Source organism: Humulus lupulus, chromosome X, assembly GCF_963169125.1.
Source record: "Humulus lupulus chromosome X, drHumLupu1.1, whole genome shotgun sequence".
Classification (NCBI taxonomy): domain Eukaryota; kingdom Viridiplantae; phylum Streptophyta; class Magnoliopsida; order Rosales; family Cannabaceae; genus Humulus; species Humulus lupulus.
Genome location: NC_084802.1, coordinates 22,629,986 through 22,701,184, shown reverse-complemented (window position 1 = coordinate 22,701,184; position 71,199 = coordinate 22,629,986). Strand labels below are relative to the sequence as shown.

The 71,199-nt window shown below is 39.3% G+C and overlaps 3 protein-coding genes and 1 long non-coding RNA gene across 5 annotated transcripts; 3 read left to right on the top strand and 1 right to left on the bottom strand.

Annotated features, from left to right (window-relative positions):
- Nucleotides 1–35,509: 35,509 nt before the first annotated feature.
- Nucleotides 35,510–37,267, top strand: LOC133804376 (uncharacterized). The gene is made up of 2 exons (XR_009878444.1): nt 35,510–35,639; nt 36,264–37,267. It is a non-coding gene; the product is annotated as an uncharacterized LOC133804376 (long non-coding RNA).
- Nucleotides 37,268–52,682: 15,415 nt separating this feature from the next.
- On the bottom strand, nt 52,683–53,039 carry LOC133805616 (uncharacterized). The gene has a single exon (XM_062243791.1). It carries the CDS (start codon nt 53,037–53,039, stop codon nt 52,683–52,685), a length of 357 nt encoding a protein of 118 aa, XP_062099775.1.
- Nucleotides 53,040–54,201: 1,162 nt separating this feature from the next.
- Nucleotides 54,202–55,856, top strand: LOC133804548 (uncharacterized). The gene has a single exon (XM_062242703.1). The coding sequence runs from the start codon at nt 54,987–54,989 to the stop codon at nt 55,707–55,709; it is 723 nt and encodes a 240-aa protein (XP_062098687.1). The 5' UTR covers nt 54,202–54,986; the 3' UTR covers nt 55,710–55,856.
- A 4,293-nt stretch (nt 55,857–60,149) lies between these two features.
- On the top strand, nt 60,150–62,209 carry LOC133803925 (uncharacterized). 2 transcript variants are annotated; one of them, XM_062242071.1, is made up of 3 exons: nt 60,229–60,366; nt 60,643–60,680; nt 61,561–62,209. In XM_062242071.1, the coding sequence occupies exon 3, from the start codon at nt 61,686–61,688 to the stop codon at nt 62,166–62,168; it is 483 nt and encodes a 160-aa protein (XP_062098055.1). In that variant the 5' UTR covers nt 60,229–60,366; nt 60,643–60,680; nt 61,561–61,685; the 3' UTR covers nt 62,169–62,209. The 2 variants fall into 2 exon arrangements, with proteins under 2 accessions (XP_062098054.1, XP_062098055.1); XM_062242070.1 differs by lacking the exon at nt 60,643–60,680 and having other exon boundaries at nt 60,150–60,366; nt 61,775–62,209.
- Nucleotides 62,210–71,199: the final 8,990 nt, after the last annotated feature.

Sequence of the window (71,199 nt, the reverse complement as noted above, 5' to 3'; positions counted from 1 at the left end):
TTTCACTTCCCCTGGTATATTCTTGTTTTATTGCTCTCCTTTTTAAGTTGACGAAAAACGGCGTCAACAGTTTTGGTGCTTTCATTGAGAGCCATTAAACAATGCGTGAGTCTGTTTAGTCAGAGAGCCTCTCAGATTAGCAATGGCTGCGAACGTTCCCAATATACCTAAGGAGGACATTCTAGATGAAGATGAATACTCACGACGGCCTAGAAAGCAGCCTATGGTGAATTCTGATCCCGATGAGAGGAGTGTCTCGTCTAACTCCCGGGGACCACCTGCCCCCAGGGCCAACGAGGATATGTACAACAATCCCGAGAGATATGTTCCAATCGTGGAACTTGAGAATCGCCAACTGCGTAAATAGTTGGCAGAAGCTACAAAATGCAATGAAGAGTTAGCCAGACTAGCTGCTGAAGCACATGCGGCTCAGGCCCTGCCTCCGTAAGATACCCAGGCTCCGCCTCCGCAGGACACTCAAGCCCCACCTCGTAGGCCCAGGGGACGTCCTCGTAAAAATGCAGCCACCCAGAGAGCAGAACAAGCACCGCCACCAACATCCCCTCCTGTTCAGACAAGACCCCGGAGGGGGAATCAGGCTGAGGCCAACCCAACTGCAGCAACACACACGGGAATGGGGAATAACCAAGCCCCCTCGGTGGCTCGACCCCAAATCCTGATGTAGCGCAGAATATCCCAGAACCTAACCGGGCGAATTCGGGACCTTCCAAGCCCAAAATTGGGAGACAGCCACCGTCTCCCATAAGACACCTGCCATCACCAATAAGGCATCCCTCACCAATTCAAGAAGCTCCATGACTTGACCCTCAAAATAGGGATCGACAGGCTGGACGGGGATAAAGAAATGGAGAGGCTACCCGAGATCGCAGGGCTCCTCAACCTACTAGAAGCCAAATGTCGAGGTCACGAGCTGCTGGGACAAGGAGACCAGCAGGGGATCCACCTCGTAATCACCGAGCGACAAGCTATATAAATGAAATCTCGGATTACACTAGGTCCGTGAGCATTTATGATAGAGAGCCAAGGAATGTTGGGAATCGAGGAGATCAACCTGACCTACGGGAACATTTAAACCATAATCGGAGGCTTGATAATCCCTCGAACCCATATCTGCAAAATCATTTAAATAGTTGCAAACAGCCAAATTACAATCCTGCACCGAGGCAAGGAGCTGGAGTTGTTATCAACGATAACCAGCCCCCTCAGGTCCCAATTAGGCATCCCGTAGATCCTGTCCAAGAAATGATTGAGTAGTTGGAGAAAGCATTCAAGCTCTTACAAAATGAACGTAGCCGGGAACGGGATGAAGAGTTCGATGAGGAACTCGAGCCATTTGCCCCACATATCTCTAACACCCCGTTTCCTCAAGGATTTAGAATTCCTCATGTCCCACCATTCGATGGAAATTCGGATCAATACAGCCACTTGAGCACATTCAACACAATTATGCGAGGCAACAATGTGGGCTATGAGCTCATGTGTATGCTGTTCCCAGCCTCTCTCACCGCACCAGCTAAAAATTGGTTTGAGAAGTTCAAAAGACATTCAATAGCATCCTGGGGTCAACTGTCAAGAGATTTCAAGAAATAATTCAAATCCATGGTCGTCATTAGGCTCGAGGCTTCGGCCTTAACCAATGTTCGACATCAACCGAATGAATCACTAAAAGGTTACCTCACAAGGTTTAACCTAGAGGTGGTCCGAGGGGCTAGCCTCCGCCTCAGTCTAAGTCAAAGTAAACACTCTGGCAGAAGTAAGACTGTCACCCTGCTTCAGCTCCTCTTTCATTGCTTGTGGGCAATCCTTCTTCCGATGATTAGCACTCCCACAGACAAAACAGGCCCTAATCCTGCACTCACCCTGGTGTCGACGTCTGCACCGAGGACATACTGGAAAACTCCTCCAGTTGTCACTTCCGCCCTGACGGCCACTAAAAGCACCCTGCGCCCTCCTATCCGAGCTAGGAGGAACAAAAGAATTTGAAGCCTTTCTCTTCTGCTCACTGGAGGCACTACCCCGACTAGATCCAATAAAAGAAGGCACCATCCTCCTAGCATCGCGCCTAACAGTGCTCTCTCTCCATATCTGATCCTCGGCCCCCTCAGCTGTAAGGGCCTTGTCCACAACCTAGGCATAAGTAGTAGTCTCTGGATCTAAAGTAATCTTCACATCACGGGCGATCATAACGTTCAATCCCCACACAAATCTATCCCTTCTTGCCGCATCTATCGGCACCAAATCCGGCGCAAACTTCGCCAACCGGTCAAATTTCAAAGCATACTCAGTTGCTGTCAACTGGTTCTGAGTCAGGTTGATGAACTCGTCAACCTTCGCAGCTTGAACTGCAACACTGTAATACTTCTCATTGAAGATGTTTCTGAACTCTTCCCAGGTCATAACTACCACATTCCTCCTCTGAACTACTACATCCCAGCAGATGCGGGCATCCTCTTTGAACATGTAGCTAGCACAAGCTACCCTCTCGTTCCCCTCAACCCTCATAAAATCCAGGATCGAGGAAGTCATATTCATCCACTGCTCTGCCCGCAGTGGGTTTGGTCCACCTTCAAAGGTGGGAGGATGCTGCTTCCTGAACCTCTCATATAAAGGTTCCCACCTGTTCTCCACAACAGGTTGCACCGGCACTGGCGCCACAACCTGCTGAACTGGAAACTCAATGACCTGTGGAGGGGCCTACTGCCTCAACTGTCGAAGCTCTTCCTCCGTTCGTTGCAACCTTGCTTCCATTTTGGCAAACATCTGTTGCCAATTCTGTGGGGCAGGTGGAGGGTCCTGACCCTGGTTGTCATCCTCGGCCCTACTGCCGCGGAGTCTCGATGATTGTCGAGGCATCTCAACAATATGCCTGCAACCAACGATGCCGCTCATCAGGCATGATAACAACATCCAAAACCACCTCCCAAATCGTATCAGTTAACCATAAGCAACAATCCACATAACATACAAATAACATATAACACTCAACAGGCCATGCCCTGGCATCATGCATATGTTAACTCATTCATCATGCTCTATATGAAACAAGCATGCAAACAGGGCATTTAAGCACATATTCAAGCATATAACTCAATCATTACCAACCAACCCTGAAACGAGCTTGTCATTGACAGCAAGTGTACATGTTTGGTCAATCTCCAGAAACCATAAACCTTGGCTCGCTCTGATACCAAGTTGTAACGCCCTACTTCCTTAGAGTCGTTACTAAGTGAGTTTAAAATGTGCAATTTACTCGCTAATCGAGGTTTTAGGACAAAAGTGTAATTAAACCATAAACAAAGTCTTATACTTTGAAAATAATTCCATTCATTGGAAATCATAAAGCATTTAACATATAGGATCCCAAAATACTGTTTAAAAATATTTACAACTCAAAATGTAATTAAAGTCGGCTAAACGAAAAAATCTAGATTTAGTACAACCATCTTCCAAAATACCCCTAGCCGTGGCAGCTAGGCAGGCCAAACATGTACGCCCCGCTTCACGCTCTCCATACTCATGGTTGGTCGACCTTCCCCTTGCCCTTACCTGCACCATAGAGCACTTGTGAGCCTAAGCCCACCAAGAAAACCCCTCACAAGCAAATAACATATGCATATTTATCATTCAACATATAATCAAGTCGCAAATTGGCTAAACACGTACGGCCATGCCGTCCCAGGCGCTTTACCAGGCCTTGGGTTCGCGGTCTACACCGTGAGGATATCCCAAGTATCCTTTAGGGTCTCGCCCTGGAAACTCATAAACCGCGTGCTAAACGCTGCTCCCGGTCCCTTGCCGTACTCGGCCTTGCCGTTCCTGACCCTTGCCGTTCTCGGCCTTCGCCATTCTCGGCTCATGCCGTTCAATCACATATATGCACACATAGCATAACTAAACAAATACTTAAACATGCATGAGCATAATCAATGGGCTACGCCCTGCAACACAATCAAATAGGGTCGTGGCCCGCAATACAAAATATAGGGCCTCACTCTGCTCTATGGGCACAATAGTTTTCTTACCTGTGTCTCAAGCTTTCCACGCACATCGATCACAAGCACAGTCCTCTAACCCGTGCCTTGAAGAAGTCCTAATCACAACACATGAATAATAATCAATCATCATGTTCTAATCCATTAAATAGTTTTGAGACGTAATTCTAACCTCCGGGACCTTGGTTTCGACCAAACTGGGTAGTAGAAACCTTCCCGAGCCTTAACGTTCAAATTCATGAGCTTAAAACCCTTATTTTGCAAAAAATCCACCTTTGGGCCGCGGCCCAGCCTTCCTTAAGCGCCGTGGCGTGCCCCAATACAGAGGCAGAATCGCCTCACATCTGCCAATCTAGGGCAGCGGCGCCCAAACCTTACGCCTGGGAAATTTCTCGAAGCCCCACTAGCCTATAAACTCAAGCGGGCTGCGGCGTTGATGAACACGGCCGTGGCTCAACCCCGAAACCCAGAAATTTTCCTCCATTTCTACGAGCTAACTTCCCTGGAAATCATCAATTCAGAGCCCTTATCCTAGAATTCTTCCTATGATTCATATCCAACCAACATAACCAGTATAACAACCACATAACTTAGCCCAAAAACCCATTAAAGTTGAAAAATCAAACTAAGCTTAACTTTCAAAATAAACCTTAAAACCATAACTCAAATCACCAAAAATCCAGAGCAAAGCCTTACCTCAAGAATGGTTTCGACCCTCAGCTGCTTGTAATCTACTCCTAGCTTTGATTTCTCCAACTCTCAACCTTAAATTCAAAGCTTTCTCCTCCAAAAATCCCAAAAACCTTCCAAGCCTCAAGAGAGTGAGAGAGAGAGTTACACGTGTGACCTTGGGAGACTATCCAGTCTTGGTGACATAGATGATGGAGTTCGTCATAGTGGATCTTCCATCGGCCTATAACGTACTGCTCGGGAGACCCGCCTTAGTAGGGCTGGGAGCAGTTTCGTCTGTTAGGCATTTGGCCATCAAGTTCTCAACTTCTGGTGGCATCGAAACTTTGAAAAGGGACCAGCTTGCGGGAAGGGAATGCTACAACATTTCTGTTAGAGGGAAGAAACAAACCAGTTCACATGCACTTATCATAATTCAGAACGAGGATGGGATGGTCTTCAAAATAGATGAAGAAATCGACCCCAAAATAGAGGAAAGGGCTGACCTTGAGTCGCTAGAAGAGCTCGAAGAAGTCGATCCCCCAAAGACTGTGAAGGTGGGAAAAAACCTTTCTGAAAAGGCGAAGTAGCAATTAATTTGCTTTTTAAGGAAGAACCAAGATGTTTTCGCATGGTCACATTCGGACATGATAGGGATAAGTCCAAATGTGATAATCCATGCACTAAATATTGACAAGAGCTTCCCCCCGAAGCAGCAAAAATGAAGACTCCTGGACGATGATAGGAAGAAAGCCCCAAAGGAAGAGGTCGACAGGTTAAAGGCAAATCGGTTCATACGGGATGCCTTTTATCCTGATTGGATCGCCAACCCAATATTGGTTCCGAAGCCCAACAGGACGTGGCGAACCTGTATTGATTACTCCGACCTCAACAAGGCAAGCCCTAAGGATTGTTTTCCCCTGCCTCAGATCGATCAGCTCGTAGATGCCACAACGGGGCACGGTCTTATGTCATTCATGGATGCTTATTCTGGATATAACCAGATCGCCATGCATGCACCAGACCAAGAGAATATGAGCTTCGTAACCGATAAAGGGATGTATTGTTACAACGTCATGCCCTTCAGGCTTAAAAATGATGGAGCAATGTACCAAAGACTTGTGAATAGAATGTTCTCTGAGCAAATAGGTAATAACATGGAAGTTTATGTTGATGATATGTTAGTCAAATCAAAACATGACGATAACCATGTTGACGACCTCGAAGAATGCTTTGCCGTATTACCGAAGTACAACATGAAACTTAACCCCAAAAATGCTCTTTTGGAGTATCTTCGGGGAAGTTTATGGGCTTCATAGTGAACGCGCGAGGAATAGAGGTTAATCCTGACAAGATCCAGGCGTTAATTGACATGCCGTCACCTCAAAAGCATAAAGATGTACAGAGTTTAACTGGATGGATGGCGACATTAAGTAGGTTATTTCTAAATCTACAGATCGTTATCTTCCATTTTTCAATCTCTTGAGAGGAGGCAAAAAATTTGAATGGACAGAGGAATGATAACTCGCATTCCAAGACCTAAAGAAACACTTCGCGGAACCTCCGATCTTGTCAAAACCTATCACAGGAGAAGTCTTATACTTGTATCTTGCAACAACTGAGCACGCCATCAGTGCTGTGCTCGTTCGAGAGGACAAGAAGGTCCAAAAACTGGTGTATTATGTCAGCAAGAGACTGCTGGGGGAAGAATCGAGATACCCTCTGATGGAAAAACTAACTCTCAGCCTGATCCACTCGTCTCGAAAGCTCCGACCTTACTTCCAAGAGCACCCCATCCATGTGTTGACTGATCAACCACTGTGACAAGTCTTGTCCAAACTAGAGGCATCGGGCAGATCATTAAAATGGGCTGTTGAACTCGGATAGTTCGAGATCACTTATCATCCGAGAATGGCCATAAAGGGGCAGGCCCTGGCAGACTTCATCGTGGAATGTACGGGAGTATCTGATGACGAAGTTATAACCCCAACCTGTAAGCTGTGGAAACTTTATGTCGATGGATCTTCTAACAAAAATGGATCAGGGGAAGGAATCATATTGATCACTCGAACAGGAAATCGATTTCACTCCGCCTTGAGGTTCAGCTTCGAAGCATCTAATAACGAGGCTGAGTATGAAGCTTTATTGGCAGGACTCTGAATAGCCAAGGAACTCAAGGCCAAAGCAATACACTGCTACAGTGATTCGCAGTTGGTGGTCAAGAAAATTCTAGGGGAATATCAAGCTCGTGGCATAAGGATGGCTGCTTATTTAGAAAAAGCCAAAGCTGCTCTCGAACATTTTGAGTTCTATGTCATAGAGCAGGTTCTCCGAGAACGAAACTCAAATGCAGATGCCTTAGCCAGGCTTGCCATATCCAACTAAGCCGACACACTGAATGTAGTACCGATAGAGTACCTGTCGACTCCTAGTATCAGTGAGCATGAAGGGGAAGACGTATGCATGATTGACTCTGAACCAACCTGGATGACCCCAATAGTTGATTACCTTGAAACCGGCATTCTCCCAGCAGAACGGAACAAGGCTCGTAAATTGTTGTATCAGATTCCGAGATATAATATTGTGGAGGGAAGGTTGTATCAGAGAGGATATTCTATGCCATTACTCTGATGTGTGACTCCACCTGAGTCAAAGAAAATCCTAGAAGAAATTCATGAAGGATTTTGTTTAGACCATACTGGGGGGCATAGTCTATCAAAGAAAATTATAAGACAAGGGTACTTCTGGCCCACTGTCAAAGCAGGTGCATTCGAATATGTCTAGAAATGTGATAAATGCCAGCGATTTGCAACAATTCCACGAGCTCCACCATCCGAGCTAACCATGATGACCTCCCCTTGGCCATTTGTGGTATGGGAAATCAACCTCATAGGTTTGTTACCAACAGGCAAAGGTGGAGTAAAGTATGCTGTGGTCGCGGTCGATTATTTTACAAAATGGACCGAGGCCGAACCCGTGGCAACGATTACCTCGAAAAAAGTCCTGGACTTTGTGGTAAAAAAACATCATCTGTAGATACGGAATGCCAATGAAGATAGTATCAGATAACGGTACTCAATTCGACAGTGAATTATTTACTCATTTTTGTGAAAAAAATGGAATAATAAAGATCTTTTCCTCCGTAGCCCATCCCTAGGAGAACGGCCAGGTCGAAGCAGTAAATAAAACTCTCAAGAGTTCAATAAAGAAGAGGTTAGAAGAAGCTAAGGGAAAATGGCCCGAGGAGTTACCCCAAGTTTTGTGGGCATATCGAACCACAGCTTGCACTTCGACAGGGCATACCCCCTTTTCCCTAGCCTATGGGTGCAAGGCCATGTTTCCAATCGAGGTCAAAATATCCATGATTCATTGCTATGCTTATGATCAAGCCTCGAGCCAATCCCAGCTCGAAGTCAGTCTGGACCTTATAGAAGAAAGGAGAGATGAAGCTCAACAAAGAAATGCAGCATATCAGCAGCGAGCTACCCGATATTTTAATAAAAAAGTTTGGGTTAGGAAGTTCAGATTGGGAGACTTAGTGTTAAGGCGTGTGTTCCTAGCTACAAAGGACCCGACTGCGGGCATACTTGGGCCTAATTGGGAATGACCTTACAAGATCAAGTCAATTATTCGACCTGGAGTCTATAAATTGGCGAGACTAAACTTAGAATTGGTACCGCGAGCATGGAATGGCAAACATCTACGACCTTACTATCAATAGTGTAGGAATGATGTCTCATTGTAACCAAGCATGTTTGTTTTTACAAAAAATTATTAATAAAATATTCGATTCTTGTTCTTATATGTTGTATTTTTTGCAAACTCTCTTAATTCAATAACCTATGGTCACACTCATAGGATATTAAGGGGGCATCAGTGGTATACATACCAGAAGTTTGAAAAAATAAATAACATAAAAGAAAAATGTCTAGATGGTTAACCCAACATGCAAATATAGCATACACGAAAACTAGAAAATATACGCGAGCTAAGATAATACGACTAGATACGCGAGCTATCTGGATATAAGTAGATTGAAAATATGTGTATGGATTATGAACCAAACACAACCTATATAGGTTTGGAACAAACCAGTTAAAACTAATCGACAAAAGTTGGAAAAAAGATGTACCTATTTTGAGCTAAGTCAAGATCGAGGCTGGAATATTTTGCAAAAATAGTTTCAACCTCATAACCTTAAGGAGCTACTTGAGGAAGAGGAAAAGTGACTAGAGACAGCAAGATATAACTAAACCACCTATCTTACATGCCACATAAGTACTTTCGAGTGCATGGTAAAAGTAAGATCCGACCTTGACAAATAACGAGATCGAATATGGATATATCGAGAAAACTGTGCATGAATGCATCGATACTCGAGCTTAAATCCAACAGATGTTTGTATGAATAAACAGACATAAAGGCAAAATTTAATATAAATTGCTCAAAATATTTCGATCTAAGAAATGTGAGGCAAAAACATTAAAGTAAAGCCGGACATAAAGTTAAAAATATCAAATTCAAGTTTGGATAAACAAAAACTAACTCTTAAACGAGCTGTAAATTGTTTCTGCCTCAAGGGCATAAAAAAGAATGGTCTTAACTACTACAAAAATTTGTAAATGGGACGCAGCCCATGATCTCGCCTCTAGGAAGCATGAGAATCCCCCCCGCGGCACTCGCCTCCTTGGCCTTCTCGGCCTCCTCCTCGGCTTCCTCTGCCTCTAGCCGAGCTTGCCACTTGTCCACGAGCTTGTCCTCCAGGGTACCCAAAAAGCTTGTGTCAAGATCGGCATTGTTGGCCCAGATCCTGTACATGTCCATATCCATTGCTCGATCCTTCCTTTGTTTGAATTCTTCGAGGAGGAGAGCCTTTTCATCCTTCATTATGTCTAAGGTGGCCTTCTTCTCCTCCTCGAGCTTGGCGATTATCTTCTCAAGCTCCTTGACCCTCGAGTCCTTCTCTTCAAGCTCAGTCTCCAGCTTTGACTTGGCAGCTTTAAACTCATTAGTGAGCTTGAGCTGGAGATCCTTCGACTCTTGAGCATAACTCATGCTCGCGTGAACCTCGTCATTCAACTTATAATTAAGCTGAGCAACTGCAGCGAGATCCTAGTAAACAAACAAATTAAGTTAGAGCATGTTCCAAGTAAAACTCAAACAAATAACAAAGTAAGAAAAATTACCGAGGAGATGAGCTCGGTACTCTTGTCGTAAAGGACACTCGAATCCTGAGCATTGACCAGGAACTGCCACTGAGGAGCCCCAAGATTGCTGAAACTTTGGCCCACTCGAGATAGGACATTCGAGCCAAGACTGGCTCTGTGAGTCCCCGTAGCGCTGTCAATGACGTACTCATCAGAATGAGTCGAAATCGACAGCAGGCGTTCCTGAGTGGGAATCGGCTTCTTCAGAGCTGGTGCGGTCGTTTGAAGGGTTTGGATGTTAAGAGACTTCAAAGAAACCTCTTCTGTAGGAACCCTGATCTGGGAGTCAGAGGTAATGACCTGGCTCGAGCCTTGAGGGGCCGGAGGATGAGGAGTCACCTCGATCCTTTTGGGGACTTTAGCAGGCCGACCAGCTTTTTGTGACACTCTTAGGCGCTTGCTTTGCTTGGCTCCCGAGCGGCTGTTGAGCATGGTTTCGAGGTTAGAGTCCATATTGCCTGCACAATCAAATCACATTAGTAAACGAGCTTAGAATGCTAAAGTAAATGTGAAGCAAACAGTTAATGGAAACAAATAAACAAGTGACAAGAAAACTGACTGGAACTCTCCCCCGAGCTCGTGCTCGGCGACCAAGTAATCCCCCTATCTTAAAAGGAGGCTGGTGGAGTCTCTTCCCTATACGTGGAAGTTAACCTCGAAAGGTCCCTATAGTCATTTTTTCCATATTGAATGACTATCCCATCCCAAACTTCATTCAGACTATACATTGTTTTGTATTTTCCCAGCCAGCTATCGAATCTATGGACTCTATCATCTAGCCAAGACCATACATGGAAATTATCCCTATAATCCAGGAATAGGATCAGGGTGTCAGGTCTATATTTTAGAAGGGAAGGAGACCACAAGGACGAGCTGAGGATGACTTTACCTTTGTCACTCGAGCTCGAAGCCTCGTCATTGGCATCATTCCCTAAATGCAGACTCAGGTGACAGCGGGCTAGAGATCGAGCTCGTTGACCTCTGCCTTGGAAGTTTGTCAGTAGGGAGTGGTACATGCTCCCACATGGTGTACTTCCGGTGGACGGTGTCGTCCGTCGACTGGCCCTTCTCCAGAAGGCCGTAGGCTCGAAGCTTATCTTCATGAAGAAGATAAGATAGGGAGCACCTACCATATGGCAACTGGAGCAGAGCTTCCTTGTGCTCCTTCATTGTGTCCGTAGGCATAGGACGATGATAATTGGCTGAATCGAATACATTACAATTATTTTGAGTCGAATCATTAATCGAGCATGAAAGAAAAGGGGTCATATACTTACGAATTCGTGTGAACGAATATAACTTTGAGGGAGCCAGGCCGTTTGTCCAAAAGAAGGCTAGCTTGAAGTTCGGGGGATGGTTGGGCATGTCCTCAAAGATCTTCTTCTCCTTGGAATAGCTCGACAAGTAATAGAAGCCATCTCCTCCTCGAGCTCGGGAAGGGTTGCTTTTTAGGCAAAAGAGATACAGGATCTCCTTTGGCAAAGGTCCTTCCCACTTCAGTTCGTGGTACAGCGACCTTACGGTTGACAAGACCCTGTATGAATTGGTCTGGAGTTGGAAGGGCGCAAGCCCAAAAAAATCCAAAAAGTCCTTAAAAAAGGACTTCAAGGGCAGTAGTGCCCCTGCCTTCATATGTTTGTGACTCCAAGCCGTGAGCTTCAGTTTATTCTCAGGTCGACCATCGCCCAGAGTGAAGCAGCTTCGATCATTGTAGGTAGGAGCTTGACACCTCAGCAAGCCTGATAATCCTAGGCCATGGCGAGCCAGGATGTCAGAGATTTGTCCTAATGAAGACACCGAGCTCCAATAGTGGTCAACCTCGAAAAATTCCTCCCTTGAGGTAGGAATGGCAGTCGATTGCAAAGTGGATGGACGGTTTGATGAATCCTCCATCAGCGAGAATGCAAGATCACCAGGCTTGAAGGCAATAGTTACTTTGAGCGTGGGGTCGAGAGAGACCGGTCTAAGCTCGGGTTCAGGATCTGGGTAGAATGCGACCCAAAGTTTCTTTCTTTTCTTCTCCTCAACCTCATCGATTTGATGTCAGAAGTGAGCTCGAATATCTTCTTGTTCACACCTCACTTTGTGTTTGCAAATTAGCCGCTGGTTTCAAGTGAAGGGCGATTCTGGACTTGGAGTTGTCAGAGAATAGGGAATTGCAAGCACTGAACCCCATCGTTTTTTAGAATTCTGTGACATCTAGCAAGAAAGAAAAGGGTGAGGGCCAGGCACACAAGAAATAAGAGTAAAATTCTGGATGATTCGAGCTCGAAGGCCTAAAATCACAGAATAAGCTCGATTGAGACCGAAATCTCGAAGGAATGGGACGAACTCGAGGGAACCCCCTGGAACCATTGTAAGGTTTGGGTTTCGAGCGTGTATTTGACGCGAAAAAGGGAAAGTGGATTCATTTTAAGAATCACAGATTTTCAGGGAAGAAGTTGACGGTTACTCAGAAAGGTGATAATTTTGGGAAACGTGCAATTTAAAACCCTAAATCAATACCCCATTTCTTGGTCTACACGGTACATTACCCATAGTCTAAAAAATAATAAAAAAGCTACATTTGCATCCTCTACACTAAAACTGGGTTTGAAACTCATGATATCAGAAATCTTTTGAACCCAAAGTCTACGCAGTATCAGCTAAACAAAATGGTTGAAGTTACTAATTGCTACAAATATTCTAGTGCAAAACTATTAAATATGTTCACAGTGCAATAGAAACACGAAAATGCACGGAATATATATATATATGAACATATGGGGTCAAGAATAGAAACTTACACATAGTGGCTGGCGGGTACAGAGAGATCGACGATTGAAGGAGCGGTTGCAAGAAATTTTTCACGAATTCATAAATGTTGAGGGAGTTATGTTTCTTCGGTTTGGAGAACATGCAAAGATGAAAGTGAAGTTTTCAGCTCTGGTTCTTTCTTTCCTCTCTGAAACTTGAAACTTGAAAATGAAAATGAAAGTGAAGAAGAAGAGGAGATGAGGCAATATATATGTAAATCCCAATAGGAGATCAAAGTTTGGGCTAATCTGGGCCATTGGCTGGATTCGGTGTTAGATCGGACGGATAGGTTCAATTGTGATAATGGCGGCATAAAGGTAACAGATGAATGGATGTGGGCATGGTACAAAAGTACTCGAGTACTCTGGTTAAGCAGCCAGTGGTTGACGCGTGGCGGCACTTGAGACATGGATCCAGCATCCGAACACGTCAGCTGTGTGTGAATGTATTTATTGTTATAACTTCCCAATGTTTAAGGGATCTAATGTGATATTGTTATTAAATCCCACATTTGATGGGATATTACCGCGTACGTAGTAAATAATATATTTATTTGCATTATATTATTTGATTCACAGAATATCTTCTCGAAATATGTGGGAACGAATTCTGAATAAATAGAGAAGGGAACTCCATTTGTAAGGGACCGAAAGATTGAGATTTGGAGAGAAAACTCTGGGCAACTATTCTCTGAAAGTTTCCAGGAAACTCCAAAGAATTAATAATATAGACTCGTGAACTAGGCAAATTTTTAACTGCTGAACCACGTAAAAACATCTTGTTTTCATCATATTATTTCATTTCCCCTGGTATATTCTTGTTTAATTGCTCTCCTTTTTTAAGTTGACGAAAAACGGCGTCAACTATATTTGAATTTATATCAATTTAATTAATAAATATCCATTTTAATTAGTTTTAAAAGTATATTCACAAACCATTAAAACCAATAATTTTCATTATCTACGCACTTTTTATATATAAGAGATATATTTAAAAAATAAATTCTCCTATTAATTTAAGATGAGAAAAAAAGAATCTCATTTTTTTAAAAATTACCAAAAATCATATTCTAAGATAGTGTGCCAAAAAATTACACGTCCCACCGTAATTTAAAAAAAAAAATTGTTATACACGGTATATTAAATTAATTACAAAAATATGGTTCTCCCTAACTATATATATGCTGACCCTTCTTTTCTCTGTGTGATATATAATTTCAAACTAAATTATAATTATATATTTATATCCATACGTTTTGACTATAAGAGATAATATATATAAATTATTATCTCTCACTGATCTCTTTCTAATTATTACATTTTATTTTTTATTTTTGCCTTTTTTTCTTCATTCTTAATGAGAATTGAAGTGTAGCAAATAATATAATAATAAAAGTAATAATAATTAGGGTTTCTAATTTTTTGGACCCTGTATTTTTTTATGATCACTTGTTTGGACACTGTGTTTTAAAAAATTAATTTTTAGACCCTATTGTTGACCCTTGATTTGGCCAACGACACGGAGTCAAATAAACGACAAAGAACGAAAAAGAAAATCAAGAAGAGAATCAAATGGGAAGAAAGTGACACAAGCGATTTATAGTGGTTCGGCCCCAACAAGGTGGTAATGACCTACGTCCACTTAGTATTCTTATTGATATTGAATCCCAAATTGTGATCAAAGAACTAGGGTTCTTGAGTTTCATAAGCCTTGGGAGTAATACAACTTTTGGTGGATAATCACAGTATGCCTTTTCTCTCTGAATACAAAGATTAAAAGTCTAAGAGTCAAAAGTCCCCTCCTTGAGTCCTCTCATTCTTATTTATAGGCTTAAGGGGGGTTACATGGGCCAATGGGCCTTAATTATCATTAAGATCCGCGTATCAAGGCAATAAAAGGAAAATATAATCAATGTAGTTATTACAAGATTGTGTATCTTATAGGAAGTAAATAGAAGCATGCGACCATACTGGTCGCACCTAAACGCAAGATATGATGAAGCAATAATCATCTGGTCGATAGGTGAACAACATCCCTTCACTTCAGAAATTCTTGTAAGAAATTCTGCCATGTGCCAACTACGTGTAAGAAATTCTTGCCATGTCATCAAGTGCTATTTTTGGGTAAACATTTGCCCCCCAAGTTTATTTTACTGCGATCAGCATAAAGTAAACTTAAGAGACTGACCCTTCTCATACCCCACCAAATCTATCAGAGTCGTCTATGCCTTTTCGAAAAAGGCAACTAATCATGTCTTTTCACTTTCCCAAAAGTTGTCTGACGGCTATCGTGCTTCCCCATGCCTTGAAAAGTTAATCTCATCATTACCTATTTTACAGCGTCACGATCAATATAAATAACCCATTCTTTTTACTTTTCACTTTTTACCAATCTTTTCTTCCTCAAGAACTCTACACACGGAGCCCAGAAGACCCAAACGGTTTCATCGATTCACAGGGTTTCTGCCTAGCCACTCTTCGTCTCGGTAATTTGCATCTATTTTCATCCAAGTAAGCTTCTTGAATTTCTTCGTCTCTGAGATGCCATGCTATGTTTAGTTTCTAGTTTGTTTCAGACTTTAAGTTCTTGAAAAATTTGCTTCTGGGCAAATGGGTATATTGATCGGTGTTTAATATGGTAGGAAAAAGACACTCTGCTGAGGTTAGGAATCAGTTTGGTAGTCAGGATAGTTAACTTAGGGCGTGAAATTGAAGTAAAAATTCGATTTTTAAGCCTATAGAAAAATTGGGTTTTTCACGCTTCTCCAGAGTAAAAAAAGTTTCTCCTGAAAAAACTTTTTACTTCTGCTTTTTGATCCATTTTCCAAACTGTTCGCATAAGATTTAGTGTTTTTGTCAGAATGCTGCTGGTCATATAAAAGCTTAACTTTTATACACGAGCAACGTTATTCCAACTCTTAACTCCCTTTAGTTTTTTGGGCCATAGATTCTCATCTCCCCCTTCTCTGTTCGCAGATTTTCATGCAAGATCCGTGGGGAGGTGAGAGGCCAATCGACGACGTCCTGCTCGCCCAGCTGCTTGTGAATGAAGAACAACCGTCTTTACTTATACTAGAGATCCCTTTTTCCCAAGCCCCATCCAACAGACCTCTGATCAGTCCATCAAACATGGGTAGAGTAAAATCCACCGCCCAAAAAAAGAAACCAACCAATCCTCAAACAACTCAGCCTGCTTCTCAGGCTGAAATCCCTTCAACTAGCGGTCAAGCTGAAAATACTAATCCCGAAATCCAAACACAGGCCCAACCCCGGGACGTCCTTCGACCAGCGTCGAATGGTACGTTGCTCCTCCTAGCCAAATCACTGCTAGGATGCTAACCAATTACCTCAGGAAGTACGGACTTTCTGGGGTAACTTTATTCAAACCTACCAACGACCAGCGAGCAAACCTTCCCGGCTGCGCCATGAGCGCCTGGTCGAGGTATCATATTGAGGCAAGAACAATCTTGCCTCTTCATCCTTTTTTCCAGGGAGTGGCCATTTATTTTGGGGTCACTTCTTTCCAAATCTCTCTGAATGGGTATAGAATGCTTTATGCGCTCTATATCCTTTACAATCATAAAAAGTAGCCTGTCCCCACACCGCACGAGGTCAACTACTTGTTTGATCTTAAATCCCACCCCAACCAGGACAACACGGGGTTTTTTCATCTCTGCCATCAGGAATTGACCCGCATCTTCCTGAGTGAGACTACCTATATAAGTTCAATGTAGGAAAGTACTTCCAAGAGTACTTTTTAACTACTGATCTGGTTGCCAACAACCTAGCCTTCACCCAAGGAGGTTACTTCTTCATTCTCTAGTCGTTTATTTCCTTTTATTTTATCTGCATCCTCCTTAGAAAATTAGCCCTCTTCAAGTCCATGGCAGCGACCAGCTCCTACTCCAGAAATGGAGATTCGAGCAGCATCACTGGCTAGCATGATTGGCATAGAGAAAAGCGTCAAACAACTGGTCACCGAAGCCAACCTAAGGCTGGTCGGTCTTCTGGCTCCTCACCAGGATGTGAGGGAGTCAACGGCGGGGAGTGCCATTGGCGGAGAAGTTCCCGAGCAGCACCAAGACGTGTCGCAGCCTCCGAGGAGGAGGACAACTGGAGTGATAATCAGGGAACCCTCCAGCACCCCGTGAGTAGATGTTCCCCCTGCCCCTATGGGAAAGGGAAAAAAGAAAGTATCTGAACCCCCTGCACCCATCAAAAAGTTTTCAGACGAGAACAGTACTGTCTTCTCACTTTTAGACAATTTGCCCATTCCCTGTCATTTATTTGACGGGGACAACAATTTTAAGTACACTCCAAATTTAAATTCAAATTTCTTCCAGGCAGTGAGTGAGTCTAGCAGTAGTTCAATAAGTAATGTAGCGACCAATAGTTATAGCTTGGGTACTCTACTTATAATTTCCTTGTTCTCATTTTTAACTCCATCTATACATATCGTCTAACTGTTTGCCATGCTTCCTTACTTACAGATATGTCGTCTAGAGATATGTTCGATCGTTACACCACACCTCCTGCTCCCTCGAGCAGGAAGAAAGAGAGCAAGCGACATTGCGGAGAAAGCAGCAAGGCCCCTTCAACCAAGAAGGCCTGGACTGAGGATCTTCCAACTGCTGCTCCCTCAAAAGAAACAACACCCCCTCTGGCACCGCTCGACCAACAGTCTCCCTCTGCACCAGCTGACCAAAACTCTACTCCTCTAGCGCCTGCCGACCAGACACCTCACGATCAACCTAGAGACGCCTTGACCAGTATCGTGGTTGGATCGGCTAGTGAAAGAATATACAAACTCTCAAAGCACAAATGCAGCCGAGAGGCCATCGTTGGCACCAACTCCATGGAGGCTGATCAGATAATAAATTGAGGGCTGAATGAGATAGCCAGTGTAAGTTGATTTCTATCGCTAAGTTATTTTACTTTGTCTTTTTCTGCCATCATCTTATCTCTTTTCCTGATCGCAGGGATTGCTTACTATAACTGCTGGTTGGCGCCGCACAGGGGCTTTGGTCACCCAGACCAAAGACTCTGATTCCAAGCACGTTGAGGAGACGAAGGCGCTTGAGGGGAAAAACACTGAATTGCTCAAGAAAAACACAGAACTGCTCGGAAAGAACACTGAACTGCTCGAGCAAAACTCCAAGCTGGCTGAAGAGCTTCCGCAGTTTCAGACTGCCCTAGCCAAAGCCAATGAAGACAAAGAGAAGTTTAGGGAGTGTGCTAAACTTAACTACCAAGAGTCCAAACAGCTTAAGGCCGATCTGATCGCGAGCAGAAAGGAGACTGAGGAGTTGGAGGGGCGCGTCAAGGAACTTGAGGAGACTAATGCCAACAACTTGGAGAAGTATAGGGAAGCCACCCACCTTTGCTTCTATGAGTTATGCAAGCATAACCATGGGGCCAACTTCAATTATCTTTCCGAGCACCTGAGGCGAACTGAAATAGCCCGGTGTACCGCTCGCCTGGAGGAAGAAGAAAGAGCCAACATTCCTGCCTCCCCAGAAATCTCCCTAGCAACGGGGATTGATGGCGCTAAAAATGAAGCTGGAACCACTTTCGACCAGGACATTCCTCAAGACCCTCTTGCCTCGTAGTACGTTTATTTTTCTTTAACTTTATCTCATAGATACACGACCTACAGGTCGTGATGTAAAGACAATTTCTATCTTTATTGCTACATGGGCAGCTTTTTTCCTTTTAACAAACAATTACATCTGAGCAGTGACTGTTCGCAGTGTAAAGGGATTCCTTTTTTGATATTATAATACGTGCATTTTATTATAACATATGTTTGTATGACCGAACTTAGCATAGTACTTTGGTTTGATTTAACAAAATAACAAAATTTTGAAAAATACTCTAAGTACCCTGGCATGCTTTCACTTATTTTGCTCGTGTGTTTACATACCTTATATATGCTTTGCTTACTAGGTACCTTATATGCCCCCCAAGTGATTGAGGAGCTTTAGGTCCTCAGTCACTTGCCTTGACTAGGACCTGTTCGAACATTTCTGCTTGGAATAAATACTTGTAAAAATGAAAATATAGCAAAACAACACACGTATTGAGGAAATACTTGTAATAAATACAATAGTTTGGCAAGATTGACTGGCTGCGCACAGTCCCTTTTATTTCTCGTAATAAATGGACAAATTGTGTCTGTACGAGTGATCAATAAAATGACCTTACACTTATAAGTGATCAATCATAAAAATGACTAACCCTTGTTCATAAACTTGTAAAAAGTAAAATTAATACAACCCAATTCTTTAAGAAGAATTGTTTATTGATAGTACTTACGCAGGTGTTCTCCATTCCAATAGCGAGGAATGAGATCTCCATTTAAGCGAGCAAGTTTATAAGTGCCTGGATAAAGGACTTCTTCGATTTGGTACGATCCTTCCCAGTTAGGTCCGAGTACTCCAGCGACTTTGTCGCGGGTGTTAAGGAAAACTCTTCGGAGTACAAGATCTCCCACGCTAAATTTCCTTTCACATACTTTAGAATTGAAATACCAGGCGACCTTTTGTTGGTAAGCTGCCACTTGGAGCTGGCCTTGCTCGTGCTTCTCATCGACCAAATCCAGAGATTACATCAATAATTGGCTGTTAGAGCCTTGATTGTATGCCATCCTCCGATGCGATGGCGGATCTAGTTCAACTGGCAACATAGCTTCATATCCATAGGCTAAGGAGAATGGGGTATGGCCTGTCGCTATGCGATGGGACGTTCTGGACGACCAGAGGACTTCAGGCAATTGCACTGGCCATGCCCCATTTGCTTCAAGTCTTTTCTTCAGAGTATCTTTTAGTGTCTTATTGACTGCCTCGACTTGTCCGTTTGCTTGAGGATGAGTAACTGAAGAAAAGCTTTTGATAATTCCATGTCGCTCGCAAAAATCCGTGAATAGATCACTATCGAACTGTGTGCCGTTGTCTGAGACAATTTTTCTTGGCAATTCATAGCGACACCCGATGTTCTTGACTATGAAATCTAGTACTTTCTTGGTCGTTATGATTGCAAGTGGCTCACCTTCGGCCCACTTTGTGAAGTAATCAACGGCCACCACGACGTACTTGATGCCGCCTTTCCCTGTGGGCAAAGATTCGATTAGGTTTATACCCCAGACTGCAAATGGCCACGGACTTTGCATCTGTTTTAGTTCATTAGGGGTTGCTCACAGAATCTTGGAGAATCTCTAGCACTTGTCGCATCTTCGCACAAATTCCATCGAATCTTCATTCATTTTTGGCCAGAAGTATCCCTGCCTCAGGATCTTTTTTGATAAATTCTGCCCCCCAGCATGGTCCCCACAAAAGCCTTCATGGACCTCTCTCATCAATTCTTTGGCCTTCTCTTTTGAAATACACCTGAGGAGTGGCATTGAGTAGCCCCTTCGGTACAAGATCCCATTGACCAGGATATATCTAGCAGCTTGTCGTTGGAGAGTCCTGGCTTTGTTTCTGTCCATCGGCAACACATCATGTGTCAGGTACTCTATGTAAGGTGCAGTCCAAGTATCAGCCGCCTGAATCACCAGAGAGGTTTCTTCTACCTGGATGCTTGGTGCAGACTATCGCTCAACTAGTACTATATTTAGTGTGTCAGCATCCTTGGCACTTGCTAACTTGGACAAAGCATCAACGTTCGAGTTCTGGTCGCGAGGTACTTGCTGGAGAGTATACTTCTCAAATTGGGCCAACAAATCTTTTGCTTTATTTAGGTAGGCAACCATCTTTAGACCTCGAGCCTAATATTCTCCAATGATTTGATTAACCACCAACTGAGAGTCACTCTAGATTTTAAGTGACTTTATGTGCATGTCTCTGGCTAACCGTAATCCTGCGAGCAGCACTTCATACTTGGCTTCGTTGTTAGAAGCAGCGAAGTCAAATCTGATTGCGCAGTGAAATCGATGCCCTTCAGGCATTATCAAAATCACTTCGGCTCCAGCGTGATGCTCATTAGAAGAATTGTCTGTAAACAACTTCCAAGAAGGAGTTTGGCTTTGAGGTTCAGGCGCTTCGATCTGCTCTTCAACCTGCTCGCTGTCTGGAAGCCCAGTGAGCTCTGCAACGAAGTCGGCCAGTGCTTGTCCTTTTACCGCTGCTCGTGGTAAGTAAGAGATATCAAAGTGCCCAAGTTCAATCGCCCATTTCAATAATCAGCCTGCGGCTTCTAGCTTATGCAGAACTTGCCGTAGAGGTTGGTCAGTTAAAACTGTGATTGGGTGAGATTGAAAGTACGGCCGCAGCTTTCTGGAGGCTAAGATCAGGCAGTAGGCTAATTTTTTAATAGGAGGATACCTCAGTTCTGCTCCTATTAGCCTTTTGCTTACATAATACACGACCTTTTGCACATTCTCCTCATCTCTTACTAGAACATCACTAGCAGCATATTCTATGATCACCAAGTAGATGAACATGGTTTCTTTATCAACCGGCTTTGATAGAATTGGTCGCTGCGACATGTGCGTCTTTAAAGCTTGAAAATCTTGCTCGCACTCCTCCGTCCATTCGAATTTCTTGTAGCCTCTAAGCAGATTAAAAAATGGGACGCATTTGTCCGTCGATTTGGAAATAAATCTACTTAAAGCAGCAATCCTTCCGGTTAGACTTTGAACATGTTTGATCCTCGTTGGCGATTTCATATCGACCAGGGCTTTGATCTTCTTGGGATTGGCCTCAATTCCTCGTGAGTTTACTATAAATCCTAAGAATTTCCCTGATCCAACTCGGAAGGAACACTTGAGGGGATTTAGCTTCATCTGGTATTTATTCAAGACGTTGAAGCACTCTTGCTAGTCCCCTATTTGTCCTTCTGCCTTTTTTGACTTAACCAACATGTCATTAACATATACTTCCATATTTGTACCGATCAACTCCTTGAACATGTGATTGACTAGTTGCTGGTAAGTCGTACTAGCATTTTTCAAACCGAAGGGCATTACTTTGTAATAGTAAAGCCATGTATTGACCCAAAAGCTAGTTTGATCCTCATCATATGGATGCATATTGATCTGATTGTACCCAGAGTATGCATCCAGGAATGAGAGGATCTTGTGCCCTGCAGTGGCATCGACCAGCTGTTTGATTCTAGGGAGTGGGAAACAATCTTTAGGGCAGGCTTTATTAAGGTCTGTGAAATCCACACACGTTCTTCACTTGCCATTCAGCTTGGGAACTAGTACGAGATTAGAGACCCATGATGGATAAAATGCTACCCTGATGAATCCATTCTCCTTTAGCTTCTCGACTTCTTCCTTTAGAGCTTTTGATCTGTCTTTGTCGAGCAGCCTCCTTTTCTGTTGTACTGGTGGAAAACTCTTTTCTACGTTCAGGACATGGCTAATGACCGCATGGTCTATTCCAACCATGTCTTTATGCGACCAGGCAAAGACTTCCTGGTTTTTCCTTAAAAATTCCACCAATTCTTGTTTCGTTGTTGTCTCTAAGTTTTTACCGACTTTCACAACCCTGGTCGGATCTGTTTCATCGAGTTGGACCTCTTCAAGGTCCTCGATGGGTCTTACTTCTTCATCAAAATCCCCAAAGCGAGGATCCAAATCTCTATCCTCACTTTTGGCAGCACCCTATTTGGTGACACAATCACCTAATTGGGCTTTCCCTTCATTGGTCGTTTGCAACTCTTTTCTGGCGGTTTCCCTCGATCCCCCTTTCTTTGCCTTAGATATCGAGGCGTTGTAGCACTCCCTCGCTTCTCGTTGGTTTCCCAATACGCATCCTACTCCTGCGTCAGTTAGGAATTTCATGGCAAGGTGCCAAATTGAGGTTACGGCTCGCAGGTCGACCAGAATAGGCCTCCCAATCACATCATTATATGCAGAAGGACAATCAACTACTATGAAAGTAGTGAGTAATATCCTGTTTGCAGGTGCAGTTCCTGCTGTAACTGGGAGCCTAATCGACCCTGTTGGCGCGAGCCCTTCGCCAAAAAAACCGTATATGGTTTGGTTGCACGGCTCCAGGTCCTTGACGGACAACTTTCTCCTCTCCAGTGAAGACTTGTACAAAATGTTGACTGAGCTCCCTGTGTCAACCAGCACCCTCTTAACCATCATATTGGCAATCTGGACGTCCACGACCAGCGGATCTGAAAGTAGAAATCGGACATGCTGGGCATCGTCCTCAGAGAAAGTAATCAACTCCTCCTCTGTTCGAGCTTTTTTAGGTGACCGATCCTCCACATTCATCATCTCAATGTCCTGGTCATGGCGTAAGGTCCGAGCATATCACTCCCTTAACTTCCCACTATCTCCTGCAAGGTGTGGGCCGCCACAGATGGTGAGTAATGTACCTGCCACAGGAGCTGGCTGTAAAGGTGGCGAGCGTTGGCGTGCAAGCGCCTGCTCGTTGCCTCCTTAAGCCTCTCGCTGAGACCCTTCTCTAGCTCGTACATACCTCCTGAGGTGTCCCTGTCTGATAAGGAACTCAATTTCATCCTTCAATTGGTTACATTCATTGGTGTCATGTCTGTAGTCATTGTGAAAATGAAAGAATTTTGTTGTATCTCTCTTGGAGATATCCTTCCTTATAGGTGCGGGTCGCTTATAAGGGACATTGGCATTGGTCGCTTGGTAGATCTGCTCTACTTTCGACAAGGGCTATATAGTTGGTGAATCTCGGATCATATCTATTGCCTTTGGGGCGTTTATTTTCGGACATTGATGGCTCATTGCTCGCCCTTTTTCCACCATTTTTGCCATTTCCATTTCCGTTGTCTTTGTCATTGCCATTGGGTTTATCCGACCCATTGGCGGCTTTGGCGGGATCTTCCTTTGGTCCCTTGTCTTTCGTAGGCGATTTCCCCTCGTTGGCGATTGCATATTCGACCTTGATGTATCGATCAGCTCAATCAAGAAATTCTTGGGTACTTTTAACCCCATTCTTTCTTAGGCTATTCTAGAGGGGAGTATGGCGCCTAACCCTAGCAGTTAGGGCCATCATATTTCCCTCATCACCCACTATTTTGGCTCCAGCTGCTGCCCACATAAAACATTGGACGTATTCCTTTAAGGGCTCTCCATCCTTCTGTCGCATCTCGACCAGCTGGTTGGCCTCAGTGGGGTGTACGTGACCAGCGTAGAATTGTCCGTAAAATTCCTTTACGAACATTTCCCACGATACTATACTAGCAGGATGGAACTTAAAGAACCACTCCTGAGCAGTGTCAGATAGGGTGTCAGGGAAGATCTTGCAGCAGGCATTGTCCGACACCTTCTGAATATCCATTTGTATCTCAAACTTGTTCACATGAGATACTGGGTCCTTGTACCCGTCAAAGTTCGGCAGTACTGGCATTTTGAACATGCTTGGGGTTTCTGCCACAACAATCCTCTGCACAAACGTAGTGCCTCTCCTCTGGTCGTACTCTATGTAGGATGTCCGGCTCCCGACCAGTTGATGTACCGCCTGGTTCTGAGCATCAATTTGAGCCTGAACCGCATCTGGGATCGCTGGGGCGACTGGTGCCGGAGGAGCGTACTCATCGTGCCTCTCGCGTCTGTCATTGAGTACGTCTCTCAAGTCATCATCCCGGCATCTTTGCTCGCTAGCACCTACCCGATCAAAGACGTTATGCTGTCTGGGTTGCCCCCCAGCGTTCTGGGTCGCAGGCCTATTACCTCTTGGTGGGGGGTTCCTATCTCCACCTCTTTCCTCATGCCCACGAACAGCATTCCCCCTGCCGGAATCAGCTTCATTGTAGTCATGGCCATCCCTAAACTGTGGCCGACTATGGCGCGACTGGCTGGTCATGTTGTTTCCCCTTTTGGCTGGCATCTCCCGAGCGTTGGGGGAGGCCTGCGTTTGTTGGTGGGTCCCCGTGCATTATTATGCCATGGGGGGCCCCTGACCGAAGAGCCTGACTCGTTGTGTCTTCTGTTAGCAGAAAGACGCTACCCCCTGCTTGGTGGATTTGAATCATCGTCCCCTGGGCATATAGGGCTTCGGGGAGGTTGCCCGGCCCTATTCTGCCTCTGGCATTGGGGATTGTCGTGACTAGCTTGAGAGGGTGGTTGTTGCTCAGGATCCTGAATGGGGACATCTTCCTGAGCAACAGGCGGTTGCTCCGGCCTTTGAAGGCTCGCTGGCTGAATTGGAGGACTCAGATTTTGGGCCCGTTGCGGTTGTGCATTTGGTGGCTGATCTGGTTGAGAGGCTAGTGCAACTTGTCCTCGGGCCAACTGAATGGCTACTTCAAGAGCGACCGTGGCATTTCTCTGCCGACAATCCATGTCCGCCTGCCGCTCATTCAACTCCTAACGCTGACACTCAATCTCCCTCTGCTGCAGCGCCAAGGTCTTTGCTGCATTCTCCTGATTGGCCCTCAGATTGGCCAACTCATCCTGCAACACCCCCAATGTTTCCCTCGGCATCTCAGAATCCATTTCCTCCTCTTCAAAATCCAAGTGTGGTTCATTTTCAGCCACATTTGGAGGAGGAGGTTGAGATGACGCAGCGCCAGCAACCTGTCCAGCTCTCTTGGATGTCTTCGCCATTTGATCTTCTTAAAGCCTTTTGATTTATCTCTCAATGAAAGCACCAAAATGTTGACCCTTGATTTTTCCAAAGACGTGGAGTTAAATAAAGACAAAGAACGAAAAAGAAAATCAAGAAGAGAATCAAATGGGAAGAAAGTGACACAAGCGATTTATAGTGGTTCGAACCCAACAAGGTGGTAATGACCTACGTCCACTTAGTATTCTTATTGATATTGAATCCCAAATTGTGATCAAAGAACTAGGGTTTTTGAGTTTCACAAGCCTTGGGAGTAATACAACTTTTGGTGGATAATCACAGTATGCCTTTTCTCTCTGAATACAAAGATTAAAAGTCTAAGAGTCAAAAGTCCCCTCCTGGAGCCCTCTCATTCTTATTTATAGGCTCAAGGGGGGTTACATGGGCCAATGGGCCTTAATTATCATTAAGATCCGCGTATCAAGGTAATAAAAGGAAAATATAATCAATGTAGTTATTACAAGATTGTGTATCTTATAGGAAGTAAATAGAAGCATGTGACCAGACTGGTCGCACCTAAACACAAGATTTGATGAAGCAATAATCATCTGATCGATAGGCGAACAACATCCCTTCACTTCAGAACTGCCACGTGCCAACTACGTGTAAGAAATTCTTGCCACGTCATCAGGAGCTATTTTGTAAACACCTATATTTTGTAAAATAGTTCAAAGAGACCCCTACACTCAATTTTAATGAAGAGAATGTTGACGCCGTTTTTCGTCAACTTAGAAAAGAATAGCAATTAAACGAAATATACCAGAGGAAACAAATAATATGGACACAATTTTTTTTACGTGGTTCAGCAGTTAAAATCTGCCTAGTCCACAAGTCTGTGTTATTATAACGCCTTGGATAGCCAAGATCGCTACACTGTGTATTTATAAAGGTGCAGGACTTGCTAATCAAGTCATTTAGTTAAAAACGTGTTATCGAAATCATGAATGAGCTAGTTAAAAGGTTTTGGCCTCAAAAGATACATTTTATATAATTAAACATTTTATACATGGGATCCCAAAAGAAACAGCATTTAAAAGTATGTTTACAAAATTTCAGTGTACAGACAACCACTAGCCATTCTAAAGGCAAAACAGATGTTTATGGTTCTCCTCTCCCTGTCTCCCTTCAACCGTGGCGGCTGAGCAGCTGTTCATGTACATTATGCTCCCAGAGCTCTCTAAATTAGGGCTGATCAAGCTTGCCCTTGCCTTTACCTGCACCACGAAGCACCCGTGAGCCAAGGCCCAGCAAGAATGCGTAATATCATAACATAAGTACTGATAATAATCACAAACCCTTTATGCATGTTTAAACATTTAGCAATCCCTAATAAACATATAACTTATTGGCATAAACATGAATTCATAAGCTAACAATTAGCCATTCAACATATCATATTCAACAATTAACCACAATAACCAGATTACACAATAAATAGGGTCGACACCTTTAGGTCGCACCCTCTGTTTACCCCACTGACTCCGGCCCACTTAAACCGAGCTCAGTGCATAATAAGCTGTCCTCAGCTACCAGTGGCCGAGCCGCGCTCTGTGCGCTAATGTAAACTTCGGCACTCTTAGACTATTTGTCTACCATTTACATGACATAATACCATCCTCTATAAGGCATACAAAACAGGGAACCCTTAGTCCCATTATGAATCCACAACCGGGTGCAATTTTCTTACCTTTAATTTCCAACCGCTTCGGTTACGTGAAATGCCCTTTGAGCACAATCCGTCTCCCAACCCCAGCTTTTACCTGATCACAACCAAGATAAGGGATTTTATTAATATTCAATTAAACGTTTCTGGATAAAGTTCTAGCTTCCGGGACATTGAATTCCACCAAGCACGGTGGTGGAATCGATCCCGAGCACCCTAGGTTAGGTTCCCACGCTTAAAACCTCAAAATAACCAAAAATGCCCTTAAGGGCCGCGGCTCTAAAGACCTGTTCCACGGCCCGCCCCCTAAAATAGAGGCTAGGCCTCTCTGACCACAGACACGCACCGCGACCCTACCTTGTGGCGCCGCGGCGCTTCCCCTACTGCAGAGCCTCCTTGGCTCTTCTTTGCTTCGCAAGGCCGCAACACTCTAGAGCAGAGCCGCGGCCCAGCCTCTCGTGCCCAGAAAATCCACCATTTTTAACATCCTAAACTTGCTCAAAACCACCCAAACCATCCTAATTCCAAAATCCTTTGATCACAAAACTTCTAACATGATTTTAGTAACATAATCCAGTAAAAACCTAGCTTAGAAACTCATTAAAATCCCATTTTAATTTCTGAAACCCAGAAGCTCTGGAACATAAAAAAACCAGCCATGAAAACATCAGAATTCGACCATTAGATCATAAATTCAAGCTTACCTTCACTGTAGAACCACTTCTCTAAGCAAATTCTGGGCTAACTCCCAAGCTTTCAGCCTTAATTCAACCTTGAAATTAAGAACCTAAGAACTCTTAGATTCCAGCCCAAAAACCTCATAATCAACTGACCAAAAAGGAAATTTAATGCTTACCTTAGTTTCTAGTTTGATTCCCTAGCTTCCACTGAGTTAATCCTCCAATTCCTCAGCTCAAATCTCTGAATTCCCATCCAAATCCCCTTAGCTTTCAGTGATTTCCTTGGAAGAAAAGAAGAGAGAAGGAGAGAGAAAGGAAAGGGTCAGTTCCTTAAGTTTCCACTGTTTTCCTAAGTTTTATCTATCTATCCTCAAGCAATTAAACCAATCCCGAGGCTCGAGGTACCGGAAACGTCCCCAAGGGCAAAATGGTAAAATTCCCCAGTATTCCCACCTTAGCTTCCTAACCTCAAATATATCTCCAATTATTTATTTCCATAACCCGATAACCTAAATAACCATACCATACCTGAAATACCCCTTGACTTGCCCAAAGTCAAGTATTAAGCCCCGCTGTGACTTTCCCGCTAACTAGCTCCCTAGGATCGCCTCAAGTCGCATGCTGCAGATTTACCCACTTGATAATGTGGTTCTCACAATTATTGCATATAATCACATTTACATTCATATAACCATACAATCATGCTTATCATATAATCATGCATTAAATTAATAAACATACACATAAGCCACTTATGCCCTCCCGGCACACTAATCAAGGCCCTTAAGCCATATTAGTGATTTTGGGTAGTTACAGTTATTAACTTCTTGGAATTCTCTGATAGCTTTCTGGAAGCAATTGCACAGAGTTTTCCCAATATCAATTTCTCCGTCCCTTACAAATGAATTGTCTCACTCTATTTATAGAGGTGTTTATCGAATCTCTTCCCATAGATTTCGGAGAGTTATTCTTCAAATCAATTAAAATAATGCCATTAAATGCATACAGTTATCACGTACGCGTATATATCCCATGATATTTGGGATTTAATAACAAATTACATAAAATCCCTTAAACATAGGGATTTTACAATAATAAACACGTTCACACACAGCTGACGAGCTTGGACGCTAGATTCATACGCCTTCGAGACCGTTTACATATTGCGAGCTCGTCACCTTGGTTCACCTATGTTCCCAACAAGTGATGATGACGAGACCATCCTTTTCGAGCTTATAATACTCAAGCTCAAATCGTCTTGTCTGAGGGCAGGAAGTAAATCAAGAAATGTATACAAGTGTTGAACCATTGCCATTGCGAGTTGCGAGCTTAACTTATAACCTCGGAACACCTCTGAGACAACGTAGTTCCCGAGCTCACCAATTCGACGTTGTCACTTACTGCTTAGTGAGACTGTCTCTGTCTTGCTGATCACATGATGACTGTTCTAGTCTCGAGCTTACACTTTACGAGCCTGAGTTTCGAGATCAAAATTCCTATTCTCAAAATCTGGGTGTAACATTTTGCCCCCTCAAAAGTATCAGTTTGAATCCTATGAGAAGGAAAATTTTGAACTGCCTCTTTCGAAAACTGAGCCATCTACTACACTTGAGTGTGGACACGCGTCAGTCGCGGATTGCTCAATCAAAGTACTGAGTACTTTTTCACCACACCCACGTCCATTCGCCTGCCAGCTTTTTGCCGCCATCGCCACGTTTGCACTCGACCGTTCGATCAGATACCAAATCCAGCCAATGTTCTAGATTAGTTCGACCCTTGACATCCCCTGGGGTCTATAAATATGCCCACTTCGTCTTCCTCATTTTAATTTTACACTCTTCATAGAAAAAAGCTCGCACCAGAAACAGAGCCTCATTTCTTTACATCAAATTTTCATTGCATGTTCTCCAAACCACAGAAACAATCTACCTCCAACATATTCGATTTGGTGAAGTCCTTCATGTTACCAACATTCCAGTCGGCTATTTCTCTGTACCCGCAGACATTTGTGTGTAAGTTCCCATTCTTCACCCTTGCTCTGTTATTTACGTGTTTTTATGCTGTATGAATGTGTTTACTAGTTTCTATTTCTTGCTTTTGCAAAGTGGTTTATCTGATATTTACACAAACTTTTGATTCAAAATTTTTGAAATCCCAGTTCTCAAACCCAGATTTAGTGCAAAAAATGCAAATGTAGGGTTTTTCAGACTACGTGCAGTGTATCGTGTAAGCCAAAAAATGGGGTTCTAAATTGGGGTTTTTAATTGCACAAATCCCAAAATTATCACATTTTTGGGTAATTGTCAACTTTTCCCCTGAAAATCCAGGATTCTTAAAATGAACCCACACTTTCCTACTCTTGTGTCAAGTACATGCTCGGAGCCCGAACTTTACAATAGTTCGGCGTTCTTCCTCGAATTCAATCTGTCCTTTCGAGACCTCAGTCTCGATCGAGCTTACTCCATGATCTCGAGCCTTCGAGCTCGAATCTCCCAAAACTATACTCTGATTTCTTGTATGCCTGGCTCTCACCCTTTTCTTTCTTGCTAGATGTCACAGAACTCTAAGAATCGGTGGGGGTCAGTGCTCACAATCCCATATTCTCCCTCAACTCTCAGTCCAAAATCTTCCTTCACCTGGAACCAGTGACTGATACGCGAGCATCGCGTGAGGTGCGAACTAGAGGATATACGAGCCCATTTTCGACGTCAGATTGACGAGGTCGAGGAAATTCGGGTCGTTATTTATCCAAATTCGTACCCCAAGCTCAGACCTATCCCTCTCGATCCCAAACTCAAAGTCACCATTGCTTTCGAGCCTGGTGTACTTGCTTTCTACTTCACGAGCGGCATCACTTCCGACCATGCAAGAGGGTTTTTTCGAGGAAGAACATTACAGGAGCTCGGTTACTTTGACGAGCCAAATTTTTTAGATCCTGGCTTGCCATGGCTTGAGACTCTCTGGCACACTGATGTGTTGGCCTGCGACTCCAAATGAGTGGAGCTGCTACGCCCCGGTTGATGGCAACCCTGATAGTAAGATCAAGCTTGCAGCCTGGAGCCGCAAGCACATGAAGGCAGGGGCCCTTCTACCCCAGAAATCATTTTTTTAAGGATTTTCTGGACTTTGTCGGGCTCGCACCCTTCCAACTTCAGACCAATTCATATAGGGTTTTGTCTGCCCTCAGGTCACTATGCCACGAGCTAAAGTGGGAAGGAACCTCACCAAAGAGATTTTATATATTTTTTGCCTAAAAAGCAACCCCTCTCGAGCTTGAGGAGGGGATGGCTTCTACTACCTGTCGAGCTACCCAAAGGAGAAGAATATCTTCGAGGATATGCCGAACCATCCTCTGAATTTCAAACTGGCCTTCTTTTGGACAGACGACCTTGCTCCTTCAAAATTCTATTCGTTCCAATGAATTCGTAAGTACACATACTCATTTCTTTCTCTCTCGATTCATGATCAGGCTCTAACTAATGACATGTATCCATTTCTTCAGCCAATTATCACTATCCCACACCCTCAGACTCAATGGTGGAGCATAAGAAGGCTCTGCTTCAGCGGCCGTGTGGTAGGCGCTCCCTGTCCTATCTCCTTCATGAAGAAAAACTTTGTGCCTGTGGTCTCCTGGAGCAAGATCAGTCGACAGACGATGTCGCTTTTCACAAATACCTGAAGTTGGAGCATGTGCCTCTTCCCACTGAGAAGCTTCCTCCAAGAAAGAGGTGATCGAGCTCACGGGCCCGCTCCCCAGTGGCTCGCCATCATGAATGCCCGTGCTTAGGAAATGAAGCACAAAACGAGGCTTCAAGCTCGAGCGGTGGAGGTAAAATCATTCCTAGCTTGGCTATATGGTCCCCCTCTGTAGAGTCCAAGAACTTTACTTAGCTAGTTAGATAGTAGTATAATAGTAATAGTAGTATTATCTTTATGACTGTGGATTTTTGGTTCAGACCGGGATTTATTTGGACACTCATAGTAGTACTTGTAGATTTTCTAAGTTTAACCTATAGTTTAAGAATATTAATTTTAACCTAAGGTTTGATTAATATGACTGATATTGAGGGTAATATTTACTATATTATAAGGTTTAGATAAGACCCAATAAGATAATAGCACATGTCATGTATAGGTTTAATAATGATTAAGTATTTTGAGGAATAAATTTATTAAGGTTAAAATTTGAATACCCTAGGGTCAGTTAGCAGCTTTGAAAACGTTAGAGGGCTTAGTCAAGGCTGTTTACTCAATTCAAATTAAGCTAAAAATGTGTAATTTCGTGTTTAAATATTCAGTGTATGCCAATATATCGCAGCTATAGGGGGCGATATATCGCAGTACGAAGATACGAAAAACACAAAACGTTTCACGATTGCCTCGGGCATAATGGCCCAGGCGATATATCGCCTATAGGGGGCAATATATCGCCTCCTTCAGTGTGTTTTTGAAAGTTTTCAAAAACGTTCTCATTCAAATCCTTAACCTCTTGATAAGTCCAGCATCTTTCTGAACGAGTCTTCAGCCTCTGCTGAACGATAATTCAAATGATTTTCATTTAAAAAGCTATTATTTTTATTCAAGTTAAAGGAAGATCTTTTCATTCCTAAACTCTATAAATAGGACCTAGTACCCAATCATTGATTCATCTATTAAGCTAAGTTCAGAGGCTGCAAATTGCTAGGTTAGTGTGAGAGTGTAAACACTTGGGTTGGGAATTATAAGCTTGATCACTATAAGCTTACCAAACACTTGGGAAGTAAGGTTTATTCACATTTCAGTTCAAGGTTTAGATTGGTCATATAAGTCTTCAAGGTATTTCCAAACTCTAGTTCAATTGGTATTATTTTCTTTAAGTTCTCATAGTCTTCTACTCAGCATTCTAACCTTATTCTTTATTCTTGGTTAGGAAATCTAAGTTCTTGAGCATAAGATTCTTGGTAAGTGTATTTTGATGGTATAGTTCCTTCATCACTTCCATCCCTTTTCTTCAATATACTTACCCTGTTATAAATGGTTTTTAGGAGTGTTCCAAGGTCCCAAACCTGTTCTCATATCCCGGTAATTTTGGTAAGGAAAATAGGATAGGATTTATGTGTTATATGATTTTATATGTTATCTTATGATCTTATGTTATGTAAAATGCTATGTTAAGTATGTTTGTAGACTTGGGCATATGACCTATACAACTAACAAGCCCCAAATAGATTATGGGCATATGACTTGTTTAGTTTATGGGACCCCAAGTAATAATGGCCATTATAGTATGCATGTGACATAAGTGTTATGATATGTTTTATGTTTCTTTATGAAATTTATGTATATGGTCTATGTGTTAGATTTTCCTTGTTGGGCATCAGGCTCACTCCTTTTATGTTTATATGTGCATGAAAATAACTTAGTGGCGGGAAAGGTTCTTGGAAGCTTGGGGAATGTGTATTGAGGCGGAATGGATTCAAAGAGCCGAGAGTTTCGATTCAAGGATGAAGTCTTTACTTATGGTTTTATGTGTATTTTTCTGCACTTATTTATGTAATCTCTTTTTAATTACCATTATGTTATGTTTTGTTTTTAAAACAATGGGATCCCATATCCTACTTGAGATTTTATGTAAGTTTAACATTTGCTTTTACAAGTTTTAATAAAGTTATGATCTTTTCACTTGTAAGTTTTGTTAAGGAATAGGGTCTATGTGTAGTTTTCATTAATGGTCCAAAGTCTAGAGTAGTTGGGTCATTACACCCTCTCTGCTAAAGCATAAGCCTGATACCCTGATCCTATTCCTAGATTCCAGGGATAATTTTCATGTTTGGTCTTGGATAGATGAGAGGGTTCATAGGTTCGATAGTTGGTTAGGAATATTCCAAACTATGTATAGTTTAAACAAAGTTTGGAATGTGATCGCAGTACAATATGGGACAAATGATTATAGAGATCTTTCGAGGCTATCCCCCACATATAGGGAAAAGACTCCCCCAACATCCTCTGAAGATAAGGGGATTACTTGGTCGCCGAGCACAAGCTCGGGGGAGAGTACCAGTTAGGTTTCTTTTGACTTTAGCATTGTTTCTTTTTGTAGTTTAAGCTCGTTAACTAATGTGTAACTTGTGCATATGCAGGCGACATGGAGTCCGATCTCGATAACGTGCTCAGTCGCCGCTCGGGAGCTAAACAGAGCAAGCGTCCGAGGGCGTCGCGGAGAGCGGGACACCCTTCTAAGATGACTCCCAAGACCAGAGCTAAGCTGCTGCTGCAGACCCCGAGGTCAGGGTATCTGCCAAGGTCTCACACCCCCTGCCTCCTCTTGCCATTCAAACTTTTCAAAAGATTGCTCCGACCCCAAAAAAGCTGGTTCCCACTCGGGAACGCTTGTTGTCGATTTCGACCCATTCCCCTGAGTATGTGATTGACAACGCCGCGGGGACACACGGAGCCACTCTGGGCTCGGATGTACTGTCCCGGGTTGGACAGAGTTTTAGCAATCTTGGCACCCCTCAATGGAAATTCTTAACCTCCTTCCGAGACACCAACACCCTTTATGACAAAGGTAGCGAGCTCATCTCTTCTGTAATTCTTTTAACTCTGTCATGCTGCCTATTCGAGTTTATTATGTATGTGTTCTAACCCATTTTGTTTATGTACATGCATTTGCTGCGTTTGCTCAGCTTAACTACAAGCTGAACAATGAAGTCCACTCGAGCATGTCCTATGCTCAGGAGTCGAAGAACATCTAGGTTAAGCTCACAGACGAGCTTAAGGCCACAAAGTCTGAGCTTGAGTCAAAGCTGGAGGCTAAAGATTCTGTGATCAAGGAGAGGGACTCTAGAATCAAGGAGCTTGAAGAGCTGAATTCCAAGCTCGAGGAGAAGAAGAAAGCCACCTTTAATATAATCGAGGGTGAGAAAGATCGTTGTAACGCCCTGGTTACCCCAAGGCCGTTACGGTGAACGTTGAACCGTGAATTTAACTCGCTACCTAAGTTCTTTGGTTAAAAACGTGCTTCTAGGTGTTATTAACAGATTAAGGTGGAAAACCATTTAAAAGGAAATGATATATTTTATTTAAAACATAAAACTATTCATGGGCCCATCAAAACATTTACAAGTTGTTTACAACTCAAAATGGTCACTACAGTTTAAATTTACAACCCACCGATCTAAGCTGCAAAAATAGGGTAAACCCCCTTGTAGCACCCACAATATTTTGATATAATATAGCCAATAATCGCATGATTGCATTGCATTACATATCATACAATATGTATAATTTGAGCATATGCATATTCTTATAAGTGTTTTCATGTATAAGTATAAAAGTTGTGTATGTGATGTCTATATGTATGCTCAATATTATTAACCTTGTGGCATTTGAGTTGTCTTTTATGGGTGTTTGATGTGCTCAAGATATAAGAAAGTATGAAAAATATGGACAAGGCATGGAATTAAGTGATGAAAGTGAGATATAGAAGGCAAAATAGGTTAAGTAGTGAAAAATAGTACAATGTCGATTACTAGTATTTCGGTGTAAAATTGAGTATTTATGGATTTACCAAATGTAATCGAGGTATGATTAAGGTCTCATTGATGATGTAAAAATGGTTTTAGAACCATTAGATCAATTCTTGATGGGAGGTATACATAATCAATGGTATTGATGCAAAGTCAAAATGAGCTTAGCATAAGTGCGCTACACTCGATCAGGTAAGCATAACTATTGGGTATGAAGTCATATGGACCTAAGGTTTGGTGTGAGTGTTTTACACATAAGGATAATAGGCCTATAAGATGATTAAGTCGAAATTATTGAAGTGATAAGGTTTTTATAAGTCAAAAGGTGAAATGATGAGATGAAAGGTGTCAAATTTTGATACAATAAGGCTAAATCATTGAAAATAAGGAATTTTCATCAACCTTATCACTTTGCACGACCATTATTCTGAAAAACAGAGAGAAAAGAAAACCAAAAGCCATTTCTTGGCTGGTTTGAAGAAATTCTAAGGAGATCCAAGTGAAAGCAAAGCCAAAGAAGTAGATTAAGCTTAGTTCTAGCCTTTTTATGGTAAGTTCTTGTACTTGGAAGTTAAACCATGTTTTTGAATTTTTCTGAGAGCTTATCTATGGTATTTTATCTTTTCTAAGATATTTCTTGGTGGTTTCCAAGTGGTTTGAGGTTTAGAAAAGTTTGAAGAGATTGTTCTCGCCGAAAAGTTGCTCGGTAAGTGAAATTTTGTGTTTTATGAGGTTTTTGGGGTTCTTGGAGTACAAGCTGATTTTTGGTTATTTGATTGAGTTTATAAGAGAGTATATATGTTTATAAATGTTTGAATATATGTGGAGACTCATTTAATTTGGATGATGATCTAGGAGATAATAATTTTATCAAAATCGGTATATGATAACTTTATGATGAATCATGTTGGTATTTGGGATATATGGTTATGGCAGGTTAACTGATGTTTATTATTGGTTGATTTTGATATTTGAGGATAGCTAAAATTAAGGGGAAACTCTGTCAAAATTTCCCCAAATGTCTAAGATAAATCTAATGCTCGATCTAGGTGGTTTAAGGCGTTTTAGGCATGTTTTGGGTATGAAATTTGATATGAAGTTTTATGGGTATTTTTAAATGAGAGTTCAATGTATTACTGCCATCATTATAATGAGAAATCCATGCCATTGTCAGGATAAGCACATCAATACCTAAGACATCACTTGTTACACGGTGAAATATATTTTGGACAAAAGGTAAGTAAAGTACTCAACTGCAACACAAGAATTACATGTTATGTGAAAGTATGCATTATATGAATATTTTGTGAGTAAGTGGTATTAACATACATTGACACTTCATCATAAATTTGTATGCATGGCATAATAGTGATATGGTAAATTATTATATGATATAAGACCATGCATGATATTATGATGATTAATTATATAATGCCTTTGCAAGTTTTGTGCAACATAAAAGAAAGTTGTAATAAGAAGTTTAAGTTCAGTGCCACTGTTTTGAAAAGGCAAATGAAAGTGTTAATAAGTGTAAACGGAGACCTATAGTAGGCTTATAGTGGCTGCCCAATACTTTGGGCTAGGTTTTAGTGAACCAATTATATTGTTTGCCATGTTTCCGTTTTTATTTCTCCTCCATATGAGTTATTGTTATATGTATTGACACCACAGTGTGTGGCCGCCTTAACTCTTGAGCCCGACGGGGCAACGATGGAATAAGGTTTTTAATGTGCCCTACTGTGGTGATGGCTAGCCGGAGGAGAACCCATGGGATTTTATATTGTATGTGTAACAAGCCCTGCAGGCATTGACCAATTCAAACAATGTGCACAATATTAAGGGGCCCAAAATTTAAAAAGAAGTTGTGTATGTCCATTGATATTGGGTAATCATTAGCATTGCATGCATTACTTTGCTTACTGAGCTTTAGGCTCACAGTTGTCTTGTGTTGCAGGTAGAGAAATAAATGTGTGAATGACATGAGGAGAACTGAAGCATGGTCCTGACCCTGATTTGTACATATGAACATATCGACCTTTTTGTAAGTTATTTCAGTTATCAGTGAGATGTTTGTAATAAAGTGTGAAGTTATGTTTTGAAAACAAATTGGGTTATTTAATACTTATGTATAATATGTTTGAGACCCACTTTATGTTTAATGTAAATAATGTGAAATAAGTTTTCAAGTTTAAAAAAAAATAATGTCCAGACTTTTGCAGTAATAAATTATGATATAGTTTTAAAACGTAACACCTCAAATATGGTTTTAACTAAAATAAGTGAGGGTGTTACACCCCTAGTTCCCCTGAGAACTCCTTGGCCATGGTGGTCAAGCGGCCGCATATGGACACATCACCACCTAAGCTCTCCACTCAAGGCTGGGTGAGATTTTCTTTCCCTTTACCTGCACCACATAGCACCCATGAGCCAAAGCCCAGCAAGAAAACACAATATTGCATGAATATAATATCAACAATGATCATAATAATCATTCAGGACTTTCAGTCCAAAATAGAGGAGTGAAAGTTGTAAAAGTCACTAAGGTAGGTTCCATTCCCATTAGCCATGTGACGATAGGGTCACCTGGGCTTTACAAATAAGTGATCCTTTCACTAGCTTATCAAGAGAGGTGTTTGATGAACTAGTCACAAACATAACCTACCGCATGACCATAGAGTCACAACCATGGGATTCCGCTCCCTAGCCACGTGACAAAACAGTCACCTAAGCCTTAGGCCTTGGCTCTGAGTAACTAGTCTTAGACTAGTCAAGCGCTTATAATTTTCATCAACCTTGGGTCGGTCTAGCATTAATTCTCCTAGAGTCATTCAACGCTGATATCGATTAGATCTAATCTTTTATCGGCTCTGCGTTCATGATGCTTATGCCGTTCCTGACTCCCAGGTCAGTAATACGCGACCAGTGCCGATTCTGAATAGTCAGTGCCATACACAAGTAAGCAAGATATGCTAAGCATTTGATATGCAATCAATGTCCACATTTAATAACCAACATGCCTCAACAACAACCATGCATGTCATATACACAGGGTGCAGTTTTCTTACCTCTGGTTCAAGCGAGAAATAGAACAAGAACGACCCCTAAGAACGATCGACCTTTTGATTCCTTAGCGGTTACCTAATCATAACCAATTATAACCTCCATTAATGAAAATTAACAATAATAGGATCTTAACCCAAACCCCACTCTCGGGACCCCGAAACATACCCACACGGTGAGTAGATTCGATCCCGGGCCTTAAGGATTGAAACCCCGAGCCAAAAACCCTAAAAACACTCAAAACGAGATTATGAAGGAATAGAGTAGCGCCCCAGCACTACTCACTAGCACCCCAGCGCTCATCTCAGAACCAAAATGCCCAAAACCAATCCCTGGGTAGCGCTGTAGCGCTCCCTTGTGGGCGATATAGCGCTACACCCAACCAGTTTTGCCCCTGAACCTTCTCCCATCGACTTCTCCATTCCCAACCTGATTCTAATGCTTCAAAACATCAAATTAAGTGCCAAATGAACCCAAAAAACATCCCCACAAGTCCTAAGCATCACAACCACAAGAACCCTAGCCAAAAACTCCCAACAAAACCAATCAACCAACCTAGAAATCTCAACTGAATTCCATAACAAAAATAGAGCAAATCAGGAATTTAATGGATAGAATCTTACCTCAAGCTCAGATTATGATGCTCTTCAATGGTGAAACACATTCCCAAGCTCTCAAGAATTATTTCCCAAGCTTGATTCCTCAACTTAAGCTCAAAAAATCCAAGAAGAAAATGAGAGAAAATAGGTACGGGAGAAGGTGCTTTCTATGCTCTATTTTTCTTCAAACTTCCACAGCCTTCATGGCTTAAATCAATCCTAGGGGTGAAAAGACTAAAATACCCCTAGGTCAAATAAAGGTTTCTAAAGAATCTCAAGGGCAAAATTGACATTTTCCACCTATTTCGTCAATCATAATTAACACCCTCCAATTCCCGCTATTCTCGATATTCTCAATTACCAATAATTCATATCCTGTTACCCTTTAATTCCCGGAAACGCTCTAATCATTAAAATCACCCCGAGACTCGCCCTGAGCCCCGAACTTAATCCTGTTATGACTAAACCGCTAATTTTCACTCAAAGATCGTCTCATTCCGAATAGCTCGAACAAATCCACATTATAATGTGGTCTCAACAATATGTCACCGACATGCATACAAATATACAATTACGCCCTCAACGGGCCAAATTACTAAAACATCCCTGTAATGAAATATGGACATACATGCATGCATTTAACATAATATTTTAATATAATTCACGTAAACATGCATATAATCATTTAATGGCATAATAAATAAATTACGGCCCTCCCGACCTACTAATCGAGCCATTAAACTGCATTAGGGATTTCGGGGCATTACACTCGCATTCTCGAGGAGTTCAAGAAAAATAAGGACTATCTGGTTGATATGGCCATGTACCGAATATGGGCCAACAATGCTGACCTTGGTACTAGCTTTCTTGACACTTTCGAATAGGAGTTCCTGGAGAGGTGGCAAACTCGACTTGATGAGGAGGACGCCGAGGAGGAGGCAGATAAGGTGGCGAAGAAGTCTGATGCTGTCGTGGAGGATGCACCTGCTTCATAGAAGTGAGGTCATGGGCTGCGTCCCATTAATATTTTTGTAACCTTTTTTTTTTATTATTTAAGGCCTTGGGGCAAAGACAATTTATAGCTCGCTTAATGGCTATTTTATGTATATGATTTTCTTTGCTCGAAAACCTTTATACACTTGATTTTTACATTCAATTTTTACTTTAATATTTTTGCTTTACATTTGTAGGTCGAAATATTTCAAGCATCTTATATTAAAGGTTTTCTTTTATGTTTGTTTATTCGTACAAACACCTCTATTGGATTTAAGCTCGAGTTTCAATGCATTTATGCACAGTTTACTCAATTTGTCCATGTCCAATCTCGTTATTTGTCAAGGTCAGACCTTACTTTTACCATGCACTCGAAAGTACTTATATGGCATGTAAGATAGGTAGTTTAGTTATATCTTGCTTTTCTAGTCACTTTTCCTCTTCCTCGAGTAGCTCCCCAAGGTTGTGAGGTCGAAACTATCTTTTTGCAAAACATTCCAGCTTTGCACTCGACTTAACTCGAAGTAGGTTTATTTTTTACTCCAACTTTCTGTCAATTTATCTTAGCCGGTTTGTTCCAAACTTATTTAGCTCGTATTTGGTTTGTAATCCATACACTTGTAATTTTGGTAATCTGGTTATGTCCAGATCATCTTAGCTCGTGTATCTGGTCACATCTAGACACTTATAATTTTGATAATCTGGCTATGTCCAGATCATCTTAGCTCGCGAATCTGGTCACATCAAGACACTTATAATTTTGATAATCTGGTTGTCCAGATCATCTTAGCTCGCATATCTGGTCACATCTAAACACTTATAATTTTGATAATCTGGTTGTCCAGATCATCTTAGCTCGCGCATCTGGTTATATCCAGACAACTTTAGCTCCTATATGCACTTCTAACATCTAATCCAGACATTTTTGTTAGTTTACGTGTATACTTAACATTTTTATGTCGCGTTAACGATCCAGACATTTTTATTCTATGTTATTTATTTTTTCAAACTTATGGTATTATTGTATACCACTGATGCCCCCTTAATATCCTATGAGTGTGACCATAGGTTATTGAATTAAGAGATTTTGCAAAAAATACAACATTTAGTAAAGAAAATAGCTTTTAAGCAAAGTTTAACATTTTAATAATAAAAAGTCTGAAAAATGAACAAGCTTGGTTACAATTAAACACCATTCCTACACTACTGATAGTAAGGTCGTAGATGTTCACCATTCCAAGCTTGCGATACCAATTCTCCGTTCAACCTCACCAATTTATACACCCCGGTTCGAATAATAGACTCGATCTGGTAATGTCCTTCCTAGCTAGGTCTGAGTACTCCAGAAGACGGGTCCCTTGTAGCCAAGAATACACGTCTTTATATCAAGTCTCCCAATCCGAATTTTCTATCTCGAACCTTTTTATTGAAGTATCGGATAGCTCGTTGCTGATATGCGACATTTTTCAGTTGAGCTTCATCTTGTCTTTCTTCAATAAGGTCTAAAATTTCTTCGAGCTGGGATTAGTTCAAGGCCTGATCGTAGGCATGAATCCAAATTGTAGGTATTTCGACTTCAATTGGCAACATGGCCTCACATCCATATGCTAGGGAGAATGGAGTATGTCCTGTTGAAGTTCGAGTTGTGGTTCGATAAGCCCACAAAACTTGGGGTAACTGCTTAGGCCACCTTCCTTTAGCCTCCTCCAACCTTTTCTTTATGGAGCTTTTAAGGGTTTTGTTGACTGCTTCGACCTGGCCATTTGATTGGGGATGGGCGACAGAGGAGAAGCTTTTTATTATCCCATTTTTTTCGCAGAAATGGGTAAACAAGTCACTATCGAATTGGGTACCATTGTCCGACACTATCTTTCTGGGCATTCCGTATCGGTAGATGATGTTTTATACCACAAATTCTAAAACTTTTTTTGAGGTAATTGTTGCCAGGGGTTCGGCCTCGATCCATTTTGTGAAATAATCGACCACGACCACAACATACTTCACTCCACCTTTGCCTGTTGGTAGTGAGCCTATAAGATCGATTCCCTACACCGCAAATGGCCATGGGGAGGTCAGCATGGTTAGCTCGGTAGGTGGAGCTCGTGGAATTGAAGCAAATCGCTGGCACTTATCACATCTTTTGACATATTCAAATGCATTTGCCTTGACTGTGGGCCAGAAATACCCCTGTCTTATCACTTTTCTGGATAGGCTATGCCCCCCAGTGTGGTCTCCACAAAATCCTTCATGAATTTCTTCCAGAACTTTCTTTGCCTTGAGTGGAGTTACACATCGGAGTAGTGACATAGAATACCCTTTTCGATATAACCTCCCTTCCACAATAATGTATCTCGGGATCTGATACATCAATTTCTGAGCCTCGTTCCGTTTTGCTGGGAGAATTCCGGTTTTGAGGTAATTGATTATTGGGGTCATCCAAGTAGGTTGAGAGTCGATCATGCATACGTCTTCTTCGTCAAGCTCGCTGATACTCGGGGTCGATAAAAAATCTATTGGGACCACGTTCAGTGTATCGGCCTCGCTAGTCGTAGCGAGCCTGGCCAATGCTTCTGCGTTTGAATTTTGTTCTCGAGGAACTTACTCTATAGTGTAGAACTCGAACTGTCTGAGCGCAGCATTGACTTTCTCTAAATATGCAGCCATTTTTATGCCATGAGCCTGATATTCTCCTAAAATTTGGTTAACCACCAACTGTGAATCACTATAGCAGTGTATAGCCTTTGCTTTGAGTTCCTTGGCTATTCAAAGTCCTGCTAATAATGCTCCATATTTAGCTTTGTTATTAGACGCTTCGAAGTTGAACCTTAAAGCGGAATGAAATCGACTTCCCGCTGGAGTGAATAGTATGATACCTGCCCCCGATCCATTTTCGTTGGAGGATCCGTGTGATTAGTGTACTTGGAAATAAGGTCAGAGCTTTCGAGATGAGTGGATCAGGTTGAGAGCCAGTTTTTCCATTAAAGGGTATCTCGATTCTGCCCCCAGTAACCTTTTGCTGACATAGTACACTGGTTTTTGTACCTTCTTGTCTTCTCGGACGAGCACGCAGCGTGCTCGATGGTAGAGAGGTACAAGTACAAGACCTCTCTTGTGATAGGCTTCGACAAGATCGGTGGTTTGGCGAAATGTTTCTTTAGGTCCTGGAATGCATGCTCACATTCCTCTGACCACTCAAACTTTTTGCCCCCTCTCAAAAGGTTGAAGAAAGGAAGACAACAGTCTGTAGATTTTGAAACAAACCTACTTAGTATCGCCATTCATCCAGTTAAACTCTGTACATCCTTATGCTTTTGAGGTGAGGGAAAATCAATCAATGCCTTGATCTTGTCAGGATTAACCCCTATTCCTCGCGCATTCACTATGAACCCCAGAAACTTTCCCAAAGATACTCCAAAAGAACATTTTTGTGGGTTGAGTTTCATGTTATATTTCTGTAGTACGGTGAAGCATTCTGTGAGATCATCCACATGGTTATCGTTATGTTTGGACTTGACTAGCATGTCATTAACATAAACTTCCATGTTGTTACCTATCTGCTTAGAGAACAATCTGTTCACCTGTCTTTGGTACGTTGCTCCAGCATTTTTAAGCCTGAAGGGCATGACATTATAGCAATATAGCCCTTTATCGGTTACAAAGCTCGTATGCTCTTGGTCCGACGCATGCATGGCGATATGGTTATATCTAGAATAGGCATCCATGAACGACATGTTTCCATGACCTGCCGTGGCATCTACGAGCTGATCAATCCGAGGTAAGGGGAAGCAATCTTTAGGGCATGTCTTGTTAAGGTCGGAGTAGTCGATACAGGTTCGCCATGTGTCGTTGGGCTTCGGAACCAACACTGGATTGGCAATCCAATCAGGATAGAAGGAATCTCGTATGAATCAATTTGCCTTTAACCTGTCGACTTCTTCCTTGAGGGCCTTATTTCTATCGTCGTCCAGGAGTCTTCGATTTTGCTGCTTTGGGGGGGGGGGGGGGGGGAAGCTTTTGTCGATGTTAAGTGCACGACTTATGACATTTGGACTGATTCCCACCATGTTTGAGTGTGACCATGCGAATACATCCTGGTTTTCTTTTAAGAAGCGAATTAATTGCTATTTCGCTTCTTTAGAAAGATTCTTACCCACCTTTACTATCTTTGTGGGGTCTTCGAGCTTGACCTCCTCGAGCTCTTCTAGAGGTTCGAGGTCAGCCCTTTCTTTTATTCTGAGGTCGATCTCTTCATCTATCTCGAAGACCGTCCCATCCTTGTTCTGAATAATTACAAGTGTCTGTGCACTTGTTTGCTTCTTTCCCCTAACGGGGATGCTATAACATTCCCTCCTCGCAAGCTGGTCCCCTTTCAGCGTCCCGATGCCACTAGAAGTCAGGAACTTGATGGCCAGGTGCCTAACAGATGACACTGCCCCCAACCTAACTAGGGCAGGTCTCCCGGGTAGTACATTGTAGGCCGATGGGAGGTCCACCACGACAAACTCCATCATCTTAGTTACAGAGACTGGATAGTCTCCCAAGGTCACGAGGATTTTAATGGATCTCATACAGGCAATCCCTTCTCCTGAAAAACCGTACAATGTGATTGCACATGCTTTTAGATTGCGAAGCGCGAGTCCCATCTTTTCTAGAGTGGCTTTATAGAGGATATTCACCGAGCTCCCGTTGTCAATTAGGACTCGACGTACCCTCTTGTTCGCGAGTTGGAGGGCTATGACCAGGGGTCGTTATGGGGAAACTGGACGTGTGATGCGTCCTCTTCAGTAAAGGTTATGGGTTGAGTCTCAACCCTTTGTTGTTTTAGAGCTCGTGGTTCGGGTTCGTAGGGAGAACTGTCGCCTGTCTTGAGCTCGTTTACATATCTTTTTTGGGCATTCCTGCCTGAACCTGCGATATGAGGTCCCCCCGAGATGGTTATTACATCTTCTCCATCAATCGGAAGGGGTCGCTCATCCTCCCGAGCTCGGGAGTTACTGTTTTGGGCAAGTGGTGCTGTCGCTGCCCTTTTGCTTGTGGAAGCTTGATTGGGATTTCAGTTTCTAATGTATTGTCCGAAATAAACCCTCGAGATCAAACCTTCGATCTCGTCTTTCAACAGTCGACACTCATCAGTTGTATGTTCGATATCTCGGTGAAATCTACAGTATTTATTCGAATCTCTCTTTACTTTTTGGTTCCTCATGGGGTCAGGTCGTCTGAATGGGACCTGGTTTCATTAGCCAGGTAGATATTCTCCCGAGACTCGTTGAGCTCGGTATACACTTTGTATACGGAGAAATATATGTCCCCTTTCTTCTTCTTCCCTCCATCTACCTCAGGGTTATTCCCTTCATTTTTCTTCCTTTTAGAAGGGTTATCCCCACGGGGTTTTGAAGTTGAGGGGTCTGCCAAGGTCGAGGCAGAGTTCATGTTTGTCGTTGTAGTTATGGGCTGAGAGGTCATGTTCAGCGCTGACCTCACATCTTCTACATTGATAAACCTCTAAGCCTTTCGATTGAACTCGGTTAAAGACCTGACAGGTTTCCTTTGTAAGTCTTCCCAGAGGGGACTTCTTGGCATTACACTTGCTTTAACCGCCATCAGGTGACCACTATTGTCAACATCTCGAGCTTGGGCCACTTCTAAGTTAAACCCCATGAGGTAACTTTTTAGCGACTCATTTTATTGTTGTCGAACGTTGGTTAAGGTTGAGGCCTCGAGCCTGATGCCAACCATAGCCTTAGATTGTTTTTTAAAGTCCCTAGAAAATTGATCCCAAGACGCGATCGAATGCCTTTTGAACTTCTCAAACCAATTTTTTGCTGGTCCTGTAAGTGTGGCTGGGAACAGCATACACCTGTGCTCGTAACCATCATTGCTGGCTCGCATAATGGTGTTGAACGTGCTCAGATGGCTGTAGGGATCTGAGTTTCCGTCAAATGGCGAGACATGAGGTATCCTGAATCCCTAAGGGAACGGGGTGTTAGAGATATGTGGGCCAAAAGGCTTGAGCTCTTCATCAAATTCTTCATCCTTGTCCTTGCTATGCTCGTTCTGTAAAAGCCTGAATGCTCTCTTTAGTAGTTCAATCATTTATTGGACTAAATCCATTGGAGGTCTAGCCTGGACCTGAGGGGGCTGGTTATCATTAATAAAAACTCCAGCTCCCTGTCTCTGTACAGGGTTATACACTGGTTGTTTGCGGCCATTCAGATGGTCTCGCAGATCTAGGTTTGGGGGATTGTCTCGACCCCGATTGTGGTTTAAGTGTTCCCGCAGATTAGGGTGATTCCCTCGATTCCCCGCACACCTCGATTCCATGTTGTAAATTCTCATGGACCGAGTGTAATCCGAACTTTCACTTACTGTAACGACCCAAAATTACTAATATGGCTTAAAAGCCTTTATTAGTGTGCCAGGAGGGCATAATTGGCTTATGTGTGAATTTATTGATTTAATGCATGATTACATGATAAGCATGCTTGCATGCTTATATGAATATAAATGTGATTAAATGTTATACTTGTGAGAACTACATTATTATGTGGGTAAATCTGCAGCAGGCGACTTGAGGCGATCCTAGGGAGCTAGATAGCGGGAAAGTCACAACGGGGCTTAATGCTTGACTTTGGACAAGTCAAGGGGTATTTCAGGTATCGGGTGGTTATTTAGATTACCGGGTTATGAAAATAAATAATTGGAGATATATTCGAGGTTAGGAAGTCTAGGTGGGAATATTGGAGAATTTTACCATTTTGCCCTCGGGGACGTTTCCAGTACCCCGAGCCTTGGGATTAACTTGATTGCTTAAGGATAGACTTAAGAAGATTTCAGAAAACAGTAGAACAAAATAAGACCGACTCCTTTCTCAGCCTTTTTCTCTCTCTTCTCTCTCAAGGAAAAACTCTGAGAATTTTGGAGGAATTGGTGGAATTTGAGCTGGGATTTCAGAATAATTCAGAGGGGAAATTAGAGGCTAGCTCAAGGATTATTCTGGGAACATTTAATCAAGGCTAAGGTAAGAGTTAAACTGTGTTTTGAAGTTAGAAACTTTGAGCTTTTGGTTAAGTAATGAGGTGATTGTGATTTTGATGTTAAGGGCAGAATTAAGGTGGAAAAAGCTTGGGAATTGACTTGGATTCTCCTTAGAGAAGTGGTTCTGCAGCTGAGGTAAGCTCTAATCTAAGGTTTAATGGCTGAGTTATAGTGTTTTCATGGCTGGGCTTTGTATTCTTGAGTTAGAAAGTTTCAGTAATTGAAATGGGTTCTTGATGGATTTCTAGCCTAGGTTTCAGCTGGGTTGTGTTGTTGGGATCTTGTGGGAAGTTTTTGGATAATTGAGTTGTGGAATTGGGGTAGTTTTGAGTGAGTTTGCATGAGGTTTGAAAGTTAAAAATGGAGGTTTTTCTGGGTTCGAAGGGGTCGGGCCGCGGCATAGTTCTTGGTGAGCCGCGACCCTTCGAAGCTGATGTGTGCTGAGGAAGAAGGGCGGGCCGCGGCATGGTCTAAGTAGGGCCGCAACCCTTAGCTATTTTTGGGCATTGGGAGGTCTCTGATTGGGGCCATGCCGCGACCCTTAAGGGATTATGGGATTTTGAGATTCTAGGCTTGGGAATTTAACCTAGGGTGCCCGAGATTGAACCTTTTACCATGTTTGGTGAAGTTCAATGTTCCGGAGACTAGAACTTTGTCTAGAAGCTCATTTAAGATTGTTAATGGTATCCTTTTCTTGGTTGTGACTAGGTGCTAAGCTAGGGCTCGGGGATCGGATCGCGCTCAAGGAGCATCGCTCGTAACTAGTTCACTTGGAAGCCAAAGGTAAGAAAACTGCACCTGGTTGAATATCTGTAATGGGACTAAGGGTTCCCTATTGTGTATGCTTGAAAGGATGGTATTATGCCATGCAAGCTAATTAGTGAACCAACGGCCTAAGGGTTCCAAGGGTTACACTAGCGCACAGGGCGCGGCTTGGCCACTGGTAGCCGAGGACAGCTTAATATGCACTGAGCTCGGTTTAAGCGGGCCGGAGTCAGTGGGATAAACAGAGGGTGCGGCCTAAGTTGTCGGCCCTGATTATTATGTGATATGAATGTTATAAGTGATTGATTGCATCCATGATTCTGAATATATGTTGAATGATTAATGTGGATTATTTGATGAGAGTTCATGCTTAGTAAATTTACTATTTGTTATTATTCTTGTGTTGCTCATCATGTTTTCTTGCTGGGCCTTGGCTCACGGGTGCTACATGGTGCAGGTAAAGGCAAGGGCAAACTTGATCAGTCTTGATTTGGAGAGCTCTGCGAGCGGAATGTACATGGCCAGCTGCTCAGCCGCCACGGTTGAGGTTTAGGCAGGGACGCAAGACCCATAAATTGTTCATTTTGCCTTAGTATGGCTGATAGTTGTCTGTATTTTTGGGAGTCTGTAATCCAACTTTTAAACTCTGTTTCTTTTGGGATCCCATGTATATAATCACTTAATTATAAGAAATGAAACTTTTGAGACCAAAACATTTTTAACCCTAGCTCATACTTGTTTAGTGACACGTTTTTAAATTAATGACTTGATTAGCAAGTCTTGCACCTTTATAAGTACACAGTGTAGCGGTCTTGGCTATCCAGGGCGTTACACTTACATAGCTCATAGCTCGGTTATTACGAGGTGGGTCCCCAGCTAGCCTCCTTGTCCTAGCAGTCTGTGATCTTGACATTTGGCTTTCCGCAGGCTGAGGAGCCCTGCAATCTCGGGTAGCTTCTCTTTCATTTCCTTGTCCATGCCTAGCCTGTCGATTTCCATCTCGATGTGCAGGTCGTGGAACCTCCTAGACTGGAGAAGGGTGTCTTATTGGCAATGGTGGGTGTCTTATGGGTGATGGTGGCTGCCTCCCATTGCCGAGCCTAGAGGGTCCCGAATTCACCTGGTCAGGCTCCGGATTGTTTTGCGCAGAATCATGATTCGGGTTCTGAACCACTAAGGGGGCTCAGTTATTTCCCGTTTCTGTTTGTGTTTCTGCAGTCGGGTCGGTAGTACCCTCAACCCGGTTACTCCTCCTGGGCCTTGGCCAAACTGGCTGAGATGCTGGTGGCGGCACCTGTTCCACCCTCCTGGCGGTCGTGCTCCCACGAGGACGTCCCCTAGGCTCTGAGGAGGTGCCTGGGCGCCAGCAGCGTGGTGGCTAACTCTTCGTTGCACTTTGTTGCTTCTGCCAACTGTTTGCGCAGTTGGCGATTTTCAAGTTCCACAATTGGAACATATCTTTTAGGAATGTAATACATATCGTCGTCAGGCTTGGGGGCAGGTGGCCCTCGAGAGTTGGATGAATCACTCCTTTCTTCAAGATCTGGATCCACCATGGGCTGCTTTCCAGGTCGTCGTGGGTAATCTTCAACATGAGGTATCTGCTCCTCATGTATATTGGGCATTGGTCGCTCACCCGTACTGGGGTTACTCGCAATGGCCATTGATGATTTGAGAGGCTTTCTGACTAAACAGGCTCACGTCTTGTTTAATAGCTCTCAATGAAAGCACCAAACTGTTGACACTGTTTTTTGTCAACTTAGAAAAGAAGAGAAATTAAACAAAATATACTAGAGGAAACAAATAATATGGACACGATTTTTTACGTGGTTGAGCAGTTAAAAATCTGCCTAGTCCACGAGTCTGTGTTATTAACTTCTTGGAATTCTCTGATAGCTTTCTGGAAGCAATTGTAAAGAGTTTTCCCAATATCAATTTCTTTGTCCCTTACAAATGAATTGTCCCACTCTATTTATAGAGGGGTTTATCGAATCTCTTCCCATAGATTTCGGAGAGTTATTCTTCAAATCAATTAAAATAATGCCATTAAATGCATACAATTATCACGTACGCGTATATATCCCATGATATTTGGGATTTAATAACAAATTACATATAATCCCTTAAACATAGGGATTTTACAACAATAAACACGTTCATACACAACTGACGAGCTTGGATGCTAGATTCACACGCCTTCGAGACCGTTTACATATTGCGAGCTCGTCACCTTGGTTCGCCTATGTGTCCCAACAAGTGATGTTGACGAGACCATCCTTTTCGAGCTTACAATACTCGAGCTCGAATCGTCTTGTCTGAGGGCAGGAAATAAATCAAGAAATTTATACAAGTGTTGAACCATTGCCATTGCGAGTTGTGAGCCTAACTTATAACCTCGAAACACCTCCGAGACTACGTAGTTCCCGAGCTCACCAATCTGACGTTGTCACTTTTTGCTTAGCGAGACTATCTCTGTCTTGCTGATCACATGAGGATTGTCTTAGTTTCGAGCTTACACCTTACGAGCCTGAGTTTCGAGATCAAAATTCCTATTCTCGAAACCTGGGTGTAACAGAAAAAATTGAATATAACAACACATTTTTTAAGCAAAATGATTTTATTTTTGTTCTGAATTGTTAGTTTGGTAAATTATTTATGATTTCAATTGAGAAAACTTTGACCAAAATCGGGTCTAGGGTTCTATTTGAACCATTTTACAAAACAAAGGGTTCAAAAAGTAATTTGTCGAAACACAGGATCCAAACAGGTAACGAGACAAAACACATGGTCCAAAAATGTATAAACCCTAATAATTATAGCTACTACCTTCAATAAAGTAGAATAATTTATTAATATTTAAAATGAATATATTTATTAATATTAAAATAAATATTTATACAATTACTCAAAAAATAAATAAATATTTATACAAGTTTATATCGAGTTAATTGAAATTAATGTTAATAACTATATGTTACAATATATAGTTAAAGATAATCATAATATTATTATTATTTATAAAAATTTAAATTAAATTTATAAATCTTTTTTCCAAATATGTTAATTGAAATTATATTATATTTTTGTAAATGTTAGTTACAAAATATATTTCTTAATTTCTAGTTTTAAAAACTTTTTGTTACACCAAGATTTTGAGACCAAAGATTATGACCTCGAAAACTGGATTCATCAAGTATGAGCTCGAAATATATGAAACACATTGCATAGTCCAGAGGTAAAACCCCCGAAGTAAAATGGCAATCTCGAAGACGTAATTTCAGGATTCTTTCTAGGCTCGAAATGGCATGACATCGGGATACATCCGTTATCAAGTGCCTTAAGATTGAGCAGCCCAAGCTTAAGAAGTGCAAGTTTGAGTGTGAGAGCCTCGATAGTATTTATTTGCTCCGAGCAGGTCTTGGAGTAAGATGGCAAGTTCGTAACAAGTCCGTAAGTCTTGACAGTCACAATGTTGATCGCTGACCTCGAAGATCCGAGGAGTCACCTAAGATAACCCGTTGTGTATGTGTGAACATATTTATTGTTGTAAAATTCCAACATTAAGGGGATATTATTTAACTTGTTATTCATTTCCGGGTCTTCAGGGGACGTTTCCTTGTATATTGAAGATATAGCATTTAATGTCATTATTTTAAATTGATATACAAAATATCTTCCCGAAATATGTGAGAACGGACTCTGTAACATTCCCTATAAATAGAGAAAGAATGACCATTTGTAAGGGGATCGATAATCTGAGATCTTGAGAGAAAACTCTGGGTAATTCATCCTTGAAGAATTTCCAGAAAACTCTAAGTTTTAATAACACAAACTCGTAGACTAGACAGATTTAATTGCTGAACCACGTAAAAACCTCATGTTCCTCTTTACTATTCGTTCGCACCGTAGTTTATATTGTTTAATTGCTCTACGATTTAAGTTGACGAAAAACGGCGTCAACACTTTTGTTACAAGAAATATTTTTTTAATTACAAAGTAGTCTATAATTTTTTTGTCGAAATTTTTTTTTTCCCTACTCATTTTTCTATAAATTGTGCAAAAAAATGTAAAAGTTATTTACTAAAATGTAACATATGTTTACGTGTGTGTTATAATATAGTTGTTGATAGTCACAATATTATTATTTGAATATTTTTATATTAGATTTGTAAATCTTTACTACAATCATTTTTTATGTTAAAATTATAAATTATTTTTTGTAAATGTTAGTTACAGAAATATACTTTTTAGTTATAAAATTAGTTTTGTAAAATTTTGTTATAAAAATAAATTTACTTAGTTAAGAATTTGTCTATAACTTTTGTTTACAAAAATGCATTTTTATAATTAATATTTTTATCAAATATTTACAAATATGTAACAAATGTTTAGAAAAAGTTTGAAGTATCCATACAAATAATTATAAATATACGCTACCTTCAAAAAATTACACAGAGATTAGTAAAAAGAAAGAAAAAAACAAGAATAAAACTCATTAATTGATGAACTTTATTTTGTCGTGTACTCATGAAAAACAAACATCATTAATTGATGTAGTTTAATTATATTGATGTGATATAATAATATTTTCTTTTCATTTTTTTATTTTATATATTTAAAATAAATGTATTATTAATATTAAAAAAATATTTATACTGGCATAAATTATTATATTTTTAATAAATATAATCTATTTTTATATTAGTAGTTATATATTTTTTCTAATATTTGTTACTTGTTTTAGGCCATCTTCAATCACAACACCATATTTGCTGTTGCACCATCACCAAATATGATAAAATTTCCGCATCTTATTTTTTCCCATTCCAACCATAACATCAAAAATTACACCAAAAAATATATTCTTCATTATTATATTATTATTCTTTTACATAATTGAATACTTTTTATTATTATATTATTTTACTAAAACCATCACAATTATTATATCAAACTAATTATTTTAATAAGATGAAGTTATTAATAATTTGACAAAAATATTTAAATTATTTAAACTCCACTAATTTAAAAAAAATCATATTAAATTTACTGAAATACATATTACATTACTAGAGGTAAGAAAAAAACTGTTACATTTAATTAACTCTTAAATAACACGTAGATAGATTGATTAAATTGAACTAATTCTCGGAGTTACCATGCTCGTCCCATAAGTGTTCAATTAATGTATTTCGAAGTTCAATATGAGCTTCTTTATCCCTAATTTTTTTATGTCGAGCAAGGAATTCTTGAAACCGAGTATCATCATCACCTAGCATCTCCACTTCTGGATTTTGCACGTCGACTCGTTCTTCAATTGTTGCATTAACATCACGTTCATCTTCTATTATCATATTATGCATAATAATACAAGAAGTCATTATATCATGTAACACTCTCTTGTTCCATAAGCGCGCTGGTTCTGCCACGATTGCAAATCTTGACTGCAATACTCCAAATGCGCGTTCTACATCTTTTCTACATGCTTCTTGTTTCATTGCAAAAAACTTTTTTTTCTTACCACGTGGATCGTGAATGCTTTGAACAAGAGTAGATCATTTTGGATATATACCATTAGCTAAATAATAACCCATATTATATTCTTTACCTTTGATGACATAATTAGCGGGTGTAGCAATACCTTCAACAAGATTAGCAAAAAGATGGGATGCCTCCAGCACATTAATATCATTATTAGATCCTGGTAGACCAAAATATGCATGCCATATCCAAAGGTCATAGTCAGCTACAACTTCAAGAATAATGGTTGGGGATCCACTACGACCGGCATATTGTCCTCCCCAAGCCGTTGGACAATTTTTCCATTTCCAATGCATACAATCTAAACTACCCAGCATTCCTGGAAAATCACGGCGTTCACCAATGTGGAGTAGCCTTGCAAAATCATCAACGTTAGGTGATCATAGATAGCGAGCTCCAAACACCTCGACAACAGCACGGGAAAATCGCTTCAAACTTTCTAAAACTGTAGATTCTCCAATTTTTATGCACTCATCGGTAGCATCTGCCGGTACACCATATGCTAACATTCGAAATACAGCTGTTACCTTTTGCAAGCCGGACAACCCAAGTTTACTGAGTCTGTCCCTTCATTGGAAGAAGTAATTGTCATGCCTTTGTATAGCATCAAATATACGAAAGAATAAAGGACGACCCATTCGAAATCTTCGTCGAAACATCGAATCATTAAACCAGGGATTTTCTGCAAAATAGTCATTGAAGAGATTGCGATCAGCATTTTCCCGGTCACGGTTGATAACTATATGACCAGGAATTGAGCCCCGGCATGACCCATCGTTATTGAGGTGTTGAGTGATGCAAAAATTGTTGTTTGCAGTAATTTGACATACTACTTGATTTTCTAGATCATCATAATAATCATCATCTGAAGATGAAGAAGATGATGATAAATAAGATTAACTGCCATAATAAGAATTCATCTTTTATCAAAGCTAATTTGTGTGTGTATTATGGTCTGCATGATATCCATATTTTATAGTGTACATAATCTTATCTTTAATTTTTCAAAATTTAAAGATAAGAATCTTGACGAATTGATTTAGACCGTGGATTACTTTGACTATGATCTCAACCGTTGCACTTGAAGATAGGATATCTTATCTTATCTTATCTCTTGGCAGTGTGTTGTCAAATCATATTTTAAAATTTAAAGATAAGAATCTTGACGAATTGATTTGGACCGTGGATTACTTTGACTATGATCTCAACCGTTGCATTTGAAGATATGATATCTTATCTTATCTTATCTCTTGGCAGTGTGTTGTCAAATCAGATTTTAAAATTTAAAGATAAGAATCTTGACGAATTGATTTGGACCGTGGATTACTTTGACTATGATCTCAACCGTTGCATTCGAAGATATGATATCTTATCTTATCTTATCTCTTGGCAGTGTGTTGTCAAATCAGATCTTTATCCAATTTTTACATCCCTATATAAGTGCATATTACTCTTTGAAGAAGACCACACACCTTCAACATATTTCTGAAACACTTATATTTTGCTCCAAAATGACTTCAATTCGTACTGCGTCATACTCGATTGAGAAAGATATGAATTTATGCCATGTGTATCTTGACGTGTCTCAAGATCCTGTCATAGGCAGATACCAATCAAAAGAGAAGTTTTGGTCAAGAGTTGAAGCGAAGTATCACTCGTCTGAAAAGTTTCTTCTTCGACCTAGACCTGTAAGATCTTTGCAAACTCAAATGACGACCATTCTTACCGCGGTTGGAAAATTAAGGGGATGCGTTAACCAAATTCAAAATAAAAATCTCAGTGGTGCTTCACAATAAGATATTGTGAGTATATATTAGTATACTTTATTTATAGTCACTAACTTTTTTTCAATTTTTATTCACTTCATTCTCTTATTTATATTTGAACAGTTAAATCAAGCGAAGATGTTATTAGCACAAGATCCAAAATACAACAGAGGATTCAAATTTGATCATGTGTGGCCGATCCTTAAAGATATTGAGAAATTTACAAATGACAACACTAGTGCACCAATTAGAATCCAAGAAGAAGATCGTAATTTTACTTCGCCCCAATCATATTCTCATGGTGTCCAGTCATCGGCATCAGCATCCACTGGTATGAATTCATTTGATCTTAATGTGAATGACGATGAAATTACTACTAATTTAAGTAAACGACCTATCGGTGTGAAAAAGGCAAAAGAAAAACAAAAAAGTGATGACCAATTTAAAAAATTAATGGAGCAAAATCAAAAGCTTGTCGAAGTTATAGAAAAGGGTAACTCAGCAAGGAATGAAATTCGACGACAGAAGGTTGAATTGGCTAAAATGAAAGAAGAGAATAAAATACTATTTACGAATTTGAATTCTACATCCGATCCAGATTTTCGCCAGTTTATTCAAAATGAAAAGAGACAAATTTACAAAAGAAGAGCACAAACATCTAAATATGGTGAACAAAGAGAAGGTTCTCAATATCAAGGATCCCAACATCGAGCATCTCAGAATGAAGGATCTCGATTTAATGAAGCTCACAGAGAAGGAGCTACAGATGAAGGCCAAGGATCTGAGACGAACCTCCCAGGAAATTTTAGTCAATACTTTGATTATCTTGACAGAACGAAAAATGATTTCCCAAATTATTAAATTATTATCGTAGTTTCTTTTTTTTAAGATCTATGTCATTGCTTCCGATTTATGTTTGGTGTATTTCATTTTACCTTTATAATGTATGTTTTTTTTTAATGAATGTATGTTTAAATTTGTAATGTTTTAATTGTATTTTGTTAAGTATTTCTTTAATTATATGTCAATGTTAATTATTATTTTTTATGAGTGTATTATAAAAATTAACTAAAATTGTGTAAAAAATACATATAATTATGATATATCTAAATTGCAATTAAAAACTTCCAAAAAAATAATTAATCTAAGCATTTACAATTTAACTTAATCAAAATAAATTAATTTTAAACTTAAATAATATATATATATAAGATTATTAAAAAAAAAAAAAAAAAGATATATGCCGTAGCTACAGTACCCCAGCATATATGCTGGGGTACTGTAGCAATTCAGCATATATGCAGCTGCCATTGCCGTGGGTTGGAGGAGTAAAAAACAGCAAATATGAGGGGATGCTATGGTATATGCCGTGGGTTGGACTTGCCCTTGTGCAATCTAACATTTTTTGTATATTAGTTACAAAATAAAATAGTATCTTTTAGTAAGAAACTTAGTTTTATAAATTTTTGTTACAAACATGTACTAAATTCACAACTTAATTTTATAAATTTTTGTAACAATCATGCTAAATAAATTTATAAATATTTATGTAAATCTTAGTTACAAAAATAAACTTTTTGGTTGTGAAATTAATTTTGTATACTGTTATTACAAAAATGTAAAACTTGTTTAAAAAAATATTGTATTTCTCCATTATATGTATTCAAAAAAGTATTTTTATAAATAATGAATATCTTAAATTTGTATTTTTAAGTTGTATAACATAAATATGAATGTTCATGTAATTTTTTGGTACAATATTGTAACAATATGGAAAAATATAATTTTTTATGTATATTATGGTTATGATTTCTTAACTATAAAATATTTTTTTAAATATTAGTTACAAAAATATATTTCTTAGTTGTAAAACTATATTTGTAAACTATTCTTACAAAAATAAAAAAAAATATTAGTTACAAATTTGTTTGTAAGTTTATCTACAAAAAAAATCTACGAATCTATAACTGTTTTTTGTAAATGTTATTTACAAATATGTAACAAATATTACAATTTTGTAATAGATATTTACAAATTTGTAAATGTTGATTACAAAAAATTGTATTTTACCATTTTCATTTACAATTTTGCCACTTTGTATTTATATTTTTGCCCCTCTATGTTTTTATCTAAAAATTTTATATTTTTGTAATGTACTGTATTTTTCATATTTTTTTTTTAACTTTTAGTGTATTTTTTGTAAAATTCCCAAAAAAATTACTACTATTTAAGTTGTCTTATTTGATGCGCCACTAGCCATGACCCATAACAATTAAAGAACATGTCCAATTATAATGAAAATGAAAATTGGCTCCTCAAATCTATATTTTCTTTATTTAAAGGAATGCAAAATGTGTAAATAATCTATAAAAAAAATATCTAATTTTAATTAGATTGAATCCAAATTTTCAAAATCAAAATTGGATAAGACGATTAGTTAAAATTCAATATAATTATTCCATCCAATTATTTTGGGAATTTTACATTTATATACCTAAAATCCAAAGTATTTAAAAATACATTCAATTTAATTATTTACACAAATATCAGTGCCATGTAAGCATAACATACCATATTTTGAAAAAAATTGGGAAATCCTGTTTCTTGAATTTTTTTGTTTTTTCTGGATTGTAAAAAGTTACTTTTTGACTGCTTATGATACCATAAGATACCAATTAGTCACTTTTTTTTCTTCTTAAAAGCTTTATGTTTAGATCATATTATTTCAGTATCTTTTGGTTACCTCCAAAACTTATTTGTAGACATCCTAATATATCAATTACTTATCTTTATGTTATATTATGATATCTTATTATTTAAGATACATTTTGGTAACCTTCAAACTTATTTAAGAAATTAATAAGTTGTTATATAGTATAATAAGTTATCATATAGTTTATTAATCAAAATTAATTTAGTATACTACACGTTAAGTTTTAAATGAAAATTTTTAATATATTTTTTTAGTCACTCATGTAATTTACATGTCTTATTATTTAAGACACTTTTACATTACATTCAAGTTTATTTTAGAAATTAATTAGTTATCATATAGTATAAACGTTACTCCTATAATTTCACGTTACCATGAATATCTTATTATAAAATGATATTATTTAGTATGCTGCACAATTACTTTTAAACGCTACATTTTTATTGCTTTTAAAATCATTTAAGAAATCATTTGGTTATCTTTTGATATATGACTAATTTTTTGGGTATGCCAAAAATTTAAAGCAACCAAATGAGTTACCAAAAAAAATCATCTTATGCTCTATTTAAAAGTTACCAAATAATATCCTAAAAATCTATATTAAAAAAGTTACTTCAAATGTTTCTAAAATAGCTTCAAAGTTGTTTAGAATATTACATGGTATATTTTAAATGTAAAACAAGAATACAAATTTAGGTATAATAAATTTTGTTTAACTTTAAAATTTAGTTACATTTTTGTTAATAGATATATAAAAAAGGAAGGGTAAATAACACTTGGGGTCCCAAACTTGACCAGTTATATCACTTAGGTCCCTAACATTTATTTTATAGCAATTAGATCCCCAACGTTTATTTTTTGGCTCACTTAGGTCCCCAAAGTTATATTTTATTAAATAAATCATAATTTATAAGGGTAAAATAAGATTTTAACAATTTTTTTTCTCCTCAAACCCTTCTTTATTAATTAATTATTATAAATTATGTTATTTTTGGTAATTGACCTAAATATTCTTTTGAAATATAAAGAAATAATAATAATAAAATATTTTTTATTATACTCTAAATATATAATATATCAATTATTTTATCATTTTTAATAAATTTTTTTTACATATTTTAAATTTTAGAAGCATGAAATTTATTAAAGGTGTTTTTATCTATAACATCATTTTTTTTCTCACATACGTATTTAAATTCCTCATAAATTGTTAATTTTTTTTCCAATTTTAAGCAATAAATTATAAAAGTGGAAATAATTTTTAACAATTTATGAGGAGTTTAAATAGAAATGTGTATGGTGAGAAAATATTAAGATATAGATAGAGACACCCTTAATAATTTTTATGTTTGTAAAATTTAAAGTATATAAACGTTTTATTAAAAATAATAAACTAATTAATATATTAAATATTTTAGAAGTATGATAGAATGTATTTTTTATATTATTTCTTAATATTTCAAGAGAATATTTAGGTCAATTAAAAAAAAATATTTGGTAATAAAGATAAAAAAAAAAATAGATGTTATTTTTTTTAAATCTTATTTTACTCTTATAAATTAGGATTTATTTAATAAAATATAACTTTGAGGACCTATGTGAGTTATAAAGCAAATGTTGGGATTTAATTGCTACAAAAAAAAATGAAGACCTAAGTGATACAATTGGTAAAATATGAAGACTCCAAGTGCTATTTACTCAAAACAGAAACTAAAAATTTGTTTTTTATTATGTTCATTTTCTCTGATGACGGTAAAAAAATATATACTTTCCATATATTAAAATGATCACATTGAGGAGAAGGTTGCGATGGTAATACTCTCGAGCCTAATCGACAAACGATGAGTCAGAAAAATATTTTTGAAATTAAGGAAAAGAGAGAAAGAAAGGTAAAAAAAAGTGAAAAAATGTAGAGAGGGGAAAGATATCCGTAAAAAATAAAGTAGTAACAATATTTTTTCTCTTTTAAAACATTATATTATTTAAGAAAACTATATATAAAAAACTATAAAAATGTAAATTAAATAAACAATGACATTTTTGTAATTAAGTTAGAAAAAATGTTGCCACATGCAAATTTTTTATTATTTTGGGTGTGTGTTTGGAAAACACCTTATAATTGTAATTAATAATAACTGGAGATAATGATTAGATTTGACATATTATTTAATTAGATAATTACACATTAATTATATAATTAGAGGTAATTAAAATATTTCAATTCTTAATTATACTTTCTAATTTTTATGAGACCCATAAAAATTGAATATAATTACATAGTATAATTACTAATATTTTTAAATAATAATTATTACATAATATTTTAATGTTTAATTATTAATCATCGTGCCAAACATTACAATATAAATTGATATGTAATTATCACTAGAGTATAATTAATTACACCATGAATTCGAAACAAAGGGACTAATACAATAGTACACTATTATAAAAAAATTAATATTTTTATAAAAATATTATTGGTTAATATGATATTGTAATATGGAAATGCACACACTAAATTTTAAAAAAAAAAAAAAAAACCAAAGTCCCTCTCTCTTTCTCTCTCTAACACATTTTATTTTAACACTATTGGTGTTCACTGAACGTTGAAACCTTTTCAAGAAAAACAAAAAAGAATGTAGAAGAAAAACGCACAACACAAATGTTACAATGTCTCAATCCCCAAGTCCCTCACCTCTCTCTGCCTCTCTCCTCGCACCATACACCCCCGCCTCCGTCTCCGTCTCCGTCTCAGCCGCACCTCCGTCTCCATCTCAGCCGCCAGCCCCTGGCTTCTCTCAGGTGACCCCCTCATCGCCAAGAACGATTTTCAGTTTAGCTTTTTTGCTTGATCTTCTTCTTCGTTTTGTTTAATTTACCTCTGAGAATGGCTTGTGTGTTTCTCTGCTTCTATTGTGGTTCGATTCTCCTTATTTATTTATTTATTTGTATCGGATGATGTTTTAACAAGATATTAAACAAAAAGTTTAATGTGTGTTCTTACTTCTCATAATGATTTTAGCTAATCGTGGATTGCATTTACATTAATACATACAATTTTGCCCAATTTTCATCTAGGGTTTCTAAGAACTTTCAATCCCCAAAAATCCCATAAGGTAACGATTCTCCATTCTTATTATTCATCATCAGATTCTTGTTCTTGTTGATATAGTGTGATGTGTTGGTATGAGTTTTGAGGTGTAAATCTAGTCTGATTGTTGCCAGTGGCAATTAAGGTCTTTTATTTTATTTGTTTCTGAAGTTTAAAACATCTTTTTGTATGTTCAATTGGGACTGGACTGAGTGGGAATTTGGGTTCTTTCTCTAATGTTCTCACTTCACTGATTCTTTCCTTCTGTCACAGATTGATGATAATCAAGGATTATTACCATTTTTTTTTGGCTTCTTATTTAGGATTAATGCTTTCATTTGACGTTGGTTTGCCCGTAGTATTGAGAATTTGGAAAAGGAGTTTAGGGAGAAAAAAAAACATGCACATGGAAAAGTAAATGATTGTGCTGAAAGATTGTTATATATACGCGTGTTATATTTCTTTTGATGTTCTTGTATAAAATGTTGTGAACGCAGATTGATTATCTTGTTGCAGGGTTGTGTATTTATCTTATTGTTATTTTCTTAGCTGAATTAAGAGTTTATATTGTTATCTATCATCTATAACCACCGAGCTATTTCCTTATGGTGTATTGAAAATATTTCCAATTGAATAAGCTTAGTTTGAATACCCATGAAGAATTGTCATTTAGGTATGATTTTCTAATTAAAGCCAAACCATTGATTGTGCTATATATTTGTATGTATCTGTGTTCAGTAATTGTTGCATAGTACTTTTACTTTTTGATGAACGTATCCTGTCATTTAGCATCTATCTAGTTCTATTTACAATCATCAGATGAAGTATTTACCCTGTTTTTACATGAACAAGGCTATAAATGTTTTATCTTTATATTAATACTAATTTTGTTTTCAATTTTGTAGAAATAGTGGCTGGTATTGGTGATATCAGAATTGAGTGACTATCTTCTTCACTAGGAATTTTTATGATAGTTATATTTGGTTTGTTGGATTTTTAGAAAGTTTCTTCTTTGTCATTTTACCATAAAATGTTAGGCCTCACCGCCCGCCTCATTCCAACAACACATTTCCCGATACCCTCAGGACTAAGACCATCTCTTTCTAAACTTCCACACAGAGGTAATCTTGATTTCCACAACGAAAACCGAAGAAGAAGAAGACCCACAACACTGGTGGCATTTGCAAACAAAAATGACAAAGAGTTGAAGAAAGATTCAAGCGAGAGAGAAGAAAATGACGGAGCCAATAAAGGAGGAATCAGCGATGATGATGGTGATGAATCGGGGAAGGAGAATCGCCGGACTATATTCAGCGGTATAAGATGGGGAGATCTAGTGTTGAGCCCTGATCCCGATAACATATTGGCCGTCGGATTAACGGGGCTGCTGACATGGGCAAGCGTTCAGGTACTATGGCAGCTCTTGTTCATCTCCCTAGCCATTCTTCTTGCTGCTGTTAAGTACTCTCTCATCGCTGCTCTACTTATTTTCATTCTCATCACTCTTCTATAACTTTGTAATTTTTCTTATTAATACAAAAGTTTCTTTGGTTAGTGCTGACATGATCCCCAATTACTTTGGCTTTTGACTTTTTTTTTTTCTTTTAGATTTCAGACTCCAACATCAAAACTTCTGTCAATTCTCCCAACATAGCCTTATCAGTACTAAGTGATTGTTTTTACAACCCACGAAAGATGTCAAATTTAAAAAAAAAAAAAAAGGGTTAGAGAACCAAGTACTGAATAACAACTATCTGGAGAAGTTGATGTTTACTTAGGAACAATCTTCTTTTATATGTGTTCAAAACAAAAATGAAAGATGAAAATGATTCCAAGATGTTATTTGCAAAAATCTTCTCCTTTCGTCAGATTATCATTCTTACATCAGGGTCTGTTTATCAACATATTAGCCTTTTGGATACTATATACAACACATAAACCGGTATCTGTTGTTTACTCGAATCGAATCTTGTTTGGAGCTGGTAAGGTACCATGTTACCCACCTGGAAAACCAAACAAAAGTCATTAATAAATTGTGCGAAAAATTGTTGTTAAATAATATGATTTAGCAGCAGCCTCTATCATCTTTCGACGTTTCCAATGTTGTTTCCTGCGTAGATTTTCAGAATAGGAAAGCAAGACATATATAAAAGGGCTTACTATTACTCTTTGTTTGGAAAGCATAGAACGGAAAACTAGCTGGATGTTATGTTGTTATTACAAAACTAATAAGCTTGCAATAGGGGTTCAAATAACAAATTGTTACTCACTGTTTCTCTCTGCTACAATGCAAAATACCACATTAACAGATATTTGAATTTTGTTTAATGTAGTGAGTGATTTACTACGTTTTCCTAAAATCCTCAAATTCAATTGAAGCCATAATGTTTGGACTTTCCCATCGGTTAAACACTGAGAGAGAGAGAGAATCACAAAGTGTGCATTGAAAACACATATGTAAATTAATCTAGTGGAATAGTTATAAATAAACATAAACGAACACATTTCTCAGGCAAACATAGTAAAAACAGTCGCTACATTAAACAAAAGTGGAGTGGTTAAATCAACAGCAGCATTAAATTCAAGCTAAGTACATTTACAAGGAGCAAACTACACTTCATTTGCTGTTTCTAATAAAATGTATGTAAGGTCTCCTTTGTTACTTTCCTCTGATCAAACTCAACTAGTTAGTTAAACTTGTTCTTGGTAAATCCCATTCAAGTTAACATGGAACTGTTGCATACCATCACCATGCATATCGGTGAACAATGAAGGCCATTCATTCTCAAATTGTAGGTGCACACACAGTATGGTTATGTGATAGAAATTACAATATGTGAAGGAGACATTAGTATAAATATAAAACTAAATGACTAAAATATAAAGAAAATTATACATAAAAAGTACTATAAAAACTTTTTTTTATCCCGAATAGTCTTGTGCTGAAAAAAAAACGAGAAAAATAATTTTGTATTGAGTTGATCCTTTATTTTAGAGTTTTTTTTGTTCGAATGATTTTCGAACTTGGTTAGTAATAACATTGTTTGTGTTGTACCCAATTTCTGAGCAGCATATTCAGCTCAAAGGACGTAATAAAAGTTTAGCTCGGGATTGGCTTGAAAAATGAGAAAGTATATAAATAACTAAATCAAATTAGGATGATGCTAAATATGAACTCGTGGTATAATTGGTCGGATGTTGGAATAAGAATGTTAATATTTATGAGGTTTACTCATGATATGCTTAACAACTCGCATCAAAGCATGAAGACAGCTCGGCTGACATCAGGTCGAGATGTGGTCTAGTTAATAATTTTGGTACAGAACTGTCACCTCGATGAAGATGGGCTCGATATTAGACATTCAATTTGAGCGCGTGCATGACTCGACAATAATTCAAATTAATATCTATTTGAGTAGTTATTCGGTTCCAGTTTTTAAGGAACCGAATATATTTTAACATTTAAATAATTATATTTAATTATATTTTCAAATTTGAATAGGTCCTCTATAAATAAGACTTGTTTTATGATTATTTTCATCTGTAAATTGTATTGAAACTATAAAGAAATAACTCCATAGTTGTAACTCTTCGTAGATTAGGTGGAATTTATCACTAAATCACGTAAAACATCATTAACCATGTAAAATATTGTAAAAATTCTAGTTGTCTCATTCTCCTTTAATTCTCTCCTATAATTTTCGTTCATGGAATTTTGGGTCAACAGTTTGAACCTAATTCAAACTCGAACGAATTTCAAACAATTTTCAAACTATGAGTTTTCGTAACAATTTTTGTCAAAACATAAGAGTTTTGACAAAAATCCTACAACGTAAAGCAAAATCATTTTTCTTATTACTTTTCAACATAGAATAGCTTAAAAAATATATATATGATAAAAACTATTTCATAACATTTTGTCAAAGATGATGTGAAAAGTTACAATGTCGAAGATTTTTTTTTTGTTTAGGAAGAAAAACTTTTTTGATCAAACAACCAAGGAACAACAAAAGGCAAGAGCAGAAACTCCCCCAACAGATTACAAGTAATAAACGAACTCAAACATTTGCCTCTCTCTAGAAGAAAACTTCCTAGAATTAATGTCAAGCACTCTAGTTTTTACAGAAAACCTAATCAAGCTATCAATTTTAGAGACAGTAAAGCAGCTATTATCAAAGCAGCAATGGTTCCTATTTAACCAAAGAAAATAGGTAGAAGCAGCAAGAGCTGCAGCCACCACATGGTACACCTAACCTCTCCTGCGACCAGCCAACCACACAAGCCAATCCTCAAACTTCTCAGGCCAAATCACCTTATCCAGCCAACCATAAACTTTCTGCATGACCCTTTTGGAGAATATACAATAAAAAAATAAGTGGGAATGGCTTTCTTCAACCTGAGCACAAACCGGGCATAACAGAGAGGGAACATTCAAGTGACAGTAATGGAGCAAGTCTCTAGTTAGAAGATGATTATTAACAGCTTGCCACAAAATAAACCTATGTTTTGGAGCTGAAAGTTTGCACCAAACAACTCTCTCATAAACAACCTGTTCGCAAGGAAGAAGCTGAGAATAAAGTTTGCCCAAATGAAGCTTACCATTCACCACAGCAGTCTCCAAAACATTGCTAGACAAAGACCTACAAAGCTTAATGAGTTTCCGCCAATACCAACTAGAATCTTGCTTTAACATATTGTCCCAAAGGTAAGTCCCTTTTAAGTAGATACAGTTCACCCATTTCACCCAAAGTTGATCCTGCTTTGAAGAAATAGCCCAAATGTACTTAGCAAGCAAAATCTTATTCCAAGCTGGCCCCTCTCTAAAACCCAGCCCTCGGACGACACACTTGCTCCCAAGGAGTAAGATGAAATTTACTACAGGAACCCTTCTCTCCCCAAAGGAAACTTCTACAAAGCCGATCAATGTCTCTAACTACACTCTGAGGCAACAGAAAAATACTCATCCAACAGTTGCGAATCCCCAACAAAACTGAGTGAACTAGCTGAACCTGAACAACATAAGAAAGGTGACGACTAGCTCAGACATTCAGACGCAACCTAATCTTCTTGAGAATAATATCACAGTCGGTTGCCTTCCATTTGGTTGGTCTCAGAGGAACACCAAGATACTTCAGCGGAAAGGAGCCTTCAACCAGATTAGAACACTCCAGAACATGAGCTTTATCAGCAGCTGACAACCCCCCAAAATAGATGTGAGATTTATTTTTGTTGATAGTCAAGCCCGAAGAAGAACTAAACTCAGAAAACGCCCTTTGTAGGATTTGCACAGAATTAGTGTTAGCTTTGCAAAAAATAAGAAGATCATCAGCAAAGCAAAGACTAACAAGATTAAGAGATTTACACAAAGGGTGAAACCTGAAAGCTTTAATCAACATCTGGGTGAGATAATCCATCACAATTACAAAGAGCATAGGAGAGATTGGATCTCCTTGTCTAAGCTCTTTTCCTCCCTTAAAATGCCCTTGAATTCTACCATTCATCACCAAAGAATAAGATGTACCCCTCAAGCACACCATAATCCATTTTATGAATCTACCAGGAAAACAAAGAGCTTTTAATAATTTCTCCAAGAAATCCCAGTCAATAGAATCATAAGCTTTCCTAATATCAATCTTCATCGCACACCGATGAGAACTGTTTTTCCTATTGTACCCCTTAATTAAATCTTGAAAGATGAGGACATTGTAAGCAAGCGATCTATGTTTTATAAAAGCACCTTGATTTTGATTAATCAATGAAGGGAGAACTGTAGCAAGCCGACCACAAATCATTTTAGAGATGCATTTATATATAGTGGTGCAACAAGCTATAGGTCTGAAATCAGCTACATTAGTCGGTTGATCCACCTTAGAAATAAGCGAAATAATGGTATCATTCAGTGAGTGAGGGATGCTACCTGATTCAAAGAAGTCCAGAACAGCCATAGACACTTCCTTGCCTATATCCTTCCACAAAGCTTTGAAAAACCAGCCCCATAACCATCAGGACCTGGGCTCTTTATCGAGTGTATACTAAATAAAGTTGATTTAACATCTTGAGGGGAGAAAGGTTTGATTAAATCCAACTGGGCATCAAAACCCAAAACTGGACCATAATCAATACTGTGAGGGTCAATACAACCAGTAGCCTTACTAGCGCAACCCAAGTAACTCTTAAAATGCTGGAGAAAATGATGAATAACCTCCTCATAATCATCCACAAGCTTACCATCAACATAAATGTAAGAAACAATCCGATTGGCAGCTTTCCTTTTCTTCAGATTAGCATGAAAAAAGGAGGAGTTTTCATCCCCAAAACGAAGCCAAGTAATTTTACTCTTTTGGTGAATAAAACTTTCATAGATCTTCTCCTGTCTACTAAACTCCAAATGAGCTTCTCTTTCCGCAGAATGCAAATGATTATTATTAGGATCAGAATGAAGGTTGGTTTGGACCTGCTGAAAATTAGATTTGCTTCTCTCATAGTTACAGACAACATCTCCCATAGCCCTCAAATTAAAATTCTTCAGAACATGTTTAAGATGAGTGAGCTTCCAAAAAATACTCTCCAAGCCACGACCCACAAAAAATAAAGGCTAAGTCCAGCTAGCTAAAACCGTCTCCCTGAATTTAGCATGAGTAAACCACATGTTATAGAAATGAAACGGCTTCACCCCCATCCTCCTGACTTCTACTTGCTTGATAAGAATAAAACTATGATCTGAAATCACCTCCCATTGAGAAAAGGTAGTAGCCAACGGGAAGGAATCCATCCAATCCTCATTAGTAAATACCCTGTCCAACTTAGAGAAAATTCGAGACCCCCCTTCTTGATTATTAGACCAAGTATAAATTGGCCCCATGATCTTCATTTCATCAACCAAACCAAGAGCTTGCCACTGCCGAGCATCCTCCATTTCCTTCACTGAGATAGGCCCCCCACCAAGTCTATCAGCAATGTCAAAGACAACATTGAAGTCCCCCAAGATGATCCAAGGTTTTATAGGTAACTGCAAGTTAGCTAAATCATACCATAAAGTCCTCCTAGCCTCCAAACTGTTAGAGCCATACACAATGGTAAGACAAAAATCTTGGTTTTTAATGCAAATTCTAACTCTACTATGTAAAAACTGGTCACTCTCCCGAATGACATCAATATTAACTAGCTGAACTTTCCAAATCAATAATATTCGACCCTCCAAGCACAAACTACTATAATAGTTCCAACCAGAAAAAGTAGAACACATTACATCCTTTATTTTCAATTAAAGCCCCAATGCCAACTTTATTCAATCTACAAACATCCAAAATCAGCATCTGCTTATTCTTCTTATTCAGACCTCTAACATTCCAGCTCAGTATGTTGCAAAACTCCATTCAAACCAACAGTCAGTAACAGATCAATAAAAGTCTTCTGTTGCTCTTGGAGCACACTGTAGGGATTCCTAGACTGTTCAGCTGGAAACGGTTTAGCAGGTTTCACTACCCCAGTTCTTCTCGGAATTGACCAGCTTAACTCATTGGGACCAGAACTTGATTGAGACACTCCTTGTTGAGTCTGCTGAATCAGGACAGTGCTGCTCAGTTTTAAATTATCTTTATCTACAACTTTAGTTGGTTCAATATCATGGTTGCTCTGTGACTCTTTCTTCCTCCAGGCTACTTCAGAAACATATTTACAAGAGGCTACTGTATGCCCCAACTTCTTACAATTAGAGCACTTGGTAGGTAACCATTCATACTCAATAGATTGTTCCATAACTTGTCCCCTCTCATTTAGATAGTTGATGTATTGAGGAAGATTATCTGCAATTTCCATATCTACTAAGACTCGGGCAAACTTAATCATAGACTTATCCTTTGTGATCTTGTCTACCATAATAGGTTGACCAATTGTACTAACAAGAGCACTCAAACATTTTACTCCCCAATATTGTAAACCAAGATCAGGTAATCTAATCCACACAGGAATTGATTTTAGACCTCAAGGATTCAATATTTGTTGTCTAGTTGTCCAGGGACGTAGAACAACAGGCTTCTTGTCAAAATGAACCACCCCTAATTCCAGCACCATATCTCTTGTAGCTTCATCTCTAAATTTCACCATTGTGAACCCTACATTCATTCGAGCCACTCGTTCAATACCTAGCTTGCCCCAAATCCGTTTAATGAACCCTTCAAAAACGGCTAAAGGAGGATTAGCACATATCACCACACAAATTAGAGAAGATTTCCAAAATGATGCTTGCACTTCAATCTCATCAACATCAAATTTTGCAACTAACTTACCATCTTTCTGAATTGGCTCCGTGTATTGCAGTTGTGTACAACCATAGGAAGGAAGAGATTCTTTGAAACGAGCCCAAGTTTCTTTGGTTGAATCTTGGAAAGACCTTGCTTCAAACTCTGCAGCCCACGACATCGAAACGTGGTCACTATCATGTGCGATTATCTCCTTCGCAGAGGAGCCAAAAGCCCCAGGTTCAGACCCCTGCTCCTCAGAAATAGCAACCACCTCCTCAGCAATCACTTCCTCAGCAGTCGGAGACGGATCAACATCACCGTCTATGGATGAGGGAGCTCTGACACTACAGCTTGTTTGACCAGCTTCTGCACAGATTTGCGTCTCCTCGCCATGGATAAAGAGAAATCTGAGACCCACGCTCAATGTCGGAGATTTGTGAATGAAAGATTATAAGCAAATATTTTTGATGATTTATGAGATGTGAGAACTTATGTGTTTGCTATGTTATGTTTAGTTATCGGTAATTATGTCATTTTCACTTGTTATAAGAATGGTTTTATGAAAACATTGAGATGCGTATATATTTAGTAATTAGTGTCGTGTGATATATTTAACATTGTTGACATATATATGTTATTTATGGTGTTAAACAGTAAATATATATTTATATTTTTATATATTATAAATGTGAGTTTAACAGTAATGGTTGGTTTTCATTAGATTTAACATTTTTTTATTGTTTTCTAACACCGTTAGTTTTAAAGTCATGTATAGATAAGATAAATAAATTAAAAAAAATAAAGTTATCTAAATAAGGTAAACCAATTGAAAATAAAAATAAAAAGTAATAAATGAGCTAGAATAATTTATCATCAAATATTTTAAAATTTTATATTAAAGTATTTAAATTACTTTATCAATTATATTTTCAAAACTATAACAAAAAAATATTTATGTCCTTAAATTTCTTATTTTTTTCTTTTATTAATTATTTATTTTGTCATTTAATGTATTTTATTATCCAAATATATGTTATAGTGACATAAGACATAAATCTATATTTCTTATTTTTTCATTTAATTTTTTTTAATGAAAAATTACTTATTTTAATTGCTTTAGCCATTAACTAAAGAGAAATGACCCAAAATATGGTTATTTCTCTTTATTTTTCATTTTTATGGTATGTTGACGCGGTTCTTCGCCAGCAGGTAATTAAGAAAATAAGAGAAAGAGATTAGTGCTTAGTAATAAACCGAAACAGATGAATGATCTTTTAATGGACTGAGGACACAACTACGTTTTTAGGTGGTTCAAAGGTTAAAATCCTTCTACTCCACCAGCTAATATTATTGCTATATTTATGGTATTCTTTACAGGATACTTTGTTACATAATAGAATCCAACCCTTTGCAACTCCCAGGGTCTCCATATTTATAGGAGAGGGCACCTGGAAGTTGGTAAGGGGGGTCATCCCGTGACCTTCTTACCCATCATGTCACTTCTGTGACATTCATGATTAGGCTTCTCCATGGACTCTCCATATTCCATCTTTTACACAGGCGCCGAATACGTGGAACATCGTGGTTGGTGACGGTACGTCTTCCGAGAACTGCATTAAATGGCCTAGCCTATACTCAGTCGTCGTTTCTCCTTTCGAGTGGAGAGCCTCGGATCCCACATCAGGGCAATCCAACAGCCCTCCTCACGTGGCCTTTCACGTATATAAAAGGGGTGGCCATCTTATGCATGGGCCACCCGTTTATTTGAAAATTTTCTGAGATTCCCTTCTTCTCTCCCTCAAAAAAACCCTCTTTTTCTCCTGGTTACCATTCCCAGCATTCCAGAAGATCAGTCGCAAGGACTCCTTTGAGGTCTTGGAACCACTCACTCCGGCGAGGCTCCAACTCAGACGACCCCTTCATCTCCCCCACAGCAAAACACTTCGTAAGTTCTCTAACTGTGCATGTTTTAAATTTTCTTTTCACTGTAGCCTAGGTAAATAGTTCCTGTAGCTGCATGCAATATTCTGTTGGTTTTTTGTGGGTATGAACGGTGTAGGCTTTTATTTTAGGGCATCGATTGTAGAAGAAAAACATTTAGGAGCATGGTTCAGTAGGGTGCGTTTTCTGGGGAAACCTTCTAGGTAGATTTTTGGGTATGCTTGTTCAAAATATCCAGTACTTTGGGTGCAAAAATGGGTAGCTTAGGGGACACGCTTCACAGGCGGTTTTGCACCTCTTGCCTATTGAAACTTTCCTTCCAAGGCAAATTTCTATCCTGACCCTCCTGACACACGAATT

What these genes read in the sequence shown, in the direction of transcription:
- LOC133803925 (XM_062242070.1), top strand. Translation starts at nt 60,227, where the DNA reads ATGTTACAATGTCTCAATCCCCAAGTCCCTCACCTCTCTCTGCCTCTC. An exon ending in CAGCCCCTGGCTTCTCTCAG is followed by an intron (nt 60,367 to 61,774) that starts GTGACCCCCTCA and finishes ACTTCCACACAG; the next exon opens with AGGTAATCTTGATTTCCACA.
- LOC133804548 (XM_062242703.1), top strand. Translation starts at nt 54,987, where the DNA reads ATGTTATTAGCACAAGATCCAAAATACAACAGAGGATTCAAATTTGAT.
- LOC133805616 (XM_062243791.1), bottom strand. Translation starts at nt 53,039, where the DNA reads ATGAAACAAGAAGCATGTAGAAAAGATGTAGAACGCGCATTTGGAGTA.